This window comes from Strongylocentrotus purpuratus, unplaced genomic scaffold (genome assembly GCF_000002235.5).
Source record: "Strongylocentrotus purpuratus isolate Spur 01 unplaced genomic scaffold, Spur_5.0 spur5_scaffold_1, whole genome shotgun sequence".
Classification (NCBI taxonomy): domain Eukaryota; kingdom Metazoa; phylum Echinodermata; class Echinoidea; order Camarodonta; family Strongylocentrotidae; genus Strongylocentrotus; species Strongylocentrotus purpuratus.
Genome location: NW_022145594.1, coordinates 50,874,575 through 50,927,060, shown reverse-complemented (window position 1 = coordinate 50,927,060; position 52,486 = coordinate 50,874,575). Strand labels below are relative to the sequence as shown.

Below are 52,486 nucleotides of genomic sequence, written 5' to 3'. Positions count from 1 at the left end.
TAGGAAGAATATTTATTAGCAGAAAGTTTCAATAAAATAATGAAGGAAAAACAAATATTAGCAGTAAGACCGAGTAGTCTTGTGAATAGGCAATAAACTTCGATTTTTATCATTATTATTTTATTTTATGGTATCTCTCAAAAACAGACAGATGTGTAATCTCTTTTTAAATTTCACTGAAAGTATACGTTCTAATGTTATTGTTTGAATTGACCGATACAATATACTTGAAATAAACTGTAAAACAATCTGTATCAAACGAAATATGGAAACTCGATCACCATATCAGACAAGGATTAAGAGTCGAGAACGGTACACCGAATCGTCTTTTATCTCTTATAATTTAATAAAACGTAGAAGCTTCCGCGCTTTGCACGAGGGGGGGGGGGGGGGGGGGAGGGGGGGGGGGGGCTGAGTTCAATTAATATTTAATATTTCTTTAATCTTAAGTATGTTGAATATTAATTTGAATTATTTGTATGCGCCTTGAGCATCTCTAGAGATGGATAAGTTGCGCTTTATAAATATTGTTATTATTATTATTCAGACAAGGATTAACAGTCGAGAGCGGTACAACGAATCGTCTTCTATTTCTTATAATTTAATGAAACGTCGAAGCTTAATTCAGACAAGGGTTAAGAGTCCAGAGCGGTACAACGAATCGTCTTCTATCTCTCTCAATTTAATGAAACGTCGAAGCTTCCGTGCTTCGCGCGGGAGGGGAAAATAGAATTCAGCCAAGGATTAAGAGTCGACAACGGTACAACGAAGCGCCTTCTTTCTCTAATAATGTAATGAAACGTCGAAGCTTCGGCGCTTCGCGCGGGAGGGGCGGAAACTGAATTCAGACAAGGAATAAGAGTCGACAACGGTACAACGAAGCGCCTTCTTTCTCTAATACTTTAATGATACGTCAAAGCTTCCATGCTTCGCGCGGTTGGGGAACTTAATTCAGACAAGGGTTAAGAGTCCAGAGCGGTACAACGAATCGTCTTCTATCTCTCTCAATTTAATGAAACGTCGAAGCTTCGGCGCTTCGCGCGGGAGGGGCGGAAACTGAATTCAGACAAGGATTAAAAGTCGAGAATGGTACAACGAATCGTCTTTGTTCCCTAATAATTTATCTGCATAAAGATTCAGTTAAGCACATTCCTGACATATTTTCTCCTGGTGACATCGAAGATGGTACAAAAGGAATGAGCTAGATGCCATCTCTTAAAACTCCTTGCTTAGACTAAACCATCCCAGCATCGTCCAATGAACTGTACAATGATCTAATTGCATACATTCCCTTTGTAGATGACAAAAGAATGGTGTCTATTAGAGACGTGTCGATATAAAGAGGCTTTTGAACTTCGAAATAGTTCAGACTAGCTCTAAAAAAGGGAAAGCTTATCTTGACCTAAACCCGTTTCTAAACATGGCTATTGAAATACCAACAGATTACCGGTAAGAATACAACGCCAAAGAAACCTCGACAAAAGGCTCTCCTGATGCGAGACCATCTTCCCGCTCATTCCCGCTTTTGCTACCATTGAGTAAGTACACATTTATTTCTACCTCCCAATTTTGGATGGAAATTCGTTGTTGACTGTCATCTTGTTCTACCCGTTTAACCATAAACATTTTAATGATATGGATGTGTTGTACCAAAGCTACACATTGTTATTTAGTGTGCCTCTATTTTGATTTGTCATGTTTATGATATTTTTATTGAGCCCCATTCTGCTTTGATTACCAATTACCGGGCATGGTGGCTTAGTGGTTAGAGCGCCCGCCTCATGAACGGGAGATCGTGGGTTCGAACCCCGGCCGAGTCATATCAAAGACTCATATCAATGGGACCTTCTGCCTTCTAGCTAGGCGCTCAGCATATTAGATTGGAGAAGGGTAGTAATAACATAATGTTATGCAGGGCCCCCTGGCAGTTTCATAGCTGAAGTGGCTACCCTGGGCAAATAAAACGTTATTATATAATACATTAAATACGGACAGCAGTCGTCATATCTTTCTGGGAGTGACAAACTGAGGATTCAAGATATTACTGCCTATCCAGCTGCATATGTTTTATTTATAATCATTTATTGAGAAATAAGATGTGTAGCCCAACTGATGAGCACCATTCTATTAATGTTCCTATTCCCTTGTTTTGTCAGGTCACTTTAATTTGCTGGCTATTCGATAGCCTCACAGTTGTATATTCACGTATTCACCCGTCTTCTCGGGCTCCTTAGTAACACTGTAAAGACCTACATAGTCCAAATCGAGTCAATATTTTCTTGTCCAAACGTGAGTTCTATCAAGTTATTTTTTAATTGAAACATAAAAAGAAAACATCAGATGAACTTTGTGCTACAACCATTATTTTGTTTTTAAATGATGAGCACTAGCTGGTATGTTTTATAATTAAGAAGCCAAGTGATGTAGTTTCGATGAACGTCACAATCATGTTTCTCCCTCGTTGTTATCTGACATATTTTATTTTTATTTTGAAGAGCTAATGTAGCAATTTGAAGATGTTTTAAAGCGAGTTATTTTCAATAGCCACTGATTTGTGTATCATTTTAAGTATTGCCACATAAATTATACTTGAGATATTATAAACTTTTGGGGATATCTTGCATCTTAAATTTGTTGCACCCCAGTACAGCAGTGAGCACTACTTTTTTTTTTCTTTTGCTCAATGGAAATTTGAAAATCGCGCACAGCGTTATTTTCGCTCAACGGGAAAGGGGGAGGATGGGGGGCGACGAGCACAATTGTTGTTTTCTCAATGGAAATTTGAAAATCGCTTCCCCCCTTTTTTTTTACACGAACACCCCCCTCTCCCCGGCACCCCCTAGAGCAAAAAAAAAAAGAAGGTAATACACACATACAAAAAACTGAAGGGGGGGGGGTGGGGGTTGAACCCCCCCCCCCTTCAGTTTTTTGTAAGTGTGTATTTTTAAGCAAAACACCCCCCTTTTTTTTTAATTTGTTTTATTAAAAAAAAAAAAAAAAAAAAAATTATGCCAATGGATGACCTTACCCCCCCCCCCCCCCCAACGGAGCAAAAATGTCAAATTTCGAGACCAAAAAAAAAAAAAAAAAAAAAGTGTCCTCTTATTCCCCCCCCCCCCCCCCCCCCAACGGAGCAAAATGTCAAATTTCGAGACAAAAAAAAAAAAAAAAAAAAGTGTCCTCTTATTCCCCCCCCCCCCCCCCACTTACAGAAAAAAAAAGTGAGTAAGTAATTCTTGCTATTTTTCAGAAAGGAGAAACATAGGTTGATATGACAACTAACCTGACAATACTCTAAGACTTGTCAGTTCCCTATACCTAAAGTGCCAGAAAAAATACACAAAACAATAACAGACATAATCATGCAAACCTTCATAAAATAATAAAATCAATTTCGTCACATGTTTATTTACGTAAATAATATGTAATTAAAAGTAAATTGAAAATATAAGACAACCGTATTTCAGAAATTGATGAAACGTTTATTGATAATCCATTATACTCTTCTTTTCACACACAGATTTATTACACATACTACACTTTGACTTTGAGTTTGACTTGGTAAGTACATACATTATTGCTTATGAAAAGAAAAATAATGAAAACACTGATAATAATGGCCTTTTTTGCGCACAGCTATGTTCCATGCAAAGCAGATATGTTTTTACGAAATCATGGTTATTGTTATGGCCGAGTACTTCATGTAATCAGGAGTGCCCTGACCTTTCATTTTTCTAAATTATTGCATCATATACGAGTCACTAAGCAGTTTCCCTATTTCTAACTTATTTTGTTACACTAAAATAAGGGAAATCTGCAAGAGGTTTTGAATGCAATAGGAATAAAAAATACATTTAAAGTGTGTACATCAGGTACTTCTGCCTTCTATCGTAAATCTGATAGATTTTTGTATTGCAAATGATTCATCATTACTCGTGTCAATATGTATAGGAGGCCCATTTCCAAGAAGGTTGGGGGGGGGTGAAAACTTCAAACGAGATATATGGGCTTTGAATTGGGTTTAAATTTCACAATTTTTGTACAAAAAGTATAAATAAATAAATAAACAAATTACGAGACTTATTAATATTTTAGGTTAGTATCGGCAGTTTCATGATTGGGGCGCATAAAGTGAAATGCAACACATGCCCGGAACACATGCCCCCGCACTTGCTACTCTCAGTACAATAACATCATAGATCTCTACATTAAATATTCATGCACATACAGTTAACTTAATTATTCATACGCCTTGTAAGGATGAAACGAGGACTGGTTAGAATAAGGAACTTTTTTAATACTCTTTGATGTGAGCTTTAATATGCCGCATTCTCAAGAAAAACAAATCGATCGAGACAAATAAAATGTTCACTTTCTTAAAAAGTTACAAAAGTAAGCAAGGATATGAATAATTTAGCAGTTAACTGTTAGTGAGCATTAACAACAAATAACTAAAAACAAACATTGAATTTTAAATATGTAGTCTAAAATGCATCCATTGTCCATATGTATTGAGGAACAAATAACATCACAAGTCAACTAGCAAATATTAATTTACGAAAAAAGAATGTGAAAGGGGCTATTAGAATAACATATGCAAAACTTACTAGTCTAAGAAAAAATGCTGCAATGATTATCGTATAAAACAGTACAGGCCAAATGAAAATGATTAATTATCTTTTTATTTGTTCTACTCCTTAACAGCTATCATCATGAACCACAACCATCCTGACCATGAGGCAAACCTACATGAGGGCCCGTATGAATTAGTCCCTCACCGATGTATGTGCCGGACCACGGCGAAGGGGGCACCTAGATGCAAACGTAAGACCCGCCACTTGTCAAGAGTTTGTTGGCAGCATCGGGAGCAGTTTACCGAGGATGAGTGAGTACTCAAAATATCAATTCAGCAATAGCCGTGCCTGTCAAAACAATACAACTTACATACACCAATGATTGGTACTAACACTGTGTAGTACATGTATAAAGCTCACGTTGTAATGATTGAGATATCTAAGTACGAACAGTTTTTTCAAAATCTTGTTCAAATATCGGTATTTGATTTTTTAAAATGATTCGTTTATTAAAATGATTCGTTTATTTAACAAATATATACTTTCATTTGTTATATACCCAGGGTGGCTTAGTCAGTGATTTTCACATTCTGATCCTGCATGGGCCTGCGCATATAAACACATGAAATGTAACACAATACATGAATGAGAAGATGACACAATACAATATTTGAAAACTATCATACATAAACATTAAAAAGTATAACATAAAAGTAAATAATATGAACCAACAATGTTTGCAAATTACGTAATACAAATGTACTAATATCTATAATAAGAGTACGGTAATGGTAATAATACAATCCAGTACTTCGAGCAAATGAAAGAGATGTCATATGATCATAACATGATCAACAGCAGACAGTGGATGTTGATTAAACTTGAGGATTAAACTTTGCCATCTAGTTAGGAAGCAATGTTTTTGCCTCTTGTACTCAAAAACTCAAAAACTCAATCTAAAACGTGTAGGGGTAAATTCATCAAGAAATGATGAGACAGAATGGAAGTTGTATGTCATGAGATGCACATGTGATTATAATGTGCCTATAGCGTAATAATGCTATAGATTGTGCTAACTTTGCAATGTCAGGTCTTACAAAAGCAATCATAACTTCCTCCATCAATGAATAACTGAACGTTCTAGACAAAACTACAACACCTATATAACTGTATTATAAGACCACACTTAAAGATAAACTTTAGTATTGGTAAAAAAAAGAAAATTAATTCTCACAGAATCAAACAAAACTTACACTGAATGTTCAAGATTACAAATAAATGACATGTGTCAAACAATTTTGGAAGAACATGTATATTGGCTGAGTAATGAGCATAGAAAGACAAGGAAATCAAGGTAGTACTATAGCCCCGACACAATGTGTGTTGTCCCATATATAGCTTTCTGTGTTCAGTGCTTGTTACTTTACCAAGACTCGGTCAAATTTATTATGATTTTGATGACTCCAGAACCTTGCAGTGCACACCAATACTTACATGCTACATGATCAACTGTTTCTGATCCTTTCCACACCTTTTCTTTCACAATGCAATCGCATGACCAGTACTAAGTTTATCTTTAACCAGTTGCCTACTGAATTGTTTAATTCCTATATATAGACTTGATACATGAGTGAGTTTGAGTTTGGATTTATTTTATTTATACACGGTAAAAGCCTGAAACAGTTCAAAGACTGCTTTAAATCAGGGTCGTGTTGATAAAAAGCAACAAAATGACATATAAATAAAAGTAATATAACACTGACAAATTTACAAATTCAAATTCATTCAAATTCAAATTGGATTGGTCCAAAAGGAAATTTGCTGCCTTAACATGCATTATTCACAGAGAAAAATAAATAAAATGTACATGTGACATGATACATAAAACATAAAACGAGTATATAGAGAAAATAGCACTTTTACATTCTCATTACATAGATATTTTCTCTGAATTAACATTATTGACAATATTTGTTCCTATATCTAGAGTAATTACTTAAACAATATGACATTATAATTGATATTACTATTATCATTATCAATATCAATATTATTATTATTATTATTTGTATTGTTATTATAAGTTTGACTCATTATATCATTATGATAATGAAATATATCGCCAAACAATAAACCACAAACAGTTCAACGATCAAAAAGAGTTATCATAATTATTGTCTATTTGGTGGAAAAATAACCATGTATATATCTTAGTAAGTTACAAATACTGTTCATATCTTCCGCGGGAATGCAATACCCTATTCTGAACGTATTGTATAAAGCAAAACAAGCTCATGTGATCAATTGATAATAAGCATTAAAAGTATAAATATGTGAAGTAGACACAACAATATATAGAAAATGAGCTTTAAAAATGTGAGTGATTAAAACTATATTTAAAGACCTAAAAGATGAAATAAGTTTTGAACATAACAATATGTTGGTAAATAGTAGAAACAAAATAATAATAATAATAATACTCAGTTTTTATATAGTGCTTATTACAATCACTAAGCCCTTCCAAACTTGGAGAGTATTACCCCTGCTTTAGCAGCTAGTGCTGCCATTATGGCACTCTAGCATTTCAAAGAAATAATTCCTGCCAGGTACCGTACCCATTTACATCACCTGGGTTGAGTGTGGCAAATGTAAATATGTCTTGAAATACACATACAAAGAAACGAGCGTATAAATTATGTATATTATGTTTTTCTTAAAGCGACTTGGTAACATTGTTGAAGATTGATGAAAAAAATTGCTTAATTTTTGTATAAAATATTACTTACTATATTCCTTCTACTCTACTAACCCTCTGACATGCAACAAATCCTGAAAAAATTCTCAAACCACGAAGATATCTATGGTTTTCTTTGAAGGAGTCAATGTATGACACCCTCTAACAGTGATTAACAGTAAATTCTCCAAACCATTTTTTGAATTTTCCCAACCGTTTTTCCATGAAAAAAAGACGTAAAACAGGCTATACAAAAAAATCTGTCAACACTTAAATGTCTGGAATGGAATGTAGAGCCATTTTATGCTTTGTGACGATATCCATTCACCTAAAATGTAATTAAATTGTAATAATATAGTTGGGAGAATTAAGGAATCGATCAGATCAGCTTTTCCCAATTTGTACCATGAATACTGGTACGTTTTTACTCACATTTTCAGATTATCTTTAATTGTACATCTAGCATTGAAGTCACTACCTTAGCACCACTATCTCTCATCTGAACAATGTTACCAAGTCCCTTTAAATATAAAATAATTGTAAAAAACATTTATACTATAGGACAAATGTATATTCCATATCGTGAAGAAGTAAAGTGAAGTATGGAGTAATAATAGACAGTTAAGGACATACGGATATGGACAACTTAAATATTACATTAATACAATTTTGTTTTAAACACATCTGGTTCCAGGGGTCACTGGATTATTACACCTACATGTTCATGAATATTGGTTGCTCATATACAGCTCATTAATAGCATAAAATATAGAAAGTGATCAAGATCTTTTAATTTAAAATAAAAAAATGACTTAAATTGTGGTTCACATATTTCTCATGAAGAGAATTGTTCAGTTTAGGCCTAGATTTTGAAATTATCAGCTGAAAAACTTAATGATCAGTTACATCATTTCACTGATATAGAATATTGGCTGCAAAAGCACTATCACCTCATGTGTTTTTTTTTTACATTATTTAGATTTGAGGAGCAGAGTCTCAATTATTCCTTGATGCATAAGATACAAGTTCACATAAAATCAATAAGCAAATAACAGAAATTAATTACCAAAGCAGTAACTATAAAATGAACACACACCAAACAATCAAAACTATTCAAAGAATGATGAAAGGTTACTTGATATTTTAAAGTCCCATGTGTTCAATTTACTAAAAGCATATACCTTTTTCATACCGGTAGGTATATCATCATAATAATGTACATTCCCATTTAAATTTTGTATTTTTGTATTTCATGTTATCATTTGGTGAACAAACTACCAAATACTTTAATCATCCATTTGTCTTGATTGTGCGAGCATTTATAAGTGTACTTACTATATCTTATATGTATCTTAATCATACTAGGATACGGAGGATGGTGTTAAGAAGACCAAAGAGGTGCCAGGCGATAACATTAAGGGGACCCCAATGCAGTCGTGATGCGAAACGTCGTTTCGTTTTGCATTACTGCAAGCAGCATTGTAAGTATATGGCAGAAAATGGAAGTAGAATCATTGTGAATATTAAACTGTATTTTGCACAACTTCAATATATTTTGATCTCCTTATTTATTTAATGGTATGTACTTCTTGACATTTGAAGCACACGTAGCCGAGGAATGATAGATAACTACGAAGGACAACAAATGGCTTCACTCAATGGGAAATGAAAAGATAATGTTATCGCAATAGGTAAATGAACAGGGAGAGAAGAAAAATAAAAGAGAATACAAAAAGGATGAGCCTCAATATATACTAACAATGAAACATTTATGTATGTGGTATAAATTTTAAAAATATTCAACTGATCCTTATTAAATAAACACTGACAAGGACCACAACAACATACATTTAATTATCAGATGATTATTGTATTATCATCTTTGTCATGTTACTGAAGAAACTTGAGTGATAACGCTATAGGGAAAATAAAGGAACTGAAAGGGGGATCAGAGAAATAATCAGAAGAGAAAATGAGAAGAAAGATTGGGTATTGAAAGGATAGAAGAAAAAGAGGAAAGGAGATAAGGAAGGAAATGGAAAAGAGAAAATAGGTCAAAGAGCAAAAGAGAAGAGACAAAAGTAATTAAGGAGAATTTAAGGACAAGGGAAAGAAATGTCTAATACCCATACATGTATATCATTAATTCAGTTTATGAATATCAATCCAGGAGCGTCATATTGGTCCACATAATTAGTTTGAAATTATTTTATCTGATTGTCCCAAAAAGGATACATTGTGGACGAATACTATTGTAAACTTAGAAAGACAGAAGCACTTCTGTAGTGATTGCATAGAATGGAAAATGGAAATGACGTGATTCACATTAATGTGTCTATCTCCATTGCCCAATGTTCAGTTGGAAAGGACATGCGACAGAACATATTCATGACTTATTTGATCAGGTTAATCCTGAATAGCATGTAAATGTACCTTTAATGTAAACATAAATGCCTTTGTGAAGCGCCTCGATATGAAGGATTTCATTCACTTGGTATGAATAAATGTAGCTGAATAGTCAGAATTCCATTGCATACATTAGATGTTGCTAGGTAGGACAAACATTATGCCTTACCCTACCAAAAAACACATAATATATTCAATTTACATTCTGACTACTGAAATACAATTATTCATAGCAGTTAAGTGAAATAATTTGCATCGAGGCACGCTAGTATAAATTTGGCTACATTACGAAAATGGCCTATTGCAATAGACATTTACAATGTACAAAAATGATTTAATGACTTATATTTTGTGAAATCTTATATTCCTATAATTTATATGCTGAAAATTGTGATAATGGACCAATTAATGTCCTGAAACATATTAATATCTAGTTCACATATATAGCACTTATATATTCCAAGGGTGTGTATTTTAAAATTCAAATGCAGTCCTACATAAAAAAAAAAAAGGATTGTAGAAAGCCATACGGAATTGACTTAGACAAATTAAAAACTGTATTTTCCACTGCCCATTTCAAAGGTGGTACTTTCCAAAGCTACACCATAGCCTTAAAGCCATAGTCTGCCAATGCATCATTTCAAGCTTGTTTATACCAGTAACCAATATATAGCATTAAATCACTTTTGCATTACTTTTTGGGTGTTTGATTATGATTATTGCTCAATCTAAACGACCCAAGGGGTTTTAATTGTTAAAAATATTGTTTTTGTAGTATTTTTAAATATATCAAGGGGTCAGTGACACTAAGACGTAACTTCATTTGTGCCATTTTAGACAAAGTGGTTTAAAAATAGAGGTCCACTTGGGCCTTAAGTAGTTAGTCTGTGTTTCACTAGCCATTGACTTCAATGGGAATGTTGGATAGAGTTAAGTCTTTGTGTTTCCTGGAAAGCCTCCCCTTTTCTGAACATTTTCATATCAAATACTCATTTTGGCAAAATATGGAGTTACGTTTTTGAGTCAATGAACCCTTGATATGTATTTAATTTCTCTTCTGCATTCTAATTTAATAATATTATTGTTAACATCCCTTTGTATATAGATGTAGTATTCTAGTTGTATCCCTTCAGTCTGTGCTGCTGGTCAGTTTTTGTACACAAATACAAACAAATAATAAATAATAATCCATTTCCCTACGAAATTGATGATTAGCACAAAATATATGAACTGCTTACATTTTCTGTCATATCCTTTATTTCAGTTAAAATCCACGCTGGTCCAGATGCTATGGACGTGTCTGACTCTGACTAAGGACCAGTAAGTTGACTCAATCAACACTCTGAAAAATAGATATATATACACTGTATGAAACCATGAGATATCTTCAGTTTTTATACTGATTGCCAAGGGTATTGATTTATTTACTTAGGAAATCTATATACAACTAAAATAACACTATTGTGTGTAAAGGTAATTTGGAGCTTAATTTTAGGTTGTGAAGGGCTTTGACTTCAGAATTATCTTATGATTTCTTTTTTGCCATGATCATAAAGACCTCATAGAAATCCTGTGGTAATTATTTTTGATAATGATGCCATCTATGAACTTTGATGTTGCCATTTTCAATACTAAACATTCATAATTTGTTCTCAACATTTTCAGAAATGATTTTTTTTTAATAATTTAGACCTACTAATAAACAATTTATTTACTTCAATAATCATGTGAAATGTTAAAGACTACAAATGTCGTGGAGAAACAAAATCCATTTGACTTGATAAACATATATTCATAACTGCAACAAACAGATAAAATATTGTTTTTAATAAAATATTTTGTTCTATTCTCCTCCAGGCAACGTAAAATGAGAGCAATTCAAGTGCAAGGACATCAATTCATCTACCACCTTCCTAACAAGAACGGCCACCTTTCATACAGGTACGACTACTTTTTTCCGATAGACCCATGATCTTGTTAACTTCCCGCACTGTGTAACAGTTACAATTATATGTCCTTGTACTTGAATTGCTCTTTTTTTACGTGGATTTTAAAATGTTGCTTCCCATGGCAAGAGGTTCATTATTGACACAGTAAATATAGATGGTTGATATGGAATTCCAAATTGCCACTTTCTTTTCCCCCAATGCCACGTTCTTTTCCCCCAATGCCACGTTCTTGCTCCCCAATGCCACGTTCTTTTCCCCCAATGCCACGTTCTTGCTCCCCAATGCCACGTTCTTGCTCCCCAATGCCACGTTCTTGCTCCCCAATGCCACGTTCTTTTCCCCCAATACCACCTTCTTGCTCCCCAATGCCACGTTCTTGCTCCCCAATGCCACGTTCTTGCTCCCCAATGCCACGTTCTTGCTCCCCAATGCCACGTTCTTTTCCCTAATGCCACGTTCTTGCTCCCCAATGCCACGTTCTTGCTCCCCAATGCCACGTTCTTTTCCCCCAATGCCACATTCTTTTCCCCCAATGCCACGTTCTTGCTCCCCAATGCCACGTTCTTGCTCCCCAATGCCACGTTCTTTTCCCCCAATGCCACGTTCTTTTCCCCCAATGCCACGTTCTTGCTCCCCAATGCCACGTTCTTTTCCCCGCAATGCCACGTTCTTTTCACCCAATGCCACGTTCTTGCTCCCCAATGCCACGTTCTTTTTCCCCAATGCCACGTTCTTGCTCCCCTATGCCACGTTCTTGCTCCCCTATGCCACGTTCTTTTCCCCCAATGCCACGTTCTTGCTCCCCAATGCCACAATCTTTTCCCCCAATGCCACGTTCTTGCTCCCCAATGCCACGTTCTTGCTCCCCAATGCCACGTTCTTGCTCCCCAATGCCACGTTCTTTTCCCCCAATGTCTCGTTCTTGTTCTCCAATGCCACGTTCTTGCTCCCCAATGCCACGTTCTTGCTCCCCAATGTCATGTTCTTGTTCTCCAATGCCATGTTCTTGCTCCCCAATGCCACGTTCTTGCTCCCCAATGCCACGTTCTTGCTCCCCAATGCCACGTTCTTGCTCCCCAATGCCACGTTCTTGCTCCCCAATGCCACGTTCTTACTCCCCAATGCCACGTTCTTTTCCCCCAATGCCACGTTCTTGTTCCCCAATGCCACGTTCTTTTCCCCCAATGCCACGTTCTTGTTCCCCAATGCCACGTTCTTGCTCCCCAATGCCACGTTCTTTCCCCCCAATGCCATGTTCTTGCTCCCCAATGCCACGTTCTTTTCCCCCAATGCCATGTTCTTGTTCCCCAATGCCACTTCCTTGTTTCCCACTTCCGTGTTCCACAATGGCAATGCCACTTGTCTCCTCCTTTTTCCATATGTACACATGATGTGGCTTCCTTGTTCTGTAATGCCACTTGTCTACTCTTTATTCCACAAATACACATTACATCTCCACATTATTCACAATTACATATATACACATGATGTGGCATCCTTGTTCTGCAATGCCACTTGTCTCCTCCTTTTCCGTACGTTCACATGATGTGAATTCCTTAATTGTTCTTTAATGCCGCTTGTCTACTCCTTTTTCCAGAAACACAATTTACATCCCCACATCTTTCACAATTATACATGTCCACATGATGTGGCTTCCTTGTTCCACAATGCCACTTGTCTTCCTCTTTTCCATATGTACATATGATGTGGCTACTCTGTTCTACAATGCCGTTCGTCTTCTCTTTTTTCCACAAACACACATTACATGCATCCCCACATTATTCACAATTATACATATACAAATGATGTGGCTAAAAAAATGCCATTACATGTTGCAAAGTACTACATTAATCTTCAAGGTTCTCAGTTCTAAAGATAAAATTAGTAACAGTTCAGATTCCAGATTCTTATCATAAAATGAATGGTACTGAAATGTGGTGTTGAAGCGAGTGAGCTTAATACATTAAGTAACACTTGCTACTCCATTTTTGGGGCAGCACAGACAGACATCTAGTTTTATCATATCAAATCTATTAAAGAAATCAGTGAGCAAAAATTAGAATCATGCCCTTAAATTATTCAATCTGGCTTATATATTCTGCATTTAGGGCATTGATGTAGCTATGATAGTTTGCAGAGTTGGCCGTTATAATACTGATCAAATTAATAATTAATAGATGCAGTCATCTTGGATCAATGTAATTTGTCATGAATGTATTAACTGTTTAGAAAGCGAATTGTGGAACACAGTTCACTAATACAATTCACTATGAATGATAACACCTGTGCTGTCCACTACAAATATCTAACTTGATTTAACTTTCTGGCAGCACAGACAGAAACCCTTATATCTTAATATATCAAAAACCATAACAAAAATCAGTGTGCAAAAATTAAAATGACGCCCATAACCTATTCAATCTGGTCCATATATTCTGCATTTAGGGCATTGATGTAACTATGATCACTTGCAATAGTTGGCTGTTAATACTGAACAAATTAATGGATACAATCATCTTGGATCAACATAATTTTTGAGGAATGTATTAACCTGTTTAGAAAGTGAGTAGTGGAACACAGTTACTCTTTTAAAACAAAATTATGACATCTGTGCTGTACACAACAAATATCTAACTTCATGTATCTGTCTGACAGTACAGACAGAAAGCCAGTTTTATCATTTTATCATTTCAAAATTTGTGGAAAAACTAGTATGCAAAATTTATAATGACACCCACAACCTTTTCAATCTGGTCCATATGTTCTGCATGTAGGGCATTGATGTAACTATCATCATTTACAGAGCTAGCTGGTAATACAGATCAAATTGATGGATACAATCATCTTGGATCAATGTTATTTCTTATGAATGTATAAAACTGTTTAGAAATTGGAACAAAGTTCACTCCAAAATAAAATTATAAGACCTGCCCTGTCCACAACAAATATCTTACTTTAAATTGTCAATCATGCCATTTCAAAACCTCATTTATTCTTGTCTAATTATAAAATAAACATTAAATGATTTATTACACTGACAACTAAACCAATTAAAACAATCATCAGCGATAAGCTGGAGTTGGTTAATATTCCTGGCACAGAAAATTTCCCAAAAGGCAAATAAAAGGATGTTATTGTTTCAAAGGATAATGTAAAGGGGAAATGTTTTCACTTTAACAATGCACAGATATTATAGATATACTGCTACAAATCCTAGCATCAAAACCAAGTATGATCATCTAATAGAAACATAGTAACAATGCTACAGGGGGGGGGGGGCGTATCTGACCTGGTAAATGTTAAATCATATCTTTTTACCTTTTACTTTTGCTGACTAGACGATTCTAAGTTAAGACAAGTACTGGTCTAGAACTTCCAGAATACTAATAAGGTTGTTTTACTTTGCAAAAATTACTAAACTAAACTAGGCTATGGAAAGTTATGGCCTAGAGATTCCAGAATTAATACCATCACCTGCATTTGATAACGATTTTCTGGAGTTCAAAGATATTGTCGCTAAAGAAAATGTCCTAGGATGGATGAAGTAGAGGAGGAGGTCAACTTGATGACTTATCCAATTGACACTGTCTTTATTGTTGTGCACTCACACTTTTTGCAGTCTTCAAAGCTAGTCCTACTCCCATTCCCTGAAATCAGGGTCTCTTTGCCTTCCAGAAAAACTTTCCAGGTCAATAACAGTATGCTACAGGCTGCAGGCCATTACTTATTTTTACCTAGACTAGTTGTCCATTTTCAGAGGGGTTCCAAATTTAAGACATGGATTAGTATGTGTGCATTAGGGACAGTTTAGCAGTGGCCTGTCATTTGCTTCTGGAGGGGCAATGATTGTGCTCCAGAGTTGTGTCACATTTGCAATGTAAACTAGGATAAGCTAGGGGTAAAACTTATTCATTGAACAAGATGCACACTGCAGTGACTACATCATTACTAATGGATCAACGTATTGAACAGTTATTCTATCATGGGTAAAGTTGACACAATATTGGATTAGGTGTAGTGCCTTTAACTAAATGATCTAGTATTGGACTAGTCTATCATGCCTTCCTAGTCCCATTCCCTGAAATCAGGGTCTTTTTGCCTTCCAGAAAAACTTTCCAGGCCAATAACAATATGCTACGGGCTGCAGACCATTACTTATTTTAGCAAGATGCACACTGCAGTGACATTTACAGTAACTACATCATTACTAATGGATCAACGTAGTGAACAATCGTACTGTAATGGGTAAAGTTGTCACAACTTTGAATTAGGTGTTGTGCCTTTAATAGCTAATTTCTATCTTGCCTTCAGAGAGATATGGGATGAGCTTTTTGCGGTCGTTGATGCTAATCCTACTCCCATTCCCTGAAATCAGGGTCTCTTTGCCTTCCAGAAAAACATTCCAGGCCAATAACAATATGCTAAGGGAGCAGACCATTACTTTTTGTTTTACCTAGACTAGTTGTCAATGTTCAGAGGGGTTCCAAATTTGAGACATGGATTAGTATGTGTCACAGTGTGCAGTAGGGACACTTTTAGCAGTGGTCTTTTTAATAATTTGCTTCTTGTGGGGCAATGATTTTGCTAGATAATGTGAATTGGTAGCTATTCTGAAACATTTCTTTTGTACTTTAAATAGTGAGTCTAATTTAGTTTGTGTTGCATTGGTAGCCCATACAATATTACAATATTTCAAATGAGGGTAAATATGGAATGATATAAAGTTTCAAATTGTTAGGTAACAAACTATATTTTAGCTTATAAGTTTATTATTAATATAAACGGGAATATAACTGTTATTAATTAGAGGGCCATTATTGCTAGCTATATCGGAAATGTTAGATCCTATATTAGATTTATTTTTTTCGAAAATAAACACATTTAGTTCTGTCAATATTCAGGGACAATTTATTTGCTTGTAACCAGTCAGATATATTCTAAAACTCATCATTTAGAACACGGACAGTGTTATTCAAATCTACAAATGTACAGATGATAAAAAGAAGGAATCAAGAACACATCTAACGTGTAACGATTTTCATTTTCTAAAACATGACTCCATGTGTATATGGATGTCGTCAAATTCTATTCCTCTCTATTTTGGACCTGAACAGGTGATTGTTCTCTAGCATTTTGGCTGTACCACTAAATCCATAGTATTTTGCCAAAAGCAAGGTTGCTTTAGTTTGATTGCATCCTTCTGCTTATCACCACACTTACCAGGCTTCTTTTTAAAGGCTTATTTTTGAAGTCTTCTTTTTTACCATGTAGACGACGACATTCTTCATTCTTGAATACTGTACCCGCACTTCATTGTCTATGGCTCTGGACAGGGTAAAATTGGGCTCTACCTCATATACATGTACATTTGTTTCTTTTCTGTCTCTATTCTTACTTAAAATCGGCAGCAACACTAAGTTTGCATAAGTTTGATTGCTCCCTTCTGCTTTTAATATCACCACACTTACCAGAATTTTTCCAAAGCCTTCCTTTCGACCATGTAGATGAACTCCTCACTCTTGAGTGCTTTACCAGCACTTCATTGTCTATGGCTCTGGACAGGGTAAGATTGGGCGATAGCTCATATATATCTATTTCATTTCTATCTCTACTTTTATTTTCTCACACTTTCTTCATCTCTCTCTCTCTCTCTCTCTCTCTTTCTTTTTCTTTCTCATTCGTTCTCTAATACTTCCTTTCCCACTCTTTCTCAGTCTTTCTGTCTCACTCTTTCTCTATCTCTTTCCATTTCCATATCCTACTTAAAGACCAAGCAGTTACTAACCTTTTTTCAGATATTTGGACACTCGAACTCATGTCCTCCTTTTTGTTCTGGTTTTCAAGGTTGTCTCTTCCACAGTGTGATCCATGTGAAGATGATGTTGAAGGAAGCTTTTGTTTGGAATCACTGACAACTCTCATGTAAACTGTTTGACACGTGAATTATGAAGACCCAGGCATCTGGTTTGACACTGGATAGATGAGAAGCAAGTTTCATGGAGTCAGTATGGTAAGATAAGCATGTTATTTAGCATTTTTTGCCTGTCCAAAAGGTTACTCGCAGGAATTAATGTAGAGGTCTTGGAAGTATGTAGAATGCATCACCAAAAATGTCCTGCACATTTTTATATATATTTTGGCCGAGTTTGGGGGTAGGGAAAGCCCAAAATATGAAAATGTATTCTACATATGCCTGCAACACGGTAAGCATACATAGCTTTGTGTCGGTAGGTCTTTACTTTCTCTTCTTTCCCCCTTTACTAACTACCATTCCTTTCTATAACCAGAGGCTTTTTGCAATATTTGCTGGCCACCAATTTAATAGTGAAATAGAATGAGAGCACCGAGTAAGAATAGCTTTGTTTGTTTAATAAGATTTTTTAAACAATCTACATTCATCAACTCTATTGATAATGATAAGACTTGCTTGAGGTGGTTCCACTGTGTGATCGAAGACATCCGCAGTTTTAAAAAACGACCCAATACTCTTGAAGAAATGGGCTTGTATTTCCCTCTTAAGAAAAATATATTTGTCATCTCAAAGCCAGACATGGCATGCTTGAACAGAAGTGAAGGCTATATTATCTACTTCCTTTCACAAGGTATCTCACTGTTACAAAGCAATACAGAACAGCTTGAGATACATGGTCGAAATCAAGGCTAATTATTAATGCAAGTTAACCTCATTGCATCTGTAACCACCAACTAGAAGGGGGCATATGATGTGACTGCAAATTGTCTCTGCATATATTCAAATGGAACACAGAGAGATGAGCTCCAATCTGTTCTCTTTCTATATAAGGACAAGAGTTCAGATACAACTAGATGCTTATCAGAATGTACAAATGCAAAATTGCAAATAAAACTGATATTAACCAACTTTGTGGTAGTCCTATAACGAGTCTGAGGCTTAGAAATGACTATCGAAATATCCAACACAATGATGTGTATTTATTGTGGAATGTCCTAGTAGGTATGAGGCTTACATGACACCAATTATTATCAGCATACACATTGCATAAATTGGATTTGGTCACTATATTAGATTCACTATATTTGATTCACTATCATTGTGAAAGTGCTCAAAAGTTTTGAGGACATTGATGATTGTTAGCATGAACCAAATCAGATGAGATGATTTGTTAAAGTCTTCATGACTATGAGGCTTACAATGTAGATCAAAGATCTAAAGCAGTGACATGTGTAAATGATTATCAGTATGCAGTTCTAATACATTTAAATGTGGTCAGTATGAAACTGATTCACAATTAAGCTTTGCAAAAATCCTCATGAGTCTGAGGCTTGGAAGATACCTGTAATTATCAACAATGTGATGAACCTGGATTCAGTACATTAATATGTGATCAGTACACAGATAGGACTGATTCACTAGCTTTGTGAAACTTGATGCAACTGTAGGTTCACAGACACTTTTGATAGACAGGTGTGGAAGACCAATGCACCTTGATGTGTTCAGAATGCAGATAAACTGACTGACAAGAACATTTATCCCGAGCATAATTTGGTGGTTGTCCCTCCAGCTACTAACCTGTGCATGCTACTCCATTCTATAAGGATTATCTTAATTGGGGAGGCGAGTTGGCTCAGTTAGTAAAGCATCTGCATGTTGAACCAAAGATCTCGGGTTCAAATCCAACCCAGACTGATGACTGAAGCCTGCGTTGTGTGTTAACGTGCCCCTCCCATTGTTTCATTGCCGCAGGCTATGTTCAGTGGAAAACACTCCATGCACATCTGATAGGACGGAGGCTCCGTGTAGAGGAGAGTCACCACCTTTGCACATTAAGAACCCACTGAACTATTTGTATAAGAGTAGGGGGAAACCCAGGTGTAGTGGTCAACCTGCACACCCCCAATCAGTTATACCGGGAGGAGATACCCAGAGGTTACAGTGAATCAATTTGCTTTTCGCCTCCCAGGCACACACAGGCGACGCCAAAATAATAATAAAATTAATAAAAAATAATAAAATAAATAAACAAGTAATATAGCTTGTACTTCACATGTTGATCCTAAAATGTACAGCTGTCGATGAGCACACTTTCCATTTAAAAACAGGGTTGACTTTTCATGAGGGGCCTGCCGATTGTACCAGAGACAAGAAGGATGAGTGTATTAAACATAAGCAAAAGCCTTATATACAGGATATTGCATGAAGGTATTCAATTGCACATCCGCAATGAACACTTTGTACTGACAATACCTCAGTCGCACATATATTATCCTACATGCTTTATGGTCAATTGGAAGTGCAACAGGTCTTTATGAAATGAGTGACAAAGTCAGCTCAGTCAGAAGAGTGTCTGCCTGTCAAACCAATGATCATGGATTCCAATCCAACTCAGGCAGATGACTGAAGCCCTAGTATATTATTATTAGGACCCTCCCTTATTTCCATAGACTCGGCCTATGTAATGATAGAAATTGGAAAAAAGATAGGATATTAAATGAAGGGCACCTGTGCATGTTTACACTCCAATGTACTCTCAATAAAAGAGTAGGAGGAAACAGGATTGTAGTAGTGTTACACCTGCTCATCCTAATATGTTAAACACCTGAGAGGTAAAGTTCTCTTGTACCCTCCTAGGCATATCGTATATCGTATCAGGTCATCCTGTCACATAATTCTCCAGGAGTGGTAGAACACATTATGCCATATCCTTCAGTTCAATCTGTAAGAATGACGAAGCATCATTGAAGAGGTTCATTGAGTCCATTAGGCCAAATGTTGTGACTCTGTATTCAAACATATTTTCTTGTGAGACTCATGGCTTCAAAAGACAGCAGGCTTTTCAGAGGAGTGGGAGTGAAGCTTAGCCGTAGATGTAAGAGTGGCAGTCCTACCGGTCGACATAATGGGAATATGCATAGAAGATAATTCTCTTCAAGGAAAGAAAATGGATTGACATGTTCAGACTACGGTCTAAATAATAAGGTTACTTCCTTTCATCTGAATCTGAAGAATCCAATGGAAAGAACCAAGGGGAGGATGATGCTGCAAGCCAAGGAAAGGAATTCTTTGTGAGCTTACTCAAATAACACCATCAAGGATTCATCTTCTTCACAAGATCTCTGTGTTCTCATCCACGTTTCAAGACCTTTTCAACACATCGCCAAATGAGTTATTCAACAAAGCATAAGAATCTGTAGATACCCCAAGGGAGAGAGAATTAGCAAAATTACAGCATCAACGAATCAGTATGACCAGCAATGACACAAAGCATCAGATCTACCCAGATCAGACCCTCAAGAGAACAGAAGAGCAGATGAATCCCAAGCCACCTCTCAGCAACAACCTACCAATCAGGCCAAGTGGAATTTAAGGTAACCATCCTCACATCCTGTAAGTAGAGAGAATTAGAGGCATGCAATGCAGCCTATCTTCAAGAAGTACAGCCACTTTCAAGCCTCCTTTCTTCAAACCTTGTGGATTAATGATGTGTCCTCAGGATAAGCAGAGTGATGCATCACATTCCTTTTCACCGACTGTAAAAGGAGTCCAGCTAAAGTTTTAGGAAAAGACAGATATTCGACACGAAGCAGAAATGTCAGCAAGATTCAGGAAGACTATACATTGAAAGTTCTCAGTGACCATGTCAAATGGAATAATCACACCATCAATTGGAAGATTAGTCACATCTAGGCAATGGATAACAACCAACTCGCTGGACTAGAGAGGCTAATTACAAACTGAATCAGAATATGACTCGATTCACCACGTCGCACGATCATTATTTTCTATGTATATTCCCATTCGCCCATCTTCTCAGACTGCCATTCTCGCAGCTACATCTATTCATCACCACCAGTCATCTGATAAAGCCTGCCATCACTGTTGTCAAGAGTCTCATTCAACAAAGAAATCTGAACGTGTCACCAGAATTGTTTTAATGATAAAGCATATTGGGAGCCATTGCTTCAAATCATTCTCTTGACATGATAGAGAATTGCATTATCCTTTTACTTCATTCTGTAAGAATGAAGACTTTTAGTCTGTACCCCTCCTATCAGGACCCAGTACTTTCAGAGACCTGAAAGGATTCAACACCAATGCCCGATCATGCATCTTGCATTGGACAGGGCCATCCTTTCTTTTAATTCATTTAGTTCTTTTTCATTCTCAAAGAATGATAAAGCATAATTATTAGGCCATATCCCTTCATTCTCTAAGAATGTGGAGCACATTATGACATCCCATTATTCTCTAAGAATGTGGAGCACATTATGACATCCATTCATTCTCTGAGAATGTAGAGCATATTAGGCCATCCCATTATTTCATTCTAAAGGAATGATAAAACACATTAGGCCATCGCTGTACTTCATTCTCTAACAAAAATATATACGTAGCAATTTATTTCCTTCTTTCATAACGATATAATTAGATAGAGTAATATAGATATAGCGAGCTACCCGAATGGGTGGGGGGGGGGGGGACCTGAAAAGAGACACACACACAGACTAGCTGAGATAGAGAGTTAGGGGGGGGGTAATGAAGGGAGAGGAAGAGAGAAAGATGAGAGATAAAAAGACAGGGAGATATAGAGTTAGGGAGAGGGATATAGAGAGAGATAAGAGAGAGAGTGGGAAAAGAGAGAAGAGAGAGAAGAGAGAAAGGAAAAGAGAGGGGGACAGAGAGATAGGAAAGAGACAGAGGGAGAGAACAGGAGAGAGGAGGGAAGTAGAGAGAGAAGGAGAGAGAGAGAGAGAGAGAGAGATAGCGAGATAGAGGGTTTAAAAGGGAGGGGAGATCGGGAGGGGTTGGGGAGATAGGGTGGGGCAGGGGCTGATCAGGTAAGTACAAATAGCTTCTACAATATTATAGGGATGGGAGCAAACTAATTTTGGTAAATAACAGGCAAATGCTAAAACATGACTCTTATCATATTGGATCTTAGAAACTTGTACCATCTATTCAGTACCTAACCTTTTGTTTGATGAGTCAGAGTAATTTAGGTGCCATCCAGCTTCCAGGAGAGAAGTCAGTGAATTCAGACAAGGGCTTCTTTCTGCATCATCAGATCATGGACCACACTTGGGAGAGTCAACTTTGAAGCGGAACATTAAGGAGAACGTGGGTGAGTGTTGTTCAGATATCTGTTGAAGAGTTTTGTTTCTTCTTGGCCTTTACTTAGGATATCCTACCTCCTATTTTCCCTCTCCATTCTTTTTCCTTCCTATTATTTTCCTTCTTGTCCTTTCCTTATAATCCTCTTCACCCATGCACTTTCTTTGCATCTGTCCAGCATGTGGCCACTCTGTCACCATCATTGAGAACCGTGACATGTAAATCTAGACGATTCAATTCCTACATGTGTCAGCACAAACAGTTTGTGAGGAAACATTGTGATGAGGGCAAGTGTGGTGCATTTCAGGTACTCATGTACACATGTCAAACATAATTGTGCATGATTGTACATGGAGTGTACATCTCTACAAAACAAGGCAGTTTTTATTAACCTAAAGGGAAAAAAATCAGATTGAATTGCTGAATTCTTGCAGTATCTTGTATGAAATTCATGTTATTGAACAATAAAAAAAAAAGCATCATCCCAAATTCCTAGAGGTTCAACCTTGAAAGCTGGCAGGCCTTTTATTCTCATCTGATGAGAAAGTGATGTCTATGAGACAGACTACTATTAATCAATGCCTTGGCTACTCTAAGCTAAGAACTACTCAAGCGATCTGGCGGTTAACTATACTTGTCCGCTTCTGGTTCTGGCTTAGATGTAGTTAAGATGATGCCATCTGCTTCACAGAGTTCACTCCTGATGTTTCAGTATTCCCTGACTCTAACTGGACATAGCTGCATTGTTTCTGGCCAACCATCTCTGATGATGCCTAGCAACTCTTGTAGTTGATCATGTTTCTTTGTCTCTTCGACAATTTGATTTTGTTTCTTTGATGTAACTGGCATGCTCTTGACAATAGCATGTACAAAGACTCTGATATGTCCCTCTGATTCAGCATTCAACTCGGCCTTTGGATCTACTGCTCTGGACAACGTACCAGCAGGATACATGTACTTCCCAGGCGTGTACAAGACCTTGAGATCATATCCATGTATCCTGATAAGTAACCTTTGAATGCGTAGGGGACATCTAGGCACCCAGTGACTTGACAGTGGAATAAGTGGCTTGTCATCAGTCTCCACTTCTACTTGTTGTCCATAGATGTATTGATGGAATCTTTCACATGCATATGTGATTGCAAGTAGTTCTTTCTCGATCTGTGCACATATACCTAGTCTCGGCATCAGTCATTGATCTAAATGCATATGCGATCAGAACCCAATTTTGATCACATTACTGTAGTAGCACTGCACCAATACCATCCTTTAATGCGTCTCCTGACAGCTTGGTTGGTTTCTTGCAGTTGTAGAAATGTAGGACTGGCTCTTGTATCAGAGCTTGTTTCAGCTGATTCCATGCATCTTATTGTGCATAATCCCATGTCCAAACATTCTTTTTGTCAAGTAGATGTCTCAGCGCTGCTGACTTGTTAGACAGCTCTGGGACTTCCGGAGCACTACAAATACCAAAAGATAGTCTCAAGAACTTGTACCTTTCGTATGGCGTGATGAACATACAAAGTTTGGAGCTTTCGTCATCTAGTTGGATCTGCCAAAAACCACTAGACGCATCTAATTTGGCCCCTGCAAAATGTGCAGCTATTTCAGCTTTTGATGAAAATTGATTGTGTTCTCTTTTGATTGCTCGGTTCAGGTCTCTTGGATCTAGACAGACTCTGAGATGACCGTTCTTTTTCATCACCAACACGAGAGAAGAAACCCAATCAGTTGGCTCATCAACTGGTGTGATTAAGTTCATTCGTTCCATCTTATCTGACTCGTCTTTGAGTTTGGTTTGAAGTGGAAATGGAACTTTGCAAACATGCATGTTGAACAGGATGTGCGTTCTCTCTCAATGTGATGTAGTGTTTACCAGGAAGACAATCTAGACCTACAAACACATCTTGATAGTCTTGAACTACACTTTTACACGTTCCTTGTTCAGTTTGTGTTTCAACACGATATACCTGTTTCACCAGAGTCAATTCTTTGCTCGTTCGTAATCCTAAGGCTGATGACGTCCAGGAATGACTAGACACGGCACACTGTGTTTGATCCCTTTGTACTCAACTTGTACACAACAACGACATTTGACTGGGATAGCTGTTTCATATTCAGCCTGTCAACTTCACTTTGGCTTTTTGCAGCTTTGGTTTTGGTTTTAAATTGTGAAAGACTGTCTCAGGAAGAGCACCAGTAACAATCTTGAATTCAACCAGCTGCATGGTCATGGACTAGTTAATTGACTGTCCATTCTTCCTTCTATTCTTTCGATTCGACAGAGCAAATCAGGAAACCTTCTGAATCTACCTCCGAAAGTGCTGCAGTACATTGACCTTGGCTACTGGGGTTCTACACCATTTAGGAAAATGGTTTTGCATGTTTGACCTTGTGCGAGACATTTGTCTTTGCTTTGTCGGTTTCCGCATCTGCTACATGCTTCGTTAGTACGACCTTGAGGTTTTAATGTTAAACCAGGAAATTTCTTCTTAGTCTTGCTGAAAGAATTTACCGGGATTGAGGTGTTTTCCCCTGCGGAACTGAACGCTTGTGCCTGCGTTCAAGTTTGTTCAGCCGCACGGATATACTTGTAACGTTTTATCCATGATGTGCGATCATCTCGCCTCAACAAACGTTCTCTTAGACCATCGTCTAAAATATACCACAGATAATGCTGTCCTGGAAAACTCACACGACTGAGCACGACTCCGCAATTATGTTGCGTACTGATCAACACTAGCTCTCATGCACTGAGATATTGTGAAAAATCTATGTCTCTCATACATCAGATTTTGTTTCAGCATGCAATATTCCTCATATTTGTCCAACACTTTCTCAAGCTTCATGCGCTCACCCTCAGCAAAAACAATCAGGTATTCAGAGCGTTATGTCTAATTTTGTGTTGCCACAGATCTTATTTCTTTCAATAACATTCATATGTTTGCTGTTATTCACAAAAGACGACCAGGAACATCTTAATACTTTAAAAATCATGTACGTATACCAAGACATGTTCCTGATGTTGCATGTCATGATTATTTCACTGAACCTTATTCACCCCAAGATGGACTGGGGGGGGGGGGGGGTTGTGCATCCCTAGTTTGAAGGCGTGGAAACTTAAGCAATTCCAGATGGTTTGGGATTGAAAGTTCATGTGTTTCAAGATGGACAAGGCAGAGGGTAATTAAAACTTATGCCTCCCAAGATTTAGGGGGGAGGGTGTTGAATCTCTTTCATCCCAAGACACTTGAGGATGGAAACTTTCAAAATACAAAATACAAAGAACGATGATCAAAATTTTACGATCCCAAGATGAGATGGGAGAGCTAGGGGGAGGGGGTCAGTAAATGTTAGAACCCTGTAGTGAATGGGAGTGAGATGAAAAATTATGCATCCAATATTGATTGAACCATGATTGGGGGATGATCAAAATGTATTCACCCCAAGTTAAATGGGGGGGGGGGGGGGGGAGGGGCAGTTGGCAGAGGAATGGAGCAAGTGACAGCATGTGATAATTGCATAATTCAGCTGCTGTAGATTCACATAGCATGCATTCACTCTAACAGAAAGAATTATAATATCCCACTTAGCAAACATTCAAAGTACATCAGGATTATTAAAGAGAAGGTTGAGTTCTGGGAAGAGGAAAAAAATAATTTGTGAGCGTTATCATTTTTATTATGCAAGGGTGGAAGAATATCAGATTAAACATGTTCCCTGAAAAGCATGGCTCTTCAAATGCCTTCATATTCTAAATATGAATGAAACAGGTTCCATGACACATGCTCCGCCGACGATTGCTCCGCCGACATTTACTCCGCAAAACGCGACAATTGCTCCGCGACATTTGCTCCGCGACATTTGCTCCGACGTCAAATGCTCCGCCGACAGGTGCTCCGCCGACAGTTGCTCCGCCGACAGTTGCTCCGCCGACAATTGCTCCGCCGACAGATGCTCCGCCGACAATTGCTCCTCCGACAATTGCTCCGCCGACAATTGCTCCGCCGTCAATTGCTCCGCAAAACGCGACAATTGCTCCGCCGACATTTGCTCCGCCTGAAGCGACACTTGCTCCGCCGACATTTGCTCCGCCGACATTTGCTCCGCCGTCAATTGCTCCGCCGACGATTGCTCCGCCTGAAGCGACAATTGCTCCGGTGACATATGCTCCGCCGACAATTGCTCCGACGACATTTGCTCCGCCGACAATTGCTCCGCCTGAAGCGACAATTGCTCCGGTGACATTTGCTCCGCCGACAATTGCTCCGACGACATTTGCTCCGCATGAAGCGACACTTGCTCCGGTGACATTTGCTCCGACGACATTTGCTCCGCCCAAAAAGTGTCCCATTAAATACAAATGCTACTAGTACTACGACAAATGCTTCGCCGACAATATTTTTTTTCACGGGTTGTTTTTGTTTCTTTCTTTTTTTCTTCATTTTTTGAATGCATTTCATGACATTATGTAAATGAAATGAAATGAATGAATGTTGATAATGTGGGAGGAAAAAGCAGTTGCCTAAAAGTCATTTCGTATATACTGAAATAACTTTCCATCTATCACTGTACGTCCCACATAATGTACACTAAACACTCATTACATGTCATGGGAAGTTTTTTTTTTTTAAAGTAGAGCAGCAAGCCACATTCCCCAATACGCGCATACCTCCTAGTTAATTTCAAACAGCTCATCAATATGTAAGACCTGAAATTACCTCAATGAAAGAAGACTAATAACATGAGAGGAAAGAAAAGAGCAAAAAAGACAACCGTTTTTTTGCTATTCCCCATAATGTTAGATTTAAAAAAATAAAAAAATAAAATTATAGCTCCTTACGCAAGTTCTCCGACGAAAGATAATTACTCCGCTCAAAATCTGTTTCATGTATTACTCATTAGCTGATCCAAAGCTCAAGGCTATCTCTCTCTCTCTCTCTCTCTTTCTCTCTCTCCCATGCTCCTCCTTTTCCTGTTTACACCGTTTTCTTGTCTTCTTTGCTCTTTTCTTTCCTCTCATGCTATTAGTCTTCTTTCATTTCCATCACTTCTTCTCTGCTCCCCCTCTCGAGTTCTATTTCTCTCGTGAAATTGAAACGTAAAGTAATACAATCATGTAGTACATTCTTGTTTAGAATAATATTTTCAATAATATCCAGTCCATTTTCTAAAGGTTTCTTTCCTTTAGTTAAGTGTATGTAGCTTTAATATATATATGTTAGTGTGCAAAACACTCCGTTTCATTCGAGTACTTTGTTTTCACTAAATAATTTAAGGGACTCACGAAGCCACCGGAAGAAGAGCAATTGGCTTATCATGAAGAACTAACATCAAACTGCAACAAAATGATTTGTATAAATGTGAATAAGCAGAAAGGCTGCCATCTCATTTTCCCGTCTGAATGGGTTCTCTTCCTTACGTATATAAGTGCCCTTATTTTCTAAACTTTTTTTTTATATTTGTGTGTTTATTAAATTTTCAATCATATAAAAATTACATATTTACAAGTCATTGGTAATAATTAGACAAACAAAAAAAAACAATATGTATAAGAACAACTAACAATAATGAAAGGACAAGAAAGTTATAAAAAAAAAACATTATAGTAAAAAAAAATACACTGTACACATATAAATCATAGTTTGAACTCCAGTGCATAAAGGGGAGTGAGGGGGCACAGGAATAAAAGTTAAATCAACATGAGTATCATAAGTCAAATCGCCATTTCTTAAAATGCGAAACAAGCTTGTTCCTTTTTTTCGCTGAGAAATATTCAATATCTTTTTGTTTCTTTATAAAACTCTTAAAAAGATCAACACTTGGTAAATCCCCCTTACTTATTTTCTAAACTTCCATGATGACCTATTACATTGTATAATACTTTACCTAGTAAGATGCATTGATCGAGGTAATTTCAGGTATTACATATTGATGAGCTACTTGAAATTAACTAGGAGGTATGTGCGTATTGGGGAATGTGGCTTGCTGCTCTAATTTTTTTAAAAAACTTCCCACGACATGTAATGAGTGTTTAGTATATATTATATGGGACGTACAGTGATAGATGGAAAGTTATTTCAGTATATTCGAAATGACTTTTAGGTAACTCCTTTTTCCTCCCACTTCATCAACATTCATTCATTTCATTTCATCTACATTATTTCAAGAAATGCATTCAGAAAATGAAGAAGAAAAAAAGAAACGAAAAAAATAGGTGTAAAGAAAATATTGTCGGCGAAGCATTTGTCGTAGTACTAGTAGCATTTGTAGTTTATGGGACACTTTTTCGGCGGAGCAATTGTCGCTTCAGGCGGAGCAATTGTCGGCGGAGCAATTGTCGGCGGAGCAAATGTCGGTGGAGCAAATGTCGGCGGAGCAAATGTCGGCGGAGCAATTGTCGCTTCAGGCGGATCAATTGTCGGCGGAGCAATTGTCGGCGGAGCAAATGTCGGCGGAGCAATTGTCGCTTCAGGCGGAGCAATTGTCGGCGGAGCAATTGTCGCTTCAGGCGGAGCAATTGTCGGCGGAGCAATTGTCGGCGGAGCAAATGTCGGCGGAGCAAGTGTCGCTTCAGGCGGAGCAAGTGTCGCTTCAGGCGGAGCAAATGTCGGCGGAGCAATTGTCGCGTTTTGCGGAGCAATTGACGGCGGAGCAATTGTCGGCGGAGCAATTGTCGGCGGAGCATCTGTCGGCGGAGCAATTGTCGGCGGAGCAACTGTCGGCGGAGCAACTGTCGGCGGAGCATTTGACGTCGGAGCAAATGTCGCGGAGCAAATGTCGCAGAGCAATTGTCGCGTTTTGCGGAGTAAATGTCGGCGGAGCAATCGTCGGCGGAGCATGTGTCGGGTTACCATGAAACATCGTAAAAATCAGGGGGGGGGGGTGGTTTTTTCGCCATGTGCTCGTGTAGTCCCATATACATCATTCTGTGTACAGTGTTTGTAACTTTGCCAAGATTTGGCCAAATTTCATATCATTTTGATGATTCCAGAACCTTGCAGTACACACCAAGACAATACTAGATGATCAACCTCTCTGATATATTCCACACCGTTTCTTTCACAATGCAATCGCATTACCAGAACTCAAGTTTATTACCACATCCATCTTTAGAACTAGCTGATACTTTCCTTCTAAGAGAAATATAATGATGAGTTTGCATACTGAATGAGTTCTTTCCCTTCCACCTCACAGTAAACTACGTAGTGCTCTAAGGAGACTAAGTTTGAAAACCTGTACACAATGTATACCATGCTATATCAATAGTGCTTGCAAGCAAGATTGAATCTATTTCTGGCTTTCTGATGTTGCAGAGTCTGCCCAATTAACATCATTAAGCACAGTGCCCTGTTCTGTGTTGTTGTTGTTGTTGTTGTTGTGTTTTTTTTTTTTTTTTGGGGGGGGGGTGGGATTGGAGATTGACATTTTTCAACCCCAAGCTGGATAGGGGATTGAAAGTTTATGTTTTCCAAGATTGAGAAGGAGGAAGGCAATTGAGACTCCCAAGATTTAGGGCAAGGGGGTAATTAAATCTTTTACATCTCCCAAGACAGTTGGGGAAGGGGAACTTTTCCATTCAAAAATCCTAGGTGATGGGGGCATAATTGAACTACTACATCCCAGTATGGTTAGGGGGTTGGAACATATGCACCCCAACATTGATTGGAGAATGAGGAGGATTTTTCTTATGGGGGTGGGATATTTGAGGGGATAATTGAAACTTATGCCTCCCAAGATTTAGGAGGGGGGGGGGCGTAAATCTCTTTCATCCCAAGACAGTTGAGGATGGGACCTTTCGCATCCCAAAATCCAAAGACTGATGGGGAATTTCCATTCTCTAAAAGAAATATAATGATCAGTTATTGCCCTTCTGCCTTAAACTGTTGAATTTGAATTTTGTTTCAAAGTAGAGACCATGTTTCAAAGTAGAGACAATTCTAGACATTATCCTCCATTTCTCTCTTCTCTATTGTAGCTACACCTTGTCAATTAAAAGGCACATAAGCTTCTTCTTACTCAAATATTTTCAGTTGCTAAATCATCAATTATTGGCGTTACACTGACTAGGTCTAGTGTAGTGAAGTGACGGGAGAGACAGGGATTATTACTCAGGCATCTCTTTATGTCACCAAGATTGACACTCCCTCAAAGAGGAAAAACAAAGGGTTGGGCAGGGTCAGTTTCAAAATCAGATGATCAAAATGATACATTGCAAATGGATCACACTGATTTTGCATCACATCCCGGCTCCAAATTTCTAGCTCAGAATATGATGAGCAGCTAAACACAATGGTAGTCCGTCCAGTAAGACATAGCCCATCACTGATCAGTGAAACTCCTTAATGTTTACATGTTTGTAAAATGGACAGCTGGACTGATGGCAGCCTTCATGAAAAAAATGCTAAAATTTGGCAGTCTATTGTGCGCCATCTCAGGACGTGTATTTCAGTGTTGGCCCCAGAAGGCATTGATTATTAAAGCAAAGTTTGCAGCCAAGAACCGGCATTACTCTAGCTCAATTAGGATGTTCTTCTGTATCCCTCGTAGCCTATTAAACAACAAAAAAGCTTCCCTATATGGCTGTTTGATCTGGTCGAATATACTCACATGCAGGTGATAGATGGAGCTAGTGGTAGAGCAGTTGAAATTCCATAGCTCCTTCATCAAGCTCAACGGTGGCAGACGGCTTTAGCGGTAATGACTATCAAAAATAAAACATAAAATTGAAAAGTTACAAGTGCATGCTGAAAGACCTAGATCATCAGCAAGGTATGGCAGTCCATGAACCTCCTGCATATGATACTTACCTCAAACAGGTCAACTTGTATCAAATAGCCTCAACCCTAGTTCAAACCTAGTTCAAAATCTGAATTGCTGAGTTCCTTCAGGCATATCTGTATTAATCTAGTAAGCTTTTATGGGAAAGCGGGAGGATGAATAAAAAGCAGATTTACTGAAGCATGTGGGTTGCAATTGGCTCTCACACTTGGGCATCTGGTTATGATTCATCAAGTGAAATACTATCAGTAATTAAAATAATATCTCTTAGTTTCATTAGATTTAGAATGTTAATATTTCAATAAGGTCTATCTTCAACATGTGCCTGTTCCCCTACTCACTTTTTAAACAGTTTATCCTTCAGTAAATTACATATTTACCACACAAATCAGTAATATGAGTAGTACTCATAATAATCTGGTTATGATTCATCAAGTGAAATATTATCCGTAATCTAAATAATATCTCTTAGTTTCATTAGATTAGAAATGTTTGATATTTCAATACTCTCTCTTCAACACAATGCTTTTTATACTGGCCTATAGCCCTGTTGCACTAGACTACTCACTTTTTAAACAGTTTATGCTTCTGTAAATTACATATTTTACCACACAAATCAGTAATACGATAGCGTACTCATAATAATCTGGTCAATACTGTTATCTTCAACACAATGCTCTTTATAGTTGCCTGTTCCACTACTCACTTTTTAAACAGTTTATCCTTCAGTAAATTACATATTTACCACACAAATCAGTAATATGATAGCGTACTTGTAATAATCTAGTTATGATTCATCAAGTGAAATACTATCAGTAATCAAAATAATATCTCTAAGTTTCATTAGATTGGGAAGGTTGATATTTCAATACTCTTATCTTCAACACAATGCTCTTTATACTGGCCGATAGCCCTGTTCCACTAGACTACTCACTTTTTAAACAGTTTATCCTTCGGTAAATTACATATTTACCACACAAATCAGAAATATGATATCGTACTCATAATATTCTGGTTATGATTCATCAAGTGAATTACTATCCGCAATCAAAATAATATCTCTAAGTTTCATTAGATTGTGAAGGTTGATATTTCAATACTATTATCTTCAACACAATGCTCTTTATACTTGCCTGTTCCACTACTCACTTTTTAAACAGTTTTTACTTCGGTAAATTACATATTTACCACACAAATCAGTAATATGGTAGCGTGGGCGTGGAATAATAATCTGGTTATGATTCATCAAGTGAAATACTATCAGTAATCAAAATAATAACTCTGTTTTTTTGGATTTTGAAGGTTGATATTTCAATAATCTTTATCTTCAACACAATGCTCTTTATGCTGGCCTATAGCCCTGTTCCACTAGACTACTCACTTTTTAAACAGTTTATACTTCTGTAAACTACATATTTACCACACAAATCAGTAATATGATAGCATGGCATAATAGTCTGGTTATGATTCATCAAGTGAAATACTATCAGTAATCAAAATAATATCTCTTAGTTTCATTAGATTTAGAATGTTGATATTTCACTACTCTTATCTTAAACACAATGCTCTCTATACTGGCCTATAGCCCTGTTCCACTACTCACTTTTTAAACAGTTTAAACTTTGGTTAATTATATATTCACCACACAAATCAGTAATATGATTGCGTACTCATAATAATCTATTGAGTCAATCAGATTATTGATCTTATTTTCTGTCACTCAATGATAGGATAGCATACTTTTTTTAAATCATCATTTTGATCAGATCATTGGTCATATTTTCCAAGATAATAGGATAACGTAATCATAACGGACCATCTAGTCGACCAGATTTCCAATATTTTCGGTCGCACTGAAAACTGTTAATAAGTTCTACAAAAAATCTTCTACATTTGCTCTGATTTAATACTCATTTGACACACTTGACTCTACACTACAAGGGGTACGTTTTGCTTGATTTCTGTTTAAGAAATGCTTTGGTGACAAATACACTTACAAAGACAAGAAATACCCTGCAACGAATCTTGGAAAACAATTCCCAACTTGAATTTGATTCGAAAATAATATCGCTAGTGATATTCGTTTGTCTCGCAATGTGGTCAATAAGGAATCTAAAAGATCACGGCGTTTCGTATGCTACTGCGATACTTCGTCAGGGATCACCTGACGAAGTATCGCAGTAGCATACGAAACGTCGTGATCTTTCGATACTATATCCGCAATGAGTAATATATTTAGCATTATTGAATTTGATTATTTCTATTCAACAACTGATATTTTTTAGTCTGGAAATTATAGTTTACATTGTGCGTTGCCACCACATATACCAAGTGTATCCAAAACTGCACTATGGCATACAAGATTTTAATCAGGTTTGGTTTTTTTCACTGTTCATCCTGGTATAGATAGTGTTCCATGATGTTTAAATTCACATTTCATGAACCCCCTTTGAATTCAGGAAGTAAGACGAGATTGACATTGTCCAGAAATATCAGAATCTTTGGTGGTATAAGCCACCTACAGTTCTGAATATATTAACATACATGTAGTTTAATAAAGTTCAAAGTAGTTAAGTATAGTTTGATAGCGTTTAATGTAATTTGATATTAATTTAATAGATGTTAATTTCCATTAATATAGGTTAAATACATTAGTTATTTAGATTAGTTTATAATATAATGCAGGTTAGTCAACATGTAGTTTAATGTAGTTTTTAATAATGTAGCGTTAAATAAACTTTAATTTGTAGATTATATTTAATTAATTTTAACATCACTTCGTGTACATTAAACCTAAAAGTACTGTGGTTGGTCTAAACCGCTTTATGATTGTATCTAATATTTTTGGACAAAGAGAGGTTCGTCTTCCTTCCTGAAATTCAAAATTGGGTTCATGAATTGTAAAATTAGATGTCACTGAATACTGTTTGTATCACAACAAACAAAGGAAATTGGCACAATAACTGAAGTCTTGTCTCACAAATGTTACATATCATTAATGCTGATATAAGTTTGTTGGCACTGTTAATGTTAAAACAAATACCGGAAAGTATTTTCTACAGTGCTGTGAATTCCCAATACCTGCCACTTTATGTTCCACTCTCTGTACTATTAAAACATTCTTTAATTAATTACCACTGTTGCAAACGTGAAACGTGAACGTTCCTTCCTCACTCATAATTAATCTGAGGGGGCGAACTACATTCAGTAGCTTCTATCAAGCTCCATACGAGTTACACATACATTTTGTGTGTTTTGTGCACATTGAATTTTAAAAAGATACAAAAATGCGTGTATTTGAATTTTAAACTTTTGTCTAGGGTTTCATGTTTCAGAAGCAGGTCTTAGAGAATTGAAATGTTATGTTGAAAATAATGGGAAATTACATTTAATAGGATAGAGAAAAGAAAATCAATTCCTGACTTATCAAATTTAAAACATGCTTACTCTAACATCTCGTAAGCAGAACAAAATTTAAATAAAAGGCATTTAAACTTCCCATTTTGAAGTGCTTCCAAAATAATGATTTATAGGATATACATTGTTAGAATATTAGGGAGCTCCCATCTTTAATGTATTTATGCACTCTTGTGCAAAATTCTATGCACTTCAGAATGAATAGTTTTATGCCAGGCATAAATGATGTGGCTTAACAATGCAATATCTGTATGCATGAAATCACCATTGTTCTCCTTAAGAAATTAAATATTTCTGAATGGGATAAGAATAATCTAATACCTGCTCAAGCAATATCAATGAGAAACATGCTTCACATTATATGAGGAGAAAAATAGTACAAGAGAGAAAGAAAAGCCAAGCTCACTGTCTTAACAAATTAATGGAATCTGAACTGTTGCATTTTAAATCATTTTGAGAAATTAAAAATATATTTACATGAATCTGCTGATCTCATTCAAAATAAGTAAACATTGAATAATGAATCCAATTGTTCCAAGGAAAAGCCTCAAAAGCAAAATTAACAAGTGGCTAAAATGGTCTCCTGATTTACCAACTTTGTAATAAACTCAGGGGAGGCTAGTTTTAGACGGCCAGGCTCCCTCTGGGGATGCGACTTCTTATTTGTATACATCTTTTATTGGTGTTAAACTCAGGAGAGGCTAAAATCTGCAGTTTTAGCCGGCCAGGCTCCCTCCAGGGATGCAACCCTAGCTTGCATCCATAGGGGCTGTGAAGGGGGAACCCTGTTTCAGCCCTAGGATCAAGTGGCTTCGGCTCCTGGTCATACATTGCTTCCAAAAAGTGCCTTATGAGCTCACCTTTACACAGCTTTCCTTGCCTACATGTATTGTAATTGCTCCACTTGCCCTATATTTTGTCTTTTCCTGTAGGCTTGGCATGCCCTGTACATGTGCTGTGTCTTTGGTTCCTCATTTCTTTTTGCATACATCTTTTATTGGTGTTAAACTCAGGGGAGGCTAAAATCTGCAGTTTTAGCCGGCCAGGCTCCCTCCAGGGATGCAACCCTAGCTTGCATCCGTAGGGGCTGTGAAGGGGGAACCCTGTTGCAGTCCTAGGATCAAGTAGCTTCGGCTCCTGGCTTTTTTATGACATACTGCAATATATATGCTATATCTAATATCTGCCCAAGCTACATTTGCTAAATGCTTTTTTTCTCAGGCATCTGGGATGAAGGCCTGGGTTTCGATTGCAATTTATGCTATGCGTTTATATATTACATAATATAAAATATTGCATTATACCAGTTCACTTACCTGTAGTGGTCTTGGATTTATTCTGTCAACACAATGAACCTCTTGCCATGGGTAGGTCCCCTATAGGCCAAATAAAAAGGAAGAAAAGGTGATTATCTACTTTAAATATGAAATTATATGTATACATGTTTAAAAAAGGATGCTTTCCAGTCTGCATTTGACAAGAAAATACAAACAAAGTTCAAAATAAAGAAAAAGTTAAAAAAAAGTGCTTTACAGACGGGGAAAATTACAAAATGCCCAAATGCATTTATTCTTAATTTTTTTCAAACATATTTGTATTTGTTCAAATTTGTTGTCAATATATTATTGTGGGCCTTACAAACAAAATATGGAATACATTCCTTTGTTGATTCTTGGAATGAATTGGTCATATTAAACCAAGACTTTTGATAACTGGTGATATTTTTGAATTACCCGGTGAGATAAAGCAAAGGCTTGAAGTGATTTTGTGATGTATAGATTTGAAATGACTTTGTTATATGTTAGATTTTTGCAAAGACTTGTATTGCAATCCACATTTATATCGAACGTGATATAACGGACAAAAAAAAAAAAAAAAAAAAATCAAATTAAAGAAAACGTAAAAAAAACAGAGGTCGTTTTACAATATTGGGGAACAGCAGACAATATAACTGCATTTATTTTATTACTTTTTTCATACATTTTTTGTATTTATGGGTTCTTGTGGGGTTTTTTTACCCCTAAAAATTGAATGTCCGAGTTAATGTGAGGATTGCTAACTCTTCTCTTCCTTTTTATTTGGCCTATGTACATCCTCCGTATCTCATCTATTTATGTATGCAATAATATATATTTTTTGTTATTTCTATAACTATGACAATATAAACTGTGTGCCCCGCAGAAGGGCATAAACAGATGCAGTGCCAGCAGATACTTTCATTACACATTTAACCGTTCTTAAACTCTATTTCAGTCCATAAATTACTTTTTCTTTTTAAAGAAATGATATTTTGTTCTATTTCTGTATCATGTTTTTGTCTAGTCCCCTTAATACACACCCAGAAACTAAACAAATTACTAAATTGTGTTAGCACTCTTTTTTATTATGTACATAGTCTAAAATTTTGATAAATAATATCAACTTATAACATCATTTGTGTATCCTTTCAATGAAAACAAAATAAGAAACTGAAGATTTTACCAAAGTTTTGTTAGCACCCTTCCCCCTTCTAAAATTTGTCCACATTTTTAAACAGAAATAAAAGCTCATAAAAACTGTAAATCATTTAAAATGTAGCTTTTGAAGCTTCTACCAACATTGAATTTTGCCTGCGCAACAAAATTCAAGGTTGGCAGAAGCTTCAAAAACTACATTTTATCATTATCCCCAGCCAATGCAATTTTTATATACATCATTTGTTTATCCTTTTGATAAAAGACTATTTAAGAAACTGAAAAGAATACCATATTTTGTTAGCACCCTTCCATCTTCTGTAAAATTATCTTATTTTCTCATTTTTTCTAAATGGTAATAACAGCTCATCAGCTCATAATATCTCTGCATCATTTGTTTATCCTTTTAATAATAAAAACTATAGAGAGATGAAAAATTAACATTTTCTTTAACACCTTTTGGCTTTTTGTACATGTCTAGATTTCTCAATTATAATTACTGCTTGTAACATCTCCACATCGTTTGTTTATCCTTTAAATTATTAACTAAAAAAAAAAAAACTTGGACCAAAGTTGAGTTAGCACCCTTCTGCGGGGTACACAATGATGATATATACATATACAGCAGGGCAGCTGGGAACCCTGTGTGTGATTTTTTTGTTGAAGAGTACAACTCTATATGTTATATTGAAAAAAAGAGAATTTATTGTTGTATTTTTGGGCATATCCACAAATAAGGACATTAATTCACGAGATTAACTTTTGTACAACTTAAATCTGTGAATTGTTTGTTGTATTTTTCTATTTTTCTTGTAACCAACATTTGATTGGAATTATATAACAAGATATTGATTTTGTGGGACCAAAATGAAGATTTTTAGCCGGCCAGGCTCCCGTTAAGGGATGACACCCTAGCTTGTTTCCATAGGGGCTGTAAGCCCTAGGATCAAGTAGCTTCGGCTCCTGGTTTTTTGTTGTTGTGAGTTCCGTATACATATTTTTTGTTGTATCGAGCAATTTTGACATTGTATATCAGTGAAGTACAGGGTCCCAAATTTTTGCCACAGTTATCTCTCTTTGTTGTATTACCGGTCAATTCTTGCAATGTATGATACTCATTCTTGTTCTCTGTAATTTTTTGTTCTGTTTATATATTTAGCTCTTGGTGTTAGAGCTATCAAGGGGAGGCTAGAATCTTCATTTCTTTTGTGGACTCGATCATTGTATGTTAATGTACCTTTATTGTGGATATGCCCCTTTACATTTTATATGTGGCGCTTGATCTGCCTCATTTGTATACGTTGTATATTCAGTGCGTTGAATGGTCTGTGCTTGTGTGTTACCTACTTTCCACAACGGGAAACCATGTACAACTCTGTGATGTAAAGAAAAGTGAGATGTTCTTTTTTATAATTACATATTACGTGACGTTCTTATGTCATATTGGTCAGATTATATATGGCCATGTGTTATTTTCCCACACAGGGATATGTATTATGGAGAGAGTTTATTTTCTATATATTCATATATTTACATATCATATACATATTTCATATGACAAGCTTATCTGACGATATGCCTCCTTGTGTACCTACAATGTTCATTTCATATTTTCATGAGAGTGTTATTTTCCCACACAGGGATATGTATTATGGAGAGAGTTTATTTTCTATACATTCATATATTTATATATCATAAACATATTTCATATGACAAACCTATCTGATGATATGCCTACTGTCAATTCAATTCAATTCAAATGAACATTTATTTTCTACTATTCAATTTGACAAACATATTTAACATCTGTACAATACAATTTATATGTTGAAATATTTGACTGCATATACTTCGTTACAAGTTCATGCATTTATACAACATAGGCCTATACATACATGTATGTTTACATAATTATACACATGCATACAACACATATATATACTTATACATCCATACACATCCCCTTATACAATATACATACACACTCATCAATCATATCGGGTATAGGGCTTATACTTATGCACTGTAATTTAAAATGATACATTTTTTAAGCTTCCTTGTGTACCTCCCATGTTCATTTCATATTTTGATATGAGAGTTTATTGTAATACATTTATATTTCATACAAGCTTATCTGTGAATAAGACTTCTTTGTATATCTTCCACGCTAAGTCCCTGACCCTAATGGTCGAATAAGTTGTGTCTATGTGCCATTTTCCACAGTACTGCATGGCAGTTGGAACCCCTGTATAAAAGAGTACAACTATTTTGATAAGAGTTTATTGTATTACCGGTACACTTATGTTTTATACAACAAGCTTATTTGTGAATAAGACTTCTTTGTTTATCTTCCACGCTAAGTTCCTAATAGTTGAATAAGTTGTGTATATGTGCCATTGTCCACAGTACTGCATGACAGTTGGAACCCCTGTATAAAAGAGTACAACTATTTTGATGAGAGTTTATTGTAATACCGGTACACTTATATTTTATACAACAAGCTTATTTGTGAATAAGACTTCTTTGTATATCTTCCACGCTAAGTTCCTTATGGTCGAATAAGTTGTGTATATGTGCCATTGTCCACAGTACTGCATGACAGTTGGAACCCCTGTATAAAAGAGTACAACTATTTTGATGAGAGTTTATTGTAATGTACACTTATATTTTATACAACAAGCTTATTTGTGAATAAGACTTCTTTGTATATCTTCCACGCTAAGTTCCTTATGGTCGAATAAGTTGTGTCTATGAGCCATTTTCCACAGTACTGCATGGCAGTTGGAACCCCTGTATAAAAGAGTACAACTATTTTGATGAGAGTTTATTGTAATACCGGTACACTTATGTTTTATACAACAAGCTTATTTGTGAATAAGACTTCTTTGTTTATCTTCCACGCTAAGTTCCTAATGGTTGAATAAGTTGTGTCTATGTGCCATTTTCCACAGTACTCTATGGCAGTTGGAACCCCTGTATACTAGAGTACAACTATTTCGATGAGAGTTTATTGTAATACACTTATATTTTATACAACAAGCTTATCTGTGAATAAGACTTCTTTGTATATCTTCCACGCTAAGTTCCTAATGGTCGAATAAGTTGTGTCTATGAGCCATTTTCCACAGTACTGCATGGCAGTTGGAACCCCTGTATAAAAGAGTACAACTATTTTGATGAGAGTTTATGGTAATACACTTATATCTTATACAACAAGCTTATCTGTGAATAAGACTTCTTTGTATTCTTCCACGCTAAGTTCCTAATGGTCGAATATGTTGTGTCTATGTGCCATTTTCCACACGTACTGCATGACAGTTGAAACCCCTGTATAAAAGAGTATACAACTATATTGATGAGAGTTTATTGTAATACATTTATATTCATACGAAGCTTATCTGTGAATAAGACTTCTTTGTATACTTGATACTTGATGTAAAACCATGACATTTAACTTAAATTATGTGAGAGCCTTCAGGAGGCTGCATCATATAATGAAGGGTAGATCATCCTACTTTAAGTAGGTTGTGCCAGCCTCCTTTATCATCTGAGGTTATTAAGATGGGAGTTGTCAGCAGACATGTTACAGCCCTATGTTCCAAGGCAATAGTCAATGAATTACCAGTGTATGAGCCTGAGGAGAGGAAAGCAAGACTAGATGTGTGAAAAATGTTATCTGGCATGCTTGTTCACATGAAACAATTTTATTTTATTTTATTTATTTATTTATTTATTTATTTATTTATTTATTTATTTTTTTATTTTTTTTTATATTTTTTTTTTTTTTGGGGGGGGGGGGCCGGGATTGTCTGGTAGGCCATTTAATTGACTTTAAACAACAGGTCGAGTGTTCAAACTTCCAAGCATCAATGTCCGAGCTGTACAGTCCATATGATATATGCACACACACAAACTCTAAAAATGCCGAGGTATGAGCCTTGCTGCTTGGCAAATATTTTAGGCAACACAGGTTTGGCTGCAATAAATGGCTTCACAAAATGGCGGATGTCAGCACCACTTCATTGGAAAAAGAATGGGGCTAAAATTGTATGGCAAAAGTCAGCACTATTGAACAGGAGAAATGGGCCCCACTACGTGGCGGATATATGTACCACTCCGTAGCAAAAAGGGTACCACTATGTGGCAGATATATGCACCACTACGTAGCAGATAGATGCAAACCTAAATGGCTGACGAAATTGACTGCATTGCAAATATGGGTCTCACTATGTTGTGGATATAAGCACCACTGACATAGCAGATACTGTCAGCACTAATGCAAAAGTCAGCACTAATGCAAAAGTCAGCACTAACGAACAGGAGAAATGGGCCCCACTACGTGGCGGATATATGTACCACTCCGTAGCAAAAAGGGTACCACTATGTGGCGGATATATGCACCACTGACATAGCAGATAATAGCCAACAGTATTGATACTACAAACTGCAATGATCTCTTTTTAATCAAGATTGCATCAGCCCTAAACAAATGCACTTGGGTCATAATGACAGCCTAAGTAAAACCAAAATTATATTGGAGGACCACTCCATAGCAGACATGAGCCACGTACAAGAAGCCATTTAAGCCTTGGAGTTACTATATTCTAAAAATGCTGCAATTATTAGAGACTGTGCAAGCCTTAGACTGATCGATGCTCTAGCTGGTGCCAGAAACCTACCTGTTCATAAACATCTTCATGACCTACACATTATAATCGTATTTGTTATTATTTCCCAGGCTTTTAGACGGTACTAAAGCTATGTTATTGTCGGAACATGTTGTGGATATAAGCACCACTGACATAGCAGATACTGTCAGCACTAATGCAAAAGTCAGCACTAACGAACAGGAGAAATGGGCCCCACTACGTGGCGGATATATGTACCACTCCGTAGCAAAAAGGGTACCACTATGTGGCGGATATATGCACCACTGACATAGCAGATAATAGCCAACAGTATTGATACTACAAACTGCAATGATCTCTTTTTAATCAAGATTGCATCAGCCCTAAACAAATGCACTTGGGTCATAATGACAGCCTAAGTAAAACCAAAATTATATTGGAGGACCACTCCATAGCAGACATGAGCCACGTACAAGAAGCCATTTAAGCCTTGGAGTTACTATATTCTAAAAATGCTGCAATTATTAGAGACTGTGCAAGCCTTAGACTGATCGATGCTCTAGCTGGTGCCAGAAACCTACCTGTTCATAAACATCTTCATGACCTACACATTATAATCGTATTTGTTATTATTTCCCAGGCTTTTAGACGGTACTAAAGCTATGTTATTGTCGGAACATGGGGATTAATACCTCAGTCAGACCGGTCTCCAAACCAACCCCAAACCGACTCATTCTTGGCCATTCGCCGTACTGGAAATTCATGTTTGGTCTGGTGTTGGTCTTGTTGGTGTGACTGAGGTATCACTGTTCAACTTTGTATACTACGGTATTATGAACCTCGCACATATTCATGTACATAATCTTAACTATGCGCATGAGCAGAAGACTCACTTGTGAAAAGCTGATTTTTAAAAAAAAAAATTTTTTTGGGGGGGGGAGGTTGTCAGTGAATTTATACAGTTACATGTAACATCAGCAAGTAATTTATTGTACTTGTTTATGACTCCTAAATTGTACTTCAATTAAAAATATGATTTTATAGTAATTAATATTTATCTATGTATGAATATTAAAATTAAATATAAAGTCATTAATAAGATCATGTGATCATGAAGTTGAAATTTAAAAGTATGGTTTAATGCTTTAACATTTAGTGTTGATTCTGTAAAGGTTAAGTTTAAATTTCTAATATGACTTACTCTGTGATTAATGAATAATGTGTAATTTGTTTAATTGATTCATGCTTGATGTTTAATATATACTTTGTAACTATGTGAAAAAAGAATTTCCATTTATTTGGACAATAAAAACAAATCAATCAATGTCATCTGCAGACATTGCTGATCCAGACTTAGCTGTTGCCATGCAACACCACTTCTTTTGAAAATGTGAATAAAGATAGTGACTCCATTTTAAGGTGCAATAGGAAAATCTGACAGATAACTAGTAAATGTATATGAAAAATAAAAGTGTTGCACCTAAGGTGAGCAATATCACAAATTGGTACATGTTTATAAGTTACATTCATGTTACATTTGAGAAATGTGAAGAAAATATCAATAAAATGAAATGCAGACTGATTAAATAAAATCAAAAATGTGTCTTTATTGTATCGTTGCTTTGTTTTATTATTTCAAATTTGGTTTGATGTTCTTACATGTCTTATTTTCTCCTTTCATCCCTGTCATGTCTTTGGTTGATGTGCTTTTCTTGTGTCAGTCTGTGGGGCTAGCTTGGTACCAGTCATCAGGCGAGCCGGAAGCAGTTTGGGATTGATCGGGTGGAACATTCCAGTGGGCTCACCTTTTAAGCGCTATAGCTATAATGTGGGGTTGTTTAGCTGTATGGTTAGTACTCAAATGAAGACACATAGAGAAACATCAGAGTGAAGTTGCAATCCAGCATGACTGGTTATATTGTGTATAGAAGAGCCCATACACCACAGTGTACATTAACTGTGTGTATGTGTGTATAGCATGTAGCATTGAGTCAATGTATAAGATCACATATTACATCCCCCTTACAGAAAAATAAACTGAGTCCATAATGTCCAAACTTGAAGTATCCAAAGATGAAGTCCTATCAATAAGTCAGTTTTTCTGGCTTCTTGATTACCCGGCCACTGCGGGTGGTCTGCTGGTGGTTGGGGATTGGGACAGGGTTTGGGCCAGGGTTTGGGGCAGGAGAACCTCTGATGCCGGGCGTTGGATCAAGCGTCATCTCTTCGCGTGTATGAGGATCGGGTGTCTTGGTTACCTCCTCATCATGATGGATACGCCTGGGCTCAATATCAGCAAGGTGTTGCCGGTTTCTGCGTAGCACCCTTCCATTAGGCGTCTCGACGAGATATGACCTAGGCTCATGGCATTGCTCACGAACAGTAGCTGTTATCCAGTGACGTGATGTCTGGTCTTGGACTCTCACAAGCTGCCCAGGTGAGAGTGGTGCTAGGTCATGGGCTGATTTGTCGTGATGATACTTCTGGCTCTGCTGTCGAAGCTGCATACGATGGTTAACATCATCACGACCAGGGGAGTTGTTGCGGATTCGAGTTGGTAAGTTGTCCTTCATCTTCCTCCCGTAAAGAAGCTCAGCTGGGCTTGGTATGCGGCTGTCAATTGGAGTGGCACGGATACATAGTAGAGCCATGTTGGGGTCGATACCACTCACTTTAGCTTTCTTGAGCGTATTCTTGACAGTTTGAATCATTCGCTCAATGAAGCCATTTGACCTGGGGTAGTGGGGAGAGGATGTAACATGGCTGAATCCCCACTGTGTAGCAAAGTCTCTGTATGTTGAGGAGTCAAAATGTCTTCCGTTGTCGCTAACGATTCTTTCTGGAACTCCTTGTTCTGCGAACACCTGACGGGTCGCATTGACTACTGCAGCACTGGTACACTCTTGAGGCATTTTCCGGATGAAAGGGAACTTTGAGAAGTAATCTGCAATGATGAGATAATTGTTCCCTTCAAAGTGAAATAAGTCTGTACCTAAGACTTGCCAGGATCATGTGGGTATCTCGTGCTGGAGAAGAGTCTCATGGGGCTGCGAGGGCTTGTACTCTTGGCAGACTGAGCAGCCTTTCACCAGGACCTCGATATCGTCATTGATTGATTCCCAGTACACAGAAGCCTTAGCCCGAAGTCGTGTCTTCTCGATACCTTGATGACCTTCGTGGAGCTTGCTCAGTATGTACTCCCTCATGGAGTGTGGAATAAGGATTCGTTCACCATTCAGGATCAGTCCATCCTCAACTGCAAGTTGATCTCGAAAGGCCCAGTATCTCTGCAGCTGCCGTGGTAGCTCACGTCTCTTCTCTGGCCACCCTTTCACAATCACCGTCTGTAGTGCTGCAAACTCTGCATTCTTGGCTGTTTCCTCCTTCAACTGACTCAACCGGTCTGGAGCAAACTGTACAAAGTTGATTTGCAGGTCAAGGTGGATGTGTTCTGGAGGGCCAAGAGGACGTCTGGATAGGCAGTCAGCTACTGGTACATCCTTACCAGGCTTGTAGACAATTGTCAGCTTGTATGGCTGTAGACGAAGGAGCATACGCTGGAGTCTAGGTGGAGCCGCTGCCAGGTGCTTATGCTGGATCATCTCCAGGGGCTTGTGGTCCGTCTCAACTATGAAACTTTTCCCGTACAGTAAGATGTGGAATCGTTCACAGCCGAAGACCACTGCAAGCAGCTCTCGCTCTATGTTGGCATACCTCGTCTCTGCATCACTGAGGGCCTTTGATGCAAACGCGATACCCTTTCCATCCTGCAGTAGAGTCGCTCCCAAGCCCTGCAGAGAAGCATCTACCTGCAGTACCGTAGGCTTGTTAACATCGAAATACGCCCGAGTTGCATCGTGACATACCTTGTCACGTAAATCATTGAAGGCAGACTGGTGCGTTGGAGTCCATTGGAATTCAGCGTCCTGCTTCAAAAGACCACGTAGGCTTGCAGTCTGGGCTGAAAGATTTGGTATGAATGGGCTAAGGTAGGTTATCATACCAAGGAACTCACGAAGCTGGCTCTTGTTCTCAGGTGGAGACATTGACTTGATTGCCTCGACCTTGTGAGGATCCGGATGGACGCCATCTGCATCGTAGATCATACCGAAGAAGGAAATCTGGTTGACCTTGATGCTGCACTTGCCACTGTTGAACTGCAGACCGTACTTCACAGCTTTGGACATGAGGTGGTGCAGATTCTGATCGTGCTCTGCTTCACTCTTGCCGAACACAACAATATCGTCAGCGATCCCTATTGTGCCGGGGCAACCTTCGAGGATTTCGTCCATTCGCTGCTGGAATACATCCTGAGATATCTCAGGATGCCTTTCGGTCTAGCAATGTCTCAGGATGTATTCCAGCAGCGAATGGACGAAATCCTCGAAGGTTGCCCCGGCACAATAGGGATCGCTGACGATATTGTTGTGTTCGGCAAGAGTGAAGCAGAGCACGATCAGAATCTGCACCACCTCATGTCCAAAGCTGTGAAGTACGGTCTGCACTTGCCACTGTTGAACTGCAGACCGTACTTCACAGCTTTGGACATGAGGTGGTGCAGATTCTGATCGTGCTCTGCTTCACTCTTGCCGAACACAACAATATCGTCAGCGATCCCTATTGTGCCGGGGCAACCTTCGAGGATTTCGTCCATTCGCTGCTGGAATACATCCTGAGACATTGCTAGACCGAAAGGCATCCTGAGATATCTGTACCGTCCAAAGGGACTGTTGAAGGTAGTCAGAAGTGAACTGTCATGGTCGAGCTTGATAGACCAATAACCGTTCTTGGCATCGAGTTTGCTGAAGTGTCGAGCACCTGATAGCTTGTGTATCACCTCATCTGTCGTGATAGTGCGATAATGGCAACGTCGAATAGCTCGGTTGAGATCCTTGGGATCCAAGCAGACACAGAGTTTGCCATTCGACTTCCTTGAAACAGCGATGCTGCTGACCCATGCTGAAGGCTCAATGACTTTAGTGATCACGCCATTACCTTCCATGTCATCAAACTCACGCTTCAGTTCATCTCGTAGGTGGATTGGGCACCGTCTAGGAGCATGGACAACAGGCTGAACGTCTGGATCAAGAACAATACGATATTCTCCTGGGAAGTTGCCAATTTTGTCAAACTGGTCTGGATACTGCCTTACTAGGTCATCAGTAGAGCTTATCTGTGCTGAATGCTTGATCTCGTTGATGCGTGTGTGTAGAGTAAGCAGCTTCAGTTTCAAGCCTGTGTCACATCCGATAATCGCTGGACCCCTGGACTCAACGATGTAGAATGTAGCATAAAGCCAAGTTGAGTTGTTGAAACGACAGGGCAGCCGAACCGAACCGAAGTGCATCACTGGTGTTTCGTTGTAAGCGAACAACCGTGCACTTGAATTATGCACTGATTGAGGGTGAGGAACTCCATCCTTAGTGAGATGGCCAGGATACATCCCACGAAACATCCGAAGAGGAAGTGTGTTGCCCTCCGCACCGGAGTCAACCTTCGAACGCAGTTTCATTATGGTTCTCTCATCCCGTCTGACTTCCACATACGCTATTGTTAGGTCGTCCCTGTCATCCACCTCTACAGCACTGATACCTGACACAATAATTCGATTGAATGACAGGACATCCACTGCGTCATTCAGTAGTGGGACCGCTGCTGCTGCTTCAATATTGTTCGTGCTGTGGATGGAGTGCACCTGCTTGCCTCCACGATGTGGCGTAGCGCATTTAGCTTTCTGCTTCCACTTCTGGGTACTTGAAGCTGGAGATCTCCCAGACCACTGTGTACTTGGAGCTGGAGACCGACAAACACTCCTCCAGTGATTCAACTTTCCACAGCTGTTACACTTGGTGCCATAAGCCGGACATGCTTCCCGTGGACTGCGAGCATGATTACCACCACAATTAGGACACTTGTTACTAGTGTTAGTCTTCCGACGAACTACATCAATCGATGCAGGCTGAATATGTGTCTGTACTTGCGCTAGTTGAGCCATGTGCATCTGCGATGCTTCAAATGTTCTACTCAGCTCAAGCATCTGTGTAAGAGTGAGGGACTTGTTCTTCCCTAGAAGATCTTTCTGGAGCTCAGGATATCTAGTGCCTGTGATGAACTGCTCAATGATGCGTTCTTGGAGCTCAGTGTCATCACGAAATTCACAGTCATATGCCTGCAGCTTCAGGCGCGAGATATAATCATCTGCACTTTCCCTCTCCTTCTGCACATATTTCTGAAGGTATAGCCTAGCTACACGGAAATTTGCCCTTGGCCTCAGTTGTGTCTCGAACTTCTCCCAAACAACAGTTGGATTCTTCTTATCTTCACCTTCCAGACCCCACGAGTTGTAAAGCTTGATACCCGTGGCACCAGTGAACAAAAGAACATGATCCACTTGCTTACCAATCGCAACATTCTTGACTGAGAAGTATAAGTCACACTGCTGATGAAAAATCTTAACAGCATTGGCTCTGTCGGGGTCTTCCCAATTCATGCGGGGTGTAAATGATTCATTCATAGTTCATACCAGCTACTCAAACTCCAATAGTAATGCAAATGTCAATGCACATTTTACTTACAGTAAAACCATCATATGGGACTGTAGAAAGGAGCACCTGTTGATCCAATGACAGTGTGTCAATAAGATGGCCTCCAAAATCTCTCCAAAATGATGCAAAGTTCACAAATATTGTCTAGTAGGTTCTATATCGCTGCCACCATATAATGTGGGGTTGTTTAGCTGTATGGTTAGTACTCAAATGAAGACACATAGAGAAACATCAGAGTGAAGTTGCAATCCAGCATGACTGGTTATATTGTGTATAGAAGAGCCCATACACCACAGTGTACATTAACTGTGTGTATGTGTGTATAGCATGTAGCATTGAGTCAATGTATAAGATCACATATTACAATAGCAAAATGCAAAAAAATAAAAATCTGCATCATCACCACCACTCTTCCATGTTACTTGCAGGCCGCGCGGAAAGTGTGTGGAACGTTTTTCAAAGTGGAGGATTAATGATCAGGTAGGGTGTAGCCAGCGAAACGAGTTGAGCATAAATTGGCGTGGGGTCCAGGGGCACAGCCCTGGTAAGGTCAGGGATTTTAGGCATTAAATAAAGGTCAGATAAGCATAATTAAATACTTGATTTACCTCAATAAATCAATGTATCTACTTATTATTTGCTAGTTTTCCTATACACTACTCAGCCATCGAGAACTAAAACGTCACGTCCGCGCGGCCGTCAGATTGTAAAACGGTCTAACTCGAAACTTTGACTTTTTGAGGTAAATTCACTTTCTGGGTAATGTGAGGGCGCTCTTTCCAATGATAAAATCCCATCATGTCTTCTTTTAGAGATAATTTCCGCTATCTTGGTACTTTTTTGTATTTTTCCTTTAGATTTGATGGTAAAACGGTCTATCTTTGAGTTAGCCCATTGTCGGTAATATCGTTCGGAGGTAAAACGAGGTAAAACGAGATAAACCTTTTAACCTTCTTTACTGAGATTTTTTAATCATCGCTGTCAGATGGTAAAATGGTCTATCTTTGAGTTAGACCAGTTTACCTAAGTTAGCCCATTGTCGGTAATATCTTTTACATAGTATGGCTGCATTGTGTTTATGGTCTAACTAGAAGATAGCCCATTTTACCATAGTATGGCAATAGTGTTTATGGATAGACCATTTTACCATTTTATGATGTGTAGTGGGAGTGTATTCATGTGCTGTGGTTAAACAGTCTATCTGCACAAAAATCTCATTTATTTTATAATTAAAACCCCCCAAAAGCACAAAATTCTTCAGTTATCAGTGTTTAATATGCTTCTTCTTGTCCCATTGCTAAAAATGGATTATACCCATCTCCTAAAAAATCTCAAACCTCTAAACTTCAAAGTCATTTTTCTCAGAATAGCGATTTTCGAGATAGACTGTTTTACCATCTGACGACCACGCGCATGTCCCACCCCAATAGATCGCCTTCCCAGGGTCGCGTGCACAACATTTTTGTTTTTATTGAATTCATACTTTTGTTACTCTTGTGTAGTTATGACTTTATTAATGATTTTGTAATACAATGTCATCTCGTTGTGACAGTATCTTGAAAGGCAGTTACATGTAACATCAGCAAGTAAATTATTGTACTTGTTTAAGGTGCAATAGGAAAACCTGACAGATTAGTAAATGCATATGAAAAATAAAAGTGTTGCACCTAAGGTGATCACTTTAAGCTGTAATCACAAATTGGTATTATGTACATGCATGTTACATTTGAGAAATGTGAAGAAAGAATAAATAAAATGAAATGTAGACTGATTAAATAACATCAACAAATGTGTCTTTATTGTATCGTTGCTTTGTTTTATTATTTCGAATTTGGTTTGATGTTCTTACCAGTCTTCTCATTTTCTCCTTTCATCCCTGTCATGTCTTTGGTTGATGAGCTTTTCTTTGTCAGTCTGTGAGGCTAGCTTGGTACCAGTCATCAGGCGAGCCGGAAGCAGTTCGGGATTTGGGGGGCAAATATTCCAGGGGGCTCACCTTTTAAGCGCATTCACGTAATGATCAAAAACATTTTGGGGGGCAGAAGAAAAATCTGCATCATCACCACCACTCTTCCATGTTACATGCAGGCCCTGCGGAACGTTTTTCAAAGTGGAGGATTAACGATCAGGTAGGGTGTAGCAAGCGAAACGAGTTGAGCATAAATTGGCGTGGGGTCCAGGGACATAGCCCCGGTAAGGTCAGGGATTTTAGGCATGAAATAAAGGTCAGTTAAGCATAATTAAATACCTGATTTACCTCAATAAATCAATGTATATATTATTTACTAGTTTTCCTACACTACACAGCCACCGAGAACTAAAACGTCACATCCGCGCATGTCCAACCCTAATAGATCGCCTTCCCAGGGTCGCGTGCACAACCGCGCGCCTGCAATCTTCCTCTTCTTTTCTCGCACGCCAAGAGAACATGTAGACAGATAAGTCACTTGTATCAAATTTGAGAATTTTACTCTTTTTGGCACGGTTTGATTTGTCTTGCATATCTGTTTCTGTCCTCCTTTTAATTGCGATTAATTTTGTGGTACGGCCCTGCATTTCCTACTTCCGCTTCCGGTTTGCAGGCTTTTTTCCGGCTGCTTGGCTGGGCGTTCTGTCTCGGCTTGGCGCCTTATTGTTGGTTATTTGCTTTCCGTTTCCCTGAGCACAGCTTGCTGCTGGTGCGGCCTTTGTCTGCATGTGTTCTGTTAGGATTTGTTTTCGTGCATACCTTTTGGTATGAGTGTTATTTTGTGAAACATTTTATTTGAGATTGTTTTGTGTGTGGAAATAAAGCGAGTGCTGAGTTTATTTTGCTCTCGTTTTCTATGTTTGGATTTTCTCTTTGTTTGTAGTTTCTTTTTGTTCGTCATGGATTCGTCTGAACCTAGTGCCCGTACCTCTTCTCCGGCAAGTAAGGCTTCTGGGATTGTGATTGGGATGCTGACGTCTCACTTGGGTGCTGTTTTCCCGGGCGTACGTGTTGGCGGTGGGTAAGATGGTAGCGGCTCCCGGACAACTTCTATGTTGTTTTGTCAACTCGGCTCCTTTCGGGCTCGACAATATGGCTACTGCTGGGACCTGTCTGTCTTCCCGGCCACATGCCCCCTTCGCACACTGGGCACCATCGTCGTTGGCTCGCCGACCACTGACGTTCGGGCCCGGGGTAAGGATGTGGTTGCTTTTATGACCACTGACATTCGGACACCGATCTCTGGCATAGCTCTAGCCGGTGATCTCTGCCATTTGAGTGATTCCGCAGCACCTTGTTCAGCCTTGAGTCCTCAGGAGCCGGTTCCCTCCCATCACAGACGGGTTGCTCGAGCCGTAACAGACTGTCCGACCGCCCCACCCAGGGGTTATCTGTATCCCGGTCCCGTGTTACCGGTTCAGCTTTGGATCTGGAACCGGGCTGCCGGTTTGGATTTGGATCCGACCCGGTTTGCCCATTCGGTTTTCGGATCCGATTCCTGGATTTCTGATTCAGAGATCTGACTCACGTATGCCAGTCGTGGGTGTTTGAGAACCGTGAGAGTTCATATGAAAGCCTGAGTGAGTCAGCTAGTGTTTGTGCAGCCACAGTCACTCAGAAGCCGGTTCCCCTCGTCTCAGACGGGTTATTTGAAAGCTAGAGACCACGCAACAGCTCTGCTGAGCATGAACCGTTGGTTGAGGCCAAGGTGCCGACTTCTCTGCCAGCGGGCCCAGCCTGCAGGTAGTCGTAGCATCTTTCAGGCAACGTCTCTTTGTAAATAAAGTCTGCCTTTGGCACACATTAGACTTAAATTGAGACTTAGGTCTTCCTCGTACGTGGTCGACTCTGTCAGGTAGGTATTTGGACTCAATTGTTCGGGCGACTGGGCTTACCAGGAGACCCGAGAGGCATCCAGGGTTCAGACGTAGGCTCAGCTTC

The 52,486-nt window shown here is 38.1% G+C and overlaps 2 protein-coding genes and 1 long non-coding RNA gene across 3 annotated transcripts; all 3 read right to left on the bottom strand.

Annotated features, from left to right (window-relative positions):
- Positions 1–16,608: 16,608 nt before the first annotated feature.
- Positions 16,609–36,330, bottom strand: LOC115921207. The gene is made up of 3 exons (XR_004062811.1): positions 36,267–36,330; positions 31,363–31,456; positions 16,609–17,635 (listed from the first exon to the last, which is right to left on the bottom strand). It is a non-coding gene; the product is annotated as an uncharacterized LOC115921207 (long non-coding RNA).
- A 7,589-nt stretch (positions 36,331–43,919) lies between these two features.
- Positions 43,920–48,935, bottom strand: LOC115921206 (uncharacterized protein K02A2.6-like). Its single transcript, XM_030978438.1, has 2 exons — positions 46,704–48,935; positions 43,920–46,341 (listed from the first exon to the last, which is right to left on the bottom strand). Exons 1-2 carry the CDS (start codon positions 48,543–48,545, stop codon positions 45,040–45,042), a joined length of 3,144 nt encoding a protein of 1,047 aa, XP_030834298.1. The 5' UTR covers positions 48,546–48,935; the 3' UTR covers positions 43,920–45,039.
- LOC115921438 (uncharacterized protein K02A2.6-like) lies at positions 44,116–44,943 on the bottom strand. The gene has a single exon (XM_030978923.1). The coding sequence runs from the start codon at positions 44,941–44,943 to the stop codon at positions 44,116–44,118; it is 828 nt and encodes a 275-aa protein (XP_030834783.1).
- Positions 48,936–52,486: the final 3,551 nt, after the last annotated feature.

What these genes read in the sequence shown, in the direction of transcription:
- LOC115921438 (XM_030978923.1), bottom strand. Translation starts at nt 44,943, where the DNA reads ATGCCTCAAGAGTGTACCAGTGCTGCAGTAGTCAATGCGACCCGTCAG.
- LOC115921206 (XM_030978438.1), bottom strand. Translation starts at nt 48,545, where the DNA reads ATGAATGAATCATTTACACCCCGCATGAATTGGGAAGACCCCGACAGA. An exon ending in TCGGTCTAGCAATGTCTCAG is followed by an intron (nt 46,342 to 46,703) that starts GATGTATTCCAG and finishes GAGATATCTCAG; the next exon opens with GATGTATTCCAGCAGCGAAT.